General features: G+C 33.2%; 5 protein-coding genes and 2 pseudogenes across 17 annotated transcripts in view; all 7 read left to right on the plus strand.

The window, feature by feature from the left end:
* LOC107898512 (squalene monooxygenase SE2-like) overlaps window positions 1–3,535 on the plus strand; it is a 15,222-nt gene extending 11,687 nt beyond the window's left edge. For both annotated transcript variants that reach the window (XM_016823979.1, XM_041091010.1), the window contains 3 exons: window positions 2,488–2,766; window positions 2,855–3,133; window positions 3,255–3,535. In XM_016823979.1, the coding sequence (XP_016679468.1) occupies window positions 2,488–2,766; window positions 2,855–3,133; window positions 3,255–3,374 (678 nt within the window). In that variant the 3' untranslated portion in view covers window positions 3,375–3,535. The remainder of the gene's footprint in view (window positions 1–2,487; window positions 2,767–2,854; window positions 3,134–3,254) is intronic.
* A 3,233-nt stretch (window positions 3,536–6,768) lies between these two features.
* LOC107898511 (squalene monooxygenase SE1-like) lies at window positions 6,769–10,472 on the plus strand (annotated as a pseudogene).
* Window positions 10,473–18,931: 8,459 nt separating this feature from the next.
* LOC107898510 (squalene monooxygenase SE2) lies at window positions 18,932–23,720 on the plus strand. The gene is made up of 8 exons (XM_016823977.2): window positions 18,932–19,377; window positions 20,692–20,803; window positions 20,907–21,081; window positions 21,753–21,921; window positions 22,246–22,464; window positions 22,551–22,829; window positions 22,916–23,194; window positions 23,305–23,720. Exons 2-8 carry the CDS (start codon window positions 20,743–20,745, stop codon window positions 23,431–23,433), a joined length of 1,311 nt encoding a protein of 436 aa, XP_016679466.2. The 5' UTR covers window positions 18,932–19,377; window positions 20,692–20,742; the 3' UTR covers window positions 23,434–23,720.
* A 5,717-nt stretch (window positions 23,721–29,437) lies between these two features.
* Window positions 29,438–34,491, plus strand: LOC107898508 (squalene monooxygenase SE1-like; annotated as a pseudogene).
* Window positions 34,492–36,312: 1,821 nt separating this feature from the next.
* LOC107898506 (squalene monooxygenase SE2) lies at window positions 36,313–40,881 on the plus strand. Its single transcript, XM_016823971.2, has 8 exons — window positions 36,313–36,761; window positions 37,901–38,012; window positions 38,092–38,266; window positions 38,892–39,060; window positions 39,539–39,757; window positions 39,840–40,118; window positions 40,208–40,486; window positions 40,593–40,881. Exons 1-8 carry the CDS (start codon window positions 36,513–36,515, stop codon window positions 40,704–40,706), a joined length of 1,596 nt encoding a protein of 531 aa, XP_016679460.2. The 5' UTR covers window positions 36,313–36,512; the 3' UTR covers window positions 40,707–40,881.
* A 4,322-nt stretch (window positions 40,882–45,203) lies between these two features.
* LOC107898507 (squalene monooxygenase SE2) lies at window positions 45,204–59,937 on the plus strand. Of its 11 annotated transcripts, none has more exons than XM_041091011.1 (13): window positions 45,286–45,624; window positions 47,022–47,132; window positions 47,225–47,399; window positions 47,977–48,202; window positions 48,685–48,903; window positions 55,521–55,891; window positions 56,934–57,045; window positions 57,138–57,312; window positions 57,946–58,114; window positions 58,602–58,820; window positions 58,907–59,185; window positions 59,275–59,553; window positions 59,666–59,937. In XM_041091011.1, the coding sequence occupies exons 6-13, from the start codon at window positions 55,649–55,651 to the stop codon at window positions 59,777–59,779; spliced, it is 1,590 nt and encodes a 529-aa protein (XP_040946945.1). In that variant the 5' UTR covers window positions 45,286–45,624; window positions 47,022–47,132; window positions 47,225–47,399; window positions 47,977–48,202; window positions 48,685–48,903; window positions 55,521–55,648; the 3' UTR covers window positions 59,780–59,937. The 11 variants fall into 11 exon arrangements, with proteins under 11 accessions (XP_016679462.2, XP_040946950.1, XP_040946945.1 ...); XM_041091012.1 differs by having other exon boundaries at window positions 48,020–48,202; XM_041091013.1 differs by having other exon boundaries at window positions 45,330–45,624; window positions 47,261–47,399.
* A 9,175-nt stretch (window positions 59,938–69,112) lies between these two features.
* The window catches only part of LOC107898509 (squalene monooxygenase SE1), a 5,555-nt gene continuing 4,647 nt past the window's right edge, over window positions 69,113–70,020 (plus strand). For both annotated transcript variants that reach the window (XM_016823975.2, XM_016823976.2), the window contains exon 1: window positions 69,113–69,294. In XM_016823975.2, coding sequence (XP_016679464.1) covers window positions 69,172–69,294 — 123 coding nt within the window. In that variant the 5' untranslated portion in view covers window positions 69,113–69,171. The remainder of the gene's footprint in view (window positions 69,295–70,020) is intronic.

Raw genomic sequence — 70,020 nt, forward strand, 5'->3', positions numbered from 1 at the left:
CAGAAACGCAGCAAACAGTAACAAAACAACAATAGGACTTTGTATAATCGACTATAAAGAGCCATTCATTTTCAATGTAAAGGGGGGGGGGGTTCGGAGCCCTTTTGAAAAGAAAAAAACAAAGAGATAAAAAAGGTGACCCTTTTGGTGTCCAAATCTCTTCTCTTTTTATTTTTATTGTTTATTTTTTATCTTCTACACTAAATAACAAACGAAAAACCAAAAGAACCTTACCTGCGCCGCACCGGAGGGGAGAAGACGAGCGGTTTCCCCTCGATCTTCGGGTCTCCGGCTCCTTTTTCGGGGATTTGGCCCTAGATCCGTACCCTAGGGACGCTAGGCTTCAAAAAGGGACCGAAAAGGTCCGATTTTGGACCTCCGGCCGCCACACGCGGTGGCTCTACGGCGGAGACTCGCCGGAAGCCTTGGCCGAGCCATCTCCGGAATCGGAGCCTGAGAAAAATGAAAAAGAGAGAGTTTTCTCTCTGTTTTTTCAACAAAATGATGAAGCAGTTTTATTTTTAGCCTTTTTTTTATATTTATATTAAACACAAAACGGCGCCGTTTTAGCAAAGGGGGATCCGCGCGTCGACCCGACCCGACCCGAAGGATCCGCGTGTTTTAGTTTTTTGGGCAATTTATGCGCGCAGTCCCTCTGATTCGCGGCGTGTTTCAATTTGGTCTTATTTTGTTGTTTTATTTTATTTTGATTTAGCCCTAACATTTTACTTTTGTTTTATTTTAGTCCATTGAGGTGCTGCGTTTTGGGATTTTGGGTTTATTTTCTGTTTCGGTCCTTCCTTTTTTTACGCGCATCGCAATTGGATCCCTTTCGTTTTCCTTTATTTCGAATTGGCCCTATATGTTTTATTTCATTTCGATTTAAGGCCCTTTTTTAGCATATTTTATTATTTAGTCAATTTTTGTTAACTTTATTATTATTATTATTATTATTATTATTATTATCATCTTTACTATTATTAGTATTGGTATTATTGTTGTTACTTTTATATCTCTATTCATATATACTTATGTATTTTTAAATATATATATGTCTTATTATTATCATATAAGTGCTTGTATATATACATGTACATATTTTACATATAATTTGTTTAATATATATACGTATACTCATATTTCTTTTTTATATATATCTATATACATATACATATTTTTATTTTTATAAGTATATATATTTATATGTATGTATTTATATGTTTTTGTATATCTTAATTTGCATAGACATATACATACATATTTTCAATATATTTTAAACATATATATATATAAATTAACGTATTTATTTGTATACGTAGGTATATTTTCATTATTTTTAAACTTTAATTTGTACATACATATTTTCATGCGCCTACTTTATATATGCATTTCATTATTTTCATATTCCATAATTTTATACACCTATATATATGTGTACATATTTTTATCTATATGCATATTTTTTTTATATTTTAAAGTATACTTTACATATATATTGTAATTTATGAATACACACATATTTTATTTTTTTGTTTATACATATAAATATATATATCCCTTTAAATTTTAATTGTATTCACTATTTATTTATTTCATTTTCATTATTATTTTGAACGAATGTTTAATTTATTTGTTTATATATTGTTATTTTATATGATTGTAGGTTTGACTTTTATTTATTTTATATTGTTGCTATCGCTCGTATCATTTTTACACTTTTGTATTCATTATGATTTTGTCATGTATAACAATGTAATTTGCTTTCACATTTTTACTACGACTTCATGTTTTTATTTCACTCGATAATAAAATTTGTTTAAAAAACGATATTTTGTGTTTAGATTCGAGAGGATCGTACCCTAACTTACTGGGTTTCGATTTCCACAATAAATCTAAATACACTAATCTTTTCAAACTCAAATTTTGAAACGATCTCGGGAATTAAGAAAAGATCGTGTCCTAACTTACTGGGCATGATCCCTTTCCTAAACCCGAGATAATAAAATATCTTTTAAATAAGTAAAATTCTGGCATTCATTCACGTATTGGGAATTTGAGACATTGCATTCTAACTTACTGGATATGATTCTCTTTCTCGAATAATGTGAAATATGCCCATTTTCCTAAAAATTTTCAACGTTTTAATACAAGGATCGTATTTTTTAAATTCTTCTAAGTTTTCAATTTTCGACATTAAGACATTAAGTAATCAACTAAGGTACCAATTTTGGGCGTATCGAGGGTGCTAATCCTTCCTCGTGCGTAACCGACTCCCGAACCCGTTTTCTGAATTTCGCGGACCAAACTTGTTGTTTTAATAAAATCGAACCGTTTATTAAAAACAACCGCTTTTCGAGGTGATCCAATCACACCTTATAAAAAAGATTGGTGGCGACTCCTGTTTCATTTTCTTCAAAACCCAAGTCGACCCCGTTTTTATCCAAAAAAAATGGTGTCAACACTAACAATCTGATTCATACATTTTAGGTATTTCCTGAAACATACGATTCCTTTATATCTGCAATAGAGAAAAAAGACAACATTAAAATAATGCTGAACAGAATCATGGCTGATGCTCCACACCGAACTCCCGGTGCCCTTCTCATCGGAGATTCATTAAATATGCGACACGCCATAACCGGTGGGGGAATGACTGTTGCACTATCTGATGTTGTTTTACTAAGGGATCTTCTAAGACCTTTGCATGATCTATCCGATGCATCCGTTGTTTGCAAATATCTCCAATCTTTTTATACTCTTAGGAAGGTATTACAATTTCATGTTTTATATACATTTTGAAAAGTGAATGACAAATGAAGAAAATGATATTATTTTACACTTTAATTACATGCAGCCAATGTCATCTACAATAAATATACTAGCCAGTGTCCTACATAAGGTTTTCAGTTCCTCTTCTGATCCTACAATTGAAGATATACAACATGCATGCATTGGATATCTGAGACTTGGAGGTGTATTTTCAAGTGGACTATCAGCTATGATCTCTGGTTTATGCCCTCGTCCATTAAGCTTAGCATTTCATTTATTCGCCTTGGCAATATATGGTTTTGGACGATTGTTACTTCCGTTTCCTTCTCCCAAACGCTTATGGAATGGGGCTAAACTCTTTTGGGTGAGTATCTCTACTAAACATTTCTTATATAACACGAATACAGGCTCAGTATAAATTTATAATAATATATATGGTATATGAATAATTATGATGTGTTTTCTTTTTCTTTGTTGTTTTTCAGGTTTCATCAAATATCATTTTCCCCATTCTACACTCTGAAGGAGTTAGACAAATGTTTTTCCCTCTAACTGTACCTGCATATTATAGAACTCCACCTAGAAATAAGGACTTAAAAGTCTAAAAAGAAAGTTTATGTATTATTAGCAAAAAAAATTCGTGAACAATTTTATTTCAATGTTCAAATCTGTGTTATTTTAAGGTATTGTGTTTAAAATGTTAAATAAGCGAGTTAGTATTTTTAAGTAGATTTGGTGAGGGGCAAAGCCAAAACAATTTTTTAGGGGCCGAATGAAATTTTAATTTTTTATAGTATATATGTTTATAATTTTAAAGGATTAAATCGAATTTTTATAATTTTAGGGGGTTAAAGTGTAATTTTACTTTTACTAATTTTAAATTTAAAAAAAATTTGAAAGGCCTAAATAGCAATTATCTATTTTAGGGGGGCCAGGGCCCATGCAAGCCCCGCTAGGTTCGCCTTTGGTTTTGGTAATCTTTGTATCACGTTTAAAATATTAAATAAATGAGTTGTATTTTTTTTAACAATCTTATTTTAGGTTATGATTATATCTGCTTTTTTTTTTACACAATATCTAAAACTACCAATAGCCTCTCTCCAACTCATAAATAGGAGAATAATGCGTTTCAGCGCACTTGAACTCACTTCCTCTAATATTGGTAACAATATCAATGTTAATCGAGCTAAAACTTAATCGGTGTATTTTTATATATTTTGAATATGTGATAAATAAACTTAATATAAATTATTTAATATTATAACGTTGTTTCTAATAAGACAACATCGTCTATTTTTCTTTAAAAAATAATAATAACCATGCATGTTAAAAAATTCCAAATTTTAATATAAATTATTTTTTAAATAATAATTAATAGGGTTAATTTCACTAGAAATCCTCACATTATAGCTCAAATTTTAAATTAGTTCCTAAATTTCAAAACGTTCTAATTGAGTCTATAAAATATAAATATTATATTGATCAAGTTCTATTTGCATAATCAATAGTTTGAGCACTAAATTCTAGCTTGAATTTGGCATGGGTCATATGTTTGTTGTACCTATTGCATGTGCATCTTCTAACTATTATGATAAAAAGTTAAACAGTGTCATCAAAATTTAAGATGATTATATTTTTTTAATACATCAAATCCAAACTACTCATCCAATAAACGCATACATGCTAAAATTTTGATTAATGTATTTTAAATATGTACAAAGTCATATTAGAGGTAGCATTAAATACATAAGTTGATTATTATAGAGTGACGATAGGATGTAACTAATATTGATACTTATTTCAATATCTGCGAAAGTTACTTAAAGAGATTATGATCTCATCGATTTATTTGCACACCAATTAAACACCACTATCGAACCAAGTTCTATAAATAGAGAATCATTTAGCTTCCATTTCATGGCTAAGCAGTATATATAGTTGGAGTTGCAGGGGTTATAGCTCCTATTTTGGGGCTTGTTTTCTTGTACTACATTTCTGTAGTTAGATTTAGGGGACTCAACAAGATGAAAAGAGCAGCTTCAATGGTGTTTCCAAAGGGAAACAGTGTAAACAAAAATGGGAATAGTGAGGGTGTTGCACTACGGATATTATCATAGTCGGCGCTGGTGTTACCGGAGCTGCTCTTGCCTATAGTTTCATCATCTCAATTAAGTGATTTGGGTTTGGGTCATTTAACATCGAGGCTCTAATTTTTTGGGTTTTAATTTTGATATTTTGGGTTTGGTTGTTAATTTGAAGTTTAAGTTTTTGTCAGTTCTGAGTTCAATTCGGTTTAGATTGAACTGTTTTGGGTTATTTAATTTTTTTTACGATCAAATAAAATTAGATTAGATTTTGATTTGAATTTATCGAATTGAGCTTTCATATTTAAATCAAAATAAATAGTTTTTTTATTTTTTTATGTTACATAACTATTAATAAAGATTTTTTTTTATTTTAAAATATCACACCAATAAATTAAAAAAAAATGATATTCACAATTGAAACGAAAATGTTAAATTTAAAATATAGAGGAAACTAAATTTCTTATAAAAAAAATAGAGCATATTCTAACCACGTAACCTTCATCATTGACATACACTTGAGCCAAGCTAATTGTACTGGTTTGACATTCATTAATTGGTCGGTGAGCTTAAAGCTGAAAGTAATTATAGAAATAAAGAAAATATTTATGACGATGTTAGGAGTGAGGTGATCGATGGTGTTATAATTTATGACTATTGCAAGTAGGGGTAAATGAACAGAATGTTTGATGAATTGTTCGTGAATCGTTTATATAACATTCGTTTATTAAATTAAATAAACGAGTATGAACAAAAATTTTATATTCGTTTATTGACTCATTTATGGCTCGTTTATTTATTAATGATTTTTTCTTATAACAATTTCATTAGTATATATTAATAAAATTATCTTAAAACCCGTTTATGGTTTGTTTGTTTATTATTTATTAACATTGTTCGTGAACATGTTCAATTATATGTTCATGAACATCTTCGTTTAATGTTCGTGAACGAATTCGATTAATTTAAATTAACATGTCTATGAACATTAAACAAACGAAAATGAAAACACAAAATTTTAAATAAAATAACATGAACAAAAATTTAAAATTTTTAATTAACACAAACTGAACACCAACAAACTTAAAAATAAACAAACGAACATAAATAGAGGTTTGTTCGTTCAAGCTCGATTCATTTACAACCCTAATTGCAAGTATACTTTGGCAAATGATCTTTATACCAAATTGAAAATTTAAAAAAATTGTAATTAATTTGAAACATGTATAGATTTCTAGTGAGTTAATTTTTTTTTGTATTTTTTATGTTTATTTTACGATTTATATTTGGAGTTCATGACTGCCGCTCTCAATAAGGTTGACGTAAAAGTTGAAACAAGTGTTTCCCCTTAGGATGTAATATGCCTTACCATTGCACAAGGGTTAAAATATGCTATAGATCCTTGTACTCTCTTTACTTTTTCATATTTCAAATTTCAAGTCAAACTTTAACATTGTTATTTTTTGTTAAATTTGCTTGTGCAATATTTTGAGATTTAAGATAAAAAAAATTCACTATTAGTAAGTTAAAAAATGATATTATAATGAATCTGAATTTAACAAAATAGTTTTAAAAGTGCTAACAGTTGAACTCGGATTCTAAGTAAATCTGAAAGTAAAAAGGTTAATTTTTCAAAAATAAAAGTCAAATTTATAAATAATACAGGTAACGGATAAGAAGCCAAAAATAATATCGTCCTTCGTACTTCGTAGAAAACGTGAATCACAACTTCAATGGTTTTCATTAATAAATCGATATAATAAATATTATTATTGACAAGAGAGAAGTAGGAGACTCGACAGTGATTTAGTTGCAGCTTGCGGCAAAGGGATAAGCCATGTGTAATTCAATTTCAATGCCAATTAACTATACTGACATGACAGAGCTGCCATGAACGAATATAAATTACTACCATCTTTACGCTAAACTTCGACGAAGTAAAGACGTGAAGTACAAAATCAGTAGCTTCATTCCATACATTGTTCTTAAATCAATGGCTGAGCAGTATATAGTTGTGGTTGCTGGTGTTATAGCCTCTCTTTTGGGGTTTGTTTTCTTGTACTACAATTCTTTAGTGAGATTTTGGGGGCTGACCAAGCTGAAAAGAAGATCTGCTTTGGAGCTTCCAAAGGAAAACAGTGAGCCTGTTGGGACTACAGATATTATCATAGTCGGTGCTGGTGTTGCCGGTGCTGCTCTTGCCTATTCTCTTGGAAAGGTCCCAATATTTCTCCTTTGTCCTCGAGTTCCCATAAAGGTCCTTGAAAATTGGATTTAACTAAGATAACATAATAATTCTTCTCAACTTATATGTTACAGGACGGACGTCAAGTGTTAGTGATAGAAAGGATTTAAATGCCCCTAATAGAATTGCTGGTGAAAGTCTATTACCAGGAGGCTACCTCAAGTTAATTGAATTAGGCCTTCAGGGTAAACAAGAAAATTCATGGATTTAAATAGCGGGTGCAATCTGATTTTTACAATATTATTTCTTTTTATAATTTTTTTACTTTAAATATTAATATTATAGATTGTGTAGATGAGATTGATGCTCAACGAATTTTGGGTTATATTCTATACAAGGACGGAAAGAATATCCTTATATCTTTTCCTTTGGAAAAGTTTCAGCCTCATGTTGCAGGAAGAATCTTTCGTAATGGTCATTTCGTTCAAAAGTTGCGGAAAAAAGCTGCATCTCTTCACAAGTACTTTCTCTCCTTTCTCACAATCATTCTTCAATTTCAACATAAGATGTCATAACATTTATCTTAATATAATAAATGACTTGTAGCTATTTAGACTTGTAAATTGAGCAGTTGGAGTTACTTTTTGGTCAAATGAATTTAGATTAAATCAATTAAGATTTGATCAAATTTGAGTTCGAGTTTTATATTGTCAAATATTTTTGGTTTAGGCTGAAAATGACATGTCTATTTCTGTTCCTATGACTATGTTTCAACTTGTTGCAGCAACTGATCAGAAAGAGTACATTTGAGATTTTACCTTTCTTTACAAGCCCAAAATTCATGTTTTGTTGATATGATAATGTAGTGTAAATCTAGAACAAGGGATAGCAACATCTCTGCTTGAAGAAAATGGCATTGTCAAAGGAGTGGACTACAAAAATAAGAGTGATCAAATGCTTACAGCTTACGCTCCTCTCACCATTGTATGCAATGGTTGTTTCTCAAATTTGAGATGCTCTCTTTGTTATCCTAAGGTGAAAATTCTTGAAAATCTTGTTAAATTGGTCTAACAATGGTTTTCGTCTCTTTATTTTGTGATTTAATCATTTTACTTTAATTCGATATAATTTGATCCCTTTATTTTTATAATGTTACTAGAAAATTAAAATCGATAGTATCATTAGTTGCTTTTGTTAAAGTACTGACATGATTTTTTTTACTATTATTCAATCATATTGCCAGATGCACATGGAAATCTAGTAAATCAAATTTAGTTCATGATAAATTTTGATATCAGTTGAATACTAATTATTTCTTTTGTTAAAAAAAGTTTAGGTCATCACTTTAACGAATACAATTAATTAAAGGTGTTATCTATTTGGATCTACTAATATTAATATTATAAAAGGTGAATGTTCTCGGCAAGATCCTCTATTATAGGGACCTGATCAAATTAGTCCTTATACTATTAAATATATCAATTTGGTCTTTTTACTATTAAAAGGAATCAAATAAAACCAAATTTCAATAAAGTTAACATTTATTGATTCAAAAAAGTCACTTACTTTTAATATAGTTATACTTTGAAAGCTATTTTATGATCATGCAAAGGAAATCTTTTGTTTGGAGTTGAACTGTAAATGAAAAAAAAATTCATGTCATTTTTAAAACAGTAAATATGAACTTTGTTCCAATTTGATCTTATTTAATTCTTTTTAATAGTACATAGATTAAATTGAACCATTTAATAATAGGGTGACTAATTTGACCCAGTCCCTATAATTGAGGGGCTTCATAGGTACTTAACTTTGGCTGAGCAAAAAAAAAAAAAAGAAAGAGACCAAATTTTGTCAAATTAAAGCGAAGGGATTAAATTCCAAGTTTAGCATGGTAGAGAGTCTAAAACCATAATTAGACCTATATATATAAAGGTCTTGATTATTTCTGCAGGTCGATATCCCCTCTTATACTGTTGGTGTTATCTTGACCAACTGTAAACTTCCGAATGAAAATTATGGAGCTCTTATATTAGCAGATCCTTCACCTATCCTATTTTATCCCATCAGCAGCACTGAAATTCGTTGCTTGGTGAATTTTCCTAGTGAAATTGTACCTTCAGTTTCCAATGGTGAAATGGCTCATTTCTTGAAAACTTTGGTGGCTCCCAAGGTATACTTGGATCATTCTTTCATTAATCATTAGGGGAATTTGGCTGAATTTATGGAGAAACTATATGACTTATAATACATTTCAGGTTCTTCCTGAATTGTACAATTCCTTTATATTTGCAATAGAGAAGAAGGACAACATAAGAACAATGCCGAACAAAATCATGGCTGCTGCTCCACACCCTACTCCTGGCGCTATTTTGATAGGTGATGCATTCAATATGCGACATGGCATAACTGGAGGACGAATGACTGTTGCTCTATCTGATGTTGTTATACTTAGGGATCTTCTAAGACCCTTGCATGATCTATCTGATGCATCTGCCATTTGCAAATATCTCGAATCCTTTTATACTCTGAGGAAGTTATTGTAGTTTCATGTTTTATATGCATTTTGAAAGTGACTGGCAATGATGAAAACGGTATAATTTTGCCCTTTAACTACATGCAGCCAATGTCATCTACAATAAATATACTGGCTAATGTCCTACAGAAGGTATTCAGTGCCTCGTCCAATCCTGCAATGGAGAATCTGCAGCAGACCTTTCTCGAGTATTTGAGACTTGGAGGGGTCTTTTCATATGGAATATCAGCAATGTTCTCTGGTTTATGCCCTCGTCCATTAAGCTTAGCATTTCATTTCTTTTCCATTGCATTATATGGCGTTGGCCGATTGTTACTTCCATTTCCTTCTCCCAAACGCTTGTGGGATGGGGCTAAATTGCTTTGGGTCAGTATCTTTACCAAACATTTGTATAATAACATGATATAAATGTATAAGATCTTAAATATGGTTATGATATAGAATCATATTAATAAAAATATTTTCTTGTTTTTCAGGTGGCATCAAGTATTCTTCTCCCCTACATATACTCCGAAGGAATCAGACAAATGTTCTTCCCTCTAACTGTGCCAGCATATTATAGAACTCCCCCTGAAAATAAGGACAAAAAAAACTTCATGCATTAATTAGCAGTATTTGTTGGAACAATTCTATGTTCATAACAAAATCTCATACATGTTACTTGCATTCTTAAGTAGGTCTTAAGACAATCGGACGCATGTGTAGGGACGCATCAAAGCTAAAATAAGAAAATAGGTGAGGTCAATCTCTAGACATGAAAGACCTTGTCCCAAGATATGCTAAAATCGAAACAAAATTCTCAAAAATGAAATGTGGCATGTCTCAAGACATAATGTGAAAACTTGAAATTTTGATTTGGATTCGAGTCTTAACTCTTAAATTAACCTCATATTTTGATAAATTATGATATGAAATAAATGAATTGAATTGATTATTATACATTGACTGATGTGTTCAAAATGTAAGTTAGACTGAGTTGTTTCGGTAACGTAATGTTACATCATATAGAGGTGTTCAAATTTTTTTTAAACCGAATTAACTGATCAAACCAATCTAATTTGGTTAATCAATTGATTAACTGATCTAATTGATCAATTAATAATTTTTTGAAAGTTTATTTATTAATTAATTCGATTCAGAATCATGTAATTAATCAAATTAACTGAAATAAATAATATATATTAGCAGCCCACCCAAGCCACAGCCACTACCTAGCACAGGCCACACTAACCCAACCTAAATAAACATTTAAAATTCAATCCAATCCAATCCAAATAATTAATTTAATTATAAAATTAATTTATATTAAATAAATATTTTAATAAAAAATTGGAATTCCTGAAAAACTAAAAATAACTCAGTAACTCACCTATTTCGATATTTTTAATCTCCCAAAATTCCTAATCGCAAATACCTTCCATTTGCTAAAGAAGAGGTTCGTGTTTTTTTAAAGACATTTACTATCTATTTACTAAAGATGTCTATCTTTGATAAACCATCACCAGAGATCATGGCCACCCTTAAAATTGATGTGAAAGGAGTTACCTTCTCACATTTAGGGAAAATTCTCCCATGCTCTCCAAGCATGCACACATGTATGTTAGGCTACTCTTGTTTACTGTCTTCCAAACTAGAGATAATTTGGAGAGCATCTCCCTCAACAATAATAGAATGATATCCCAACACGTGCTTATTCACTCACCCACCATTCCTCCCTTTTCTTCTATAAATCATGTTCTTCTTGATTATTCGTTCCACGCATTGTTATTAAATCAATGGCTGAGCAGTACATAGTTGGAGTTGGAGCTGTTATAGCTCCTCTTTTGGGGTTCCTTTTCTTGTACTGCAATTCCCTTATAAGATTTAGGGGACTGAGGAAGCTAAAAAGGCAGCTTCAATGGAGTTTCCAAAGGGGAACAGTGTAAAAAAACTGGAAATAGTGAGGGTGTTGGCATTACGGATATTATCATAGTCGGCGCCGGTGTTGCCGGTGCTGCTCTTGCTTATTCCCTTGGAAAGCTCCCATTTTTTTCTCCTTGTTCTTTATTTTGTTCGACCATGGTTTTAATCATCTTATATTCCTCTTCCAGCATATAACAATTACTAGTTTCTTTTGGGTAAAAATACCATGGTCACCTCTTTCTAGGAGTAAAATTGCATATAAATTAGTCTCTTTATATTAGATCAAGCAGCAAATTGATTATTTCTATTCAAAATTTAATCTATTTTTACAGTTAAAATTGGTGTGGCTGACAGAATAACAAAATAGTTACACATAGCGTGTTATACCTTACGCTAACATATAGGGACCAATTTTTAACAGTAGGAATTGATAAATTTTTTAACAGAGGACCAATTTGCTCTTTGATCTATTGTATAGGGACTAATTTATTCATTTTTTAGTAGAGGAGACAAATGCAATCCGACTCTTAGTATAAGGCCCTCCATGATGCTTTTATCAATTTTTTTTGAGAAACAATTACTAATTAAGTTCGCATTTTATTATTATTATTATTTATAGACATTTTATTATTATTGGTTGAAGTATTATACGGCAAGATAATATTTCGATAAATTAATTTAATTTCACGTGAATCTGTGTTTATTTTTTTATAATAAATTCAAATTTTAGTTTGATGGCAAAATGAAATATTCAATATTTTCTTAAACTGGACTGGTTCTGATTGAGAATTGATTAGGGTATTGATCCAAAAGAAATAAAAAATTACTAGACTCATGAATCAGTATAATCTAATTAAATCGGTGATTGAATTTGTTGATCTGAATTTTATAATTTTATAATTTTTATTTTCTAAAATTTTTAATAATCTATTTAACTTAAATAAGATAAGCAAATGGATCGAATATAGATGAGGGGGTGCTTTTATATGGGTGACCTGGGCAGAAGCGCCCATCCAAATTCTGCACGAACTTAGAATCGAGTAGACAAAGTTGAGTCCGTGACACATTACGAGCTTAAGTATATTCTTCGACATAAATTTTTTTAGCTAACTGGATAGTAAAAGCAGCAGTAAGTACTCCTAAAAAGATTTTTTTGTCTTCGATGAATCATCACCAAATACCATGATCACCGATATGAAAAATTCTCTCATGTGCTCAAAACTTACACTCTATCTGTGCGAATTGCAGAACTCCCCACATTTAGTGATTATCTTTTTAGGGCCTTGTCCCTCTTTAGTCCCACAAAATAAATAATTTAATTTGTCTTTTTCCTTTTTTGGTTTCTTTTTGCAATAATAATGCATCCTTCTTCTTTTTTCCATAACGTGTGGTGGAGGTACTTCAGTCATCAATCATATTTTTGCTGGAGAAATGTCTTCTTCATTTCATTAATCATTTAGAGCATAAGCAATTACAACTTCATGAAAAAAAATGGGTATTCTTCCATCCACTTTGTTGCGGAAGCGACGATAATATTAATAACAATATTATCAGAAATATTTAGATAATTATTATGCCAACAATTATACTAAGAAAATTCTCTAATTAAATTGGAGGGGTCACAAATGGTCCCACTTAAAACCCAACAACTAGACAGAACTCACTTAGTTATTTATAACAATAATAACTAAATAAATATAACCAACATAAAGCTATTAAATATAAGCAAACAAATAAGAAATAAAACACCAGAATTTAACGAGGTTCGGCCAATTTAGCTTACGTCCTCGGACACTACCAAATTAATATTTCCGCTAGAAATATTACAAAAGAGAAGATCAACACCAAGTTACAATTAGCTACTTGGATTTTCAAAATGAGATTTTGGGATGATGAAACCTAAGGGGGAGGGGTTCTATATATAACAAACCAAACCCCCTCCCTTTCTATCTTTTCCTAATGTGGGATATTGCCAATATTCAACAAATCTCCACCTTGGCGATATTCCACATCTTCGAACATCTTCTCATAACACAAACTTCAATAGTGTCTTCAAATTTGCGCCAACAACGCCATATCAAATGTGTCGGACATTGATCAAGTCTAAACAATGTTCAAACTTGGCCCTTGTAACCACCTTAGTCAGCATATCTGCAGGATTCTCCGTAGTGTGAATCTTTTGGAGAAGTATCTCCTCTTCTTCGAGAATTTCCCGCACAAAGTGATAGCGAACGTCTATGTGCTTCGTTCGTGCATGAAAGACTTGATTCTTTGCTAAATGAATAGCACTCTGACTGTCAGAATATACCTTAAGTTGTTTCTGACCAACTTCCAAGTCTTTAAGCAATCCGTGAAGCCAAATTGCTTACTTCACAGCCTCTGTAATTGCCATATACTCTGCCTCTGTTGTAGACAAAGCCACCGTGGACTGTAAGGTAGATTTCCAACTAACTGACGCTTTTGCTAAAGTAAACAAATAGCCAGTTGTAGACCGTCGATTATCCAAATCACCTGCATGATTAGAATCACAATATCCAACTATGCATTGACCAAGTGATTCATCCCGCTCGAATGCCAATCCGACATCTATGGTATTTTGGAGATACCGCAGAATCCATTTCACAGCTTGCCAATGACCCCTGCCCGGATCATGCATGTACCTGCTAACAACACTAACAGCCTGTGAAATATCTGGTCTTGTACATACCATTGCATACATCAAGCTTCCAACTGCATTTGCATATGGGACTTTTGCCATGTACTCTCGTTCTTCCTTAGTCGTTGGAGATAACTGGTTACTCAGTTTAAAATGAGGAGCAAGTGGGGTACTTACAGGTTTTGTACCTTCAGACATACCGAAACGTTGTAGTACCTTCTCCAAATATTGTTCTTGTGACAGCCAAAGTTTGCCCCTCTTTCTATCCCGAGTTATTTCCATGCCGAGAATCTTCTTGGCTTCCCCTAAATCCTTTATCTCAAACTCTTTACTCAACTGAGCCTTCAGTCTATCAATCTCCATTTGGCTCTTTGCTGCAATCAGCATATCATCAACATACAAGAGTAAGTAGATGTAGGAACTATCTTGAAGCTTGCGCAAATACACACAATTATCGTATTTGCTTCTTTTGTACTTCTGGTCCTTCATGAACCTGTCAAATCGTTTGCACCATTGTCTCGGAGATTGTTTCAATCCGTACAACGATTTGCTAAGTTTACAAACCCAATTTTCTTTACTAGCAACCCTGTATCCATCTAGTTGAGTCATATAGATTTCCTCCTTCAAATCACCGTGTAGAAACGCGGTCTTCACATCAAGTTGAGCTAGCTCCAAATTCAACTGCGCTACCAAGGCCAACAAAATTCTAATGGAGGAATGTTTAACAACTGGAGAAAATACCTCATTATAGTCAATTCCCTCCTTCTAAGCGTAGCCTTTAGCCACCAACCTTGCCTTGTAACGAACATCTTCTTTGTCAGGAAATCCTTCTTTCTTTGCAAATACCCATTTGCAACCAATCGTCTTCTTCCCTTTTGGTAGTTGTGCCAGCTTCCACGTCTTGTTTTTCTCTAGAGATTGCATTTCCTCTTCCATTGCACCTAACCATCTATTATTCTCTAAACTTTGAATGGCTTCGGTGTAAGTGGATGGAATATTATCAACAACTTGAAGTGCATAAGCTACCATGTCAGTGAAACGAGCAGGTTTCTGAATTTCTCGTCTCTGCCTTCTGACTGCAATTGGCTCTGATTGTTGTTGAGGTTCTTGGGTAGAAACCTCTTCCTCATCTGACTCTGCATCTGCCAATGCAGAATCACTAGTGGTACCTTCTGCTGGAATTACCACACTCTGCTCAAACTCCACCTGCTGCGGAGTACACTGCACCTGCTGCGAAGTACTACTCACTCCTTCTGGATTTACCTTATTCAACATGGCAGATTCATCAAAGGTAACATCCCTACTGATTATCTTCTTCTTTGCCTCTAGACACCACAAACGATATCCCTTAACACCAGCATTGAAGCCCATGAATAGAGCCTTCTTTGCTCTTGGATCTAACTTTGATTCTTTCACATGATAATATGCAATAGAACCAAAAATACGCAAGGTGTCATATCAGTAGCAGGTTTTCCATACCATTCCTCCAAAGGAGTCTTGCCATTTATAGCAGATGATGGCAAATGATTGATGAGATGTTGAGCGTACGTCACAGCCTCAGCCCAAAACTTTCTATCTAATCCAGCATTAGATAACATACATCGAACTTTCTCCATAAGCTTTCGATTCATACGCTCTGCCACCCCATTCTGTTGCGGTGTTCCACCTACGGTGAAGTGCCTTACTATGCCACAATCTTGGCATATCTTCAGGAATGGATCGCTTTTATATTCTCCACCGTTGTCTGATCGGAGATCCTTAATCTTCCTTTTTGTCTGATTTTCAACTTTAGTTTTCCACTTAAGGAAAACTTCAAGCACCTCATCTTTGTTCTTCATAGGAAACACCCAAACTCTTCTGGAAAAATCATCAATAAAGGTGACAAAATAACGTCTTCCTCCAAGTGATGGAGTCTTGGACGGTCCCCATACATCAGAATGCACATAATCTATAATACATTTGGTATTGTGAATCCCAGTGCCAAATTTCACCCTTCGTTGTTTTCCCAGAACACAATGCTCGCAAAATTCAAGTTTGCAAGTCTTTGTACCTTTCAATAATCCTTGCTTGGCTAGAGTTTGCAAGGATTTTTCACCAGCATGGCCCAAATGCATATGCCACAGCTGTGTTGCCTCAGCGTCCTTCTTGGTACTCGAAATTGCTGCTGCTGTTGTCCCGACCACTGTACTACCTTGGTAGTAATACAGATTGTTCTTTCTTATGCCTTTCAACATCGCCAATGCTCCTGAAGTTGCTTTAAGAACTCCATCTCGTATTATCACAACTAGGCCTTTAGATTCTAAAGACCCCAAAGAGATGAGATTCTTCTTCAACTTTGGGACATATCGTACATCCCGTAAAATTCTAGTAGATCCATCATGATTCCTCAGTTTAATTGAATCTATCCCGACTGTTTTACATGTGTTATCATTACCCATGTAAACAACCCCTCTATCTACTTTTTGAAATTCAAAGAACCATTCCCAAATGGGACACATATGATAGGAACAACCAGAATCCATGATCCACTCATCTGCATGTGGTGTTGAAGATGACATCCTAAGAGAAAAGTCTGACTCTGCTTCACTATTGCATTCTGCAACATTTGCATCTTGCGGAGTCTTCCCTTTTTTATTCAATTTTGGACAATCTTTCTTCCAATGTCCTTTTTCTTTGCAAAAGGAACATTCATCTTTGGCAACAGCTCGACCTTTGGACTTTCTTCTCTTCCCCTTAGACTGACTTTGCTAACGACCTCTTGTTACCAATGCTTCCACTGCTGCTTCACCTGAACCTTTCAACTTATCCTTTCGGCGTAGTTCATAGCTATACAATGCAGCAGTTACTTCATTGAAAGTTAGTTCCGACTTTCCATGAAGTAGAGTAGTTTCAAGGTACTCAAACTCCTTAGGAAGCGATCCCAACAACATTAACGCCAAGTCTTCGTCTTCAAAAGTCACATCCAAATTCAACAAATCAGCCACCAGTTGATTAAAATTGGTAATGTGCTCGTTCATCGTGGTACCAGGAACATAACTGAAACGAAACAGTCTTTTCTTCATATGCAACTTATTTTGACTGTTCTTCTTCAGGAATTTCTCCTCCAATGCTTTCCACAATTTACTTGCAGAAGTCTCTTTACTGAATGTATACTTCTGCTCTCTGGAAAGACATGATCGAATTGTACCACATGCCAATCGGTTGATGGTCTTCCATTCTTTATCATCAACCCCTTCTAGTTTTTCTTCTTCAATGGCAATATCTAGACCTTGTTGAAAGAGGCCATCTAGAAGCTCACTTTGCCACATGCCGAAATAACCTGTTCCATCAAAAATTTCCACTGCAAATCTCGTATTTGCAGTTCCAACCCTCGACAAAATGTACGAGGTGGAAGTTGTTGATGTGGATGATTTTTTCTTCTGTCATTTTTGCCATAGCTTCTATTTAATAGCCACCAAATGCGGAATACCCACAAGCTTTAGGAAATGTTTCTGATGTGTAAGATCAGACTAAGCTGCAAACACAGAGCATACTACAAAACCTTGGCTCAGATATCAATTGTTGCGGAAGCGACGATAATATTAATAACAATATTATCAGAAATATTTAGATAATTATTATGCCAACAATTATACTAAGAAAATTCCTAGTTAAATTGGAGGGGTCACGAATGGTCCCACTTAAAACCCAACAACTAGACAGAACTCACTTAGTTATTTATAGCAATAATAACTAAATAAATATAACCAACATAAAGCTATTAAATATAAGCAAACAAATAAGAAATAAAACACCAGAATTTAACGAGGTTCGGCCAATTTAGCTTACGTCCTCGGACACTACCAAATTAATATTTCCGCTAGAAATATTACAAAAGAGAATATCAACACCAAGTTACAATTAGCTACTTGGATTTTCAAAATGAGATTTTGGGATGATGAAACCTAAGGGGGAGGGGTTCTATATATAACAAACCAAACCCCCTCCCTTTCTATCTTTTCCTAATGTGGGATATTGCCAATATTCAACACACTTAACATCATCACTGTATTGCAAAAATTCCTTAGCTTTCATACTTGCCAATGCTTCTGTATTTTTCCGAAATTAAATTGTAATGCACCAAAAGAAATCATCTATCCCTACTTTTAGTTAAATTTAAATGAAATACGAAAGGACACAAGAAGTAATTGCCTACATAAATATATTACTTTTGTAGAGGTTATATTTATGATCTATATAGTATAATGTTGGGGTAAACTCGAGTTAAGCAACGAATAAGAATAAATAGAGAAAAATCGGATACAAATATTTACTTGAAAAAACTCATTTTAAGAGGATAAAAAATCACGGGTAAAAAAAACTTCACTAGAATGGCAAATAATTGAAGAGGAGTACAAGATAGAGAAACAAAAAACAAACCCAAACTCAAAAATACAAAGTTCTTCCAAAATTTCCAAAAAAACTCTCTCTTAATTATGTTGTTGAATTGATCTCTCTAGTGTTGCTAAAAGCCCTATTTATAGGCTGAAATCTATGTGAAAATATGACTAAAACGTCTTTAGAATAATTAGAGTTAGACTAGAAAAAGATAACAGAGTTTAATTAGGAGATAAAATTCGGTTTAGTAGAGAACATGTCGTGACATGGCGTACATTGCCTTGTCGAGACATCATTTTTCGCATCGTCAAGACATTGTCTCTTTCTAGTCCCAACGTCAACCTTATTTCATCTAAAATGCGAGTCACGCTCTACATATAATAATACTAATATCATATTTAAGAGTTTATGAGGTATAGATGAGAGGGCCCAAATGAGATTTGCAAATCACAATAATTTAAAATGTTTGATATTGAAACATATTGTAAACATAATTAAATACTATACACATATTGAAATATCTTATTTGTCAATTGTGGTGATTATTATATGCCATTGCACGCTTTTCTTCTGTAAATGATGTTCTTCTTGATTATTCGTTCCATACATTGTTCTTAAATCAATGGCTGAGCAGTACATGGTTGGACTACTTGGAGGTGTTATAGCCTCTCTTTTGGGGTTTGTTTTCTTGTACTGCAATTTCCTAATCAGATTTAGGGGACTGAGGAAGCTAAACAGAGCAGCTTCGATGGAGTTTCCAAAGAAAAACAGTGTAAACAAAACTGGAAAGAGTGAGGGTGTTGGCACTACGGATATTATCATAGTCGGCGCCGGTGTTGCCGGTGCTGCTCTTGCCTATTCTCTTGGAAAGGTCTCATAATTTATCCTTTTTTCTTTATTTTGTTCTACCATTGCTTAATCATCTTATTTTCCTCTTCTAGCATATAACAATTACTAATTTTTTTAGTAAAAGTATTATAGAGGTTCCTAGTAAAGTTTTTGTATTAAGAGTTACATTGCATTTTGTCCCTTTTACCTAAAAAATAGCCAAATAAGTTCTTGTAGGTTAGATTAAATAACAAACTAGTATTTTCTGTTAAAAATTTCATCCAATTCTACTATTAAAAATTGGCGTGGTTGATGGTATAACCAGACAATTACACACAGTGTATCATGTGTACCTCATGCAAACGTATAGGAACCAATTTTAAATAGTAGAAATGGATAGAATTTTTAACAAAGAACTAGATTGCTCTTTAATCTAACGGGACTAATTTATTATTTTTTTTAAATTGAGAGACAAAATACAATCCGATTCTTAGTACAAAAACCTCCATGATACTCTTACCAATTTTTTTGAAAGGAACAATTACTAATTAAGTTCGCATTTTATTATTATTGGTTGAAGTGTTATATGGGAAGATAATATTTCGATAACTTAATTTAAGTTCACGTGGATCTGTGTTGATTTTTTATAATAAATTCAAATTTTAATTTGATGGTAAAATGAAATAATCAATGTTGTTTGAAATTGGATCGGTTCAAATCAGGAATTGATTTAAAGTATTTGTTTTAATAATTTATTTGATTTAAATAAGATGAACGGATCGAACTGAAAATCAATGATTTAATTAGTTCAACTACCGATCCTATTTAAAAATAATAACTAAAAATATATATTTGACTTTTTTTCTAATTGATAACGGTGTAATATCAAGTAGTAGTTAAAAAATATAAAATCTATTTTGACAGTCCAATTTGATTTTATTTAATATAAATGCATGTAATTTAAAATATAAAATTGTAAAATGTAATTTAAGCGCATTTGGATATTTGATAATATTTACTTGTAGAAAATTTTTTTGAAAGGTTTATTATTACAAATAGAGTAAAATGTAAAAGTATAATATATGCTAGCTCAAGTAATTATAGTGTAGAATTAAACTTGTAAATAGACAAAAAGAAAACAATTAGAAAGAATCTAAATAAAAAACATACATGGTATACACACATGATAGAATTAGAGATTCACATTTCGCAATTGCGCATGATAGAACTCAAACTCGGGTGCTTAAGAACCCATAGTCTTTGCATTAAGCAACAATGCCAAGATCACAATGGCATTCAAATTTGGATTTCACTGTGATACCATATGTAACAATTCTTAACAACTTACATTTTATAGGATGGACATCGAGTGTGAGTGATAGAAAGGGACTTAAATGCGCCTAATAGAATGGCCGGTGAAAGTCTAACACCAGGGGGCTACTTAAAGTTAATTGAATTACGCCTTGAGGGTAAACAAGAAAAATCATGGATTTAAATAGTAGATGTAATATAATATTATAACGTTATTTCTTTATATAATTATTTATTTTACTTTGAGTGTTGGTTCTATAGATTGTGTAGATGAGATAGATGCGCAACGGCTTTTAGGTTATACTCTATACAAGGATGGAAATGAGGCTCGCGTATCTTTTCCTTTGGAAAAGTTTCAGTCTCATGTTGCAGGAAGAATATTTCATAATGGTCGTTTCATTCAAAGGTTGAGGAAAAAAGTTGCATCTCTTCACAAGTACTTTCTCTCCCTCCTCTCAATCATTCTTCAATATCAAAATAAGATTCCATAACATTTTATCTTAAAAGGATTAAGTGATTTGTAGTTTGTTTTAACACATTGCTTCTGTTTAGACCTGTCAATTGAGCTACTCAAATCGATTTTGGGTCAAGTCAATCTAGATCGAGTCATTCTAGTTCTATAATTTTTTTTGTGTAAATTCGGTTTTAGTGAGCTTAGATTCAAGTCATTTCAGGTTTGGGTTAAATTTTGGTTTGGACCGTTACAGGTTTGGATTCGAGTCCTTTTGGGTTTAGGTCAATAGGGCTTGAAGCTCGAGTTTTTAAAGTCAACTCATGATAGGTTCATGTCATTTTAAGTTATAGTCACCTCGATTTTTTATATTTTCAAGTTACTTATTTGGATCATTTCGGGTTTGAGTGGTCAATTTATGTTAGGGTAAAACGAGGTTCGGTTTAGAGGGATTCATGTTGTTGACCATTTATAGTCAAATCAAGCCAAGTTTAGGTTTGAATTGATCAAGTTATATTTTAGGCTTAAGTTAACACTGACAAGTTCACTTCTACTTGTATTAACTTGTTACAACAATTTATTAGAAAGAGTACATTTGAAATTATACTTTTTCTTTACAAGATCCAATTTGATGCTTTGATGTTATGATAATGTAGCGTAAGTTTAGAACAAGGGACAGTAACATCTTTGATTGAAGAAAATGGTATTGTCAAAGGAGTGCACTACAAAAATGGGAATGGTAAACTATTGACAACTTACGCTCCTCTCACCATTGTATGTGATGGTTGTTTCTCAAATTTGAGACGCTCTCTTTGCTATTCTAAGGTGAAAATACTTGGAAATTCTTGTTAAATTTGTTCAATTATGGTTTTTGTCTCTCTATTATGCTAAAATTTTATATTTATCATTCTACTTTATTTTGATTTAATTTAAATCTATTTATTTTTATAATTTTATTGTATGTCCAAATTGATAATATTATTAGTTGCATTTTATTACAAATGATACCTACTAATAACATTGAGAGATCATTTTTTTGTCCAAATTAAAGCAAAAAGATTAAATTCTAATTTTAGGATAATAGAGGGACTAATCCTAAATTCTATGCTTTGAGAAAATAAATTAAGGTCTATAGTTTTTTTTCTGCAGGTTGATATACCCTCTTATTTTCTTGGTCTTACACTGACAAACTGTAACCTTCCAAAAGAAAATTTTGGAGCTATTATATTAGCACACCCTTCACCAATCGTATTTTATCAAATTAGCAGCACTGAAATTCGTTGCATGGTGAATGTTCCTAGTGAAAAGGTACCTTCAGTTTCCAATGGTGAAATGGCATGTTACTTGAAAACTCAGGTGGCTCCCAAGGTATATTTAGATCTTTCTTTTATTCATTCATTAGGGGAATTTGGCTTAATTTATGGACGAACTGTATTGCTTATAATACATTTCAGGTTCTTCCTGAATTGTACGATTCCTTTATATCTGCAATACAGAAGAAGGGTAACATGAGAATAGCGCCGAATAAAATCATGGCTGCTGCTCCACACCTGACTCCTGGTGCGCTTTTGATTGGAGATGCACTCAACATGCGGCACGCTATAACCGGAGGGGGAATGACTGTTGCTCTGTCTGATGTCGTAATACTTAGGGATCTTCTAAGACCCTTGCATGATCTATCCGATGCATCCACCATTTCTAAATATCTCGAATCTTTTTATACCCTGAGGAAGGTATTGTAGTTTCATGTTTTATATGCATTTTGAAAGTGAATGGCAATGATGAAAACGGTATAATTTTGCCCTTTAACTACATGCAGCCAATGTCATCGACAATAAATATATTGGCTAATGTCCTACAGAAGGTATTCAGTGCCTCGTCCAATCCTGCAATGGAGAATCTGCAGCACACCTTTTTGGGGTATTTGAGACTTGGAGGGATGTTTTCATATGGAGCATCCGCTATGCTCTGTGGTTTATGCCCTTCTCCATTAAGCTTAGCATTTCATTTCTTTTCCATTGCAATAAATGGCGTTGGCCGATTGTTACTTCCATTTCCTTCTCCCAGGCGTTTGTGGGATGGGGCTAAATTCCTTTGGGTCAGTATCTTTACCAAACATTTATATAATAACATGATATAAATATATAAGATCTTAAATATGATTATGATATAGAATCATATTAATAAAAATATTTTCATGTTTTTCAGGTGGCATCAAGTATTCTTCTCCCCTACATATACTCTGAAGGAACCAGACAAATGTTCTTCCCTCTAACTGTGCCAGCATATTATAGAACTCCCCCTGAAAATAAGGACAAAAAAAACTTCATGCATTAATTAGCAGCATTTGTTGGAACAATTCTATGTTCATAACAAAATCTCATACATCTGTTACTTGCATTTTTAAGTAGGTCTTAAGACAATGGGACGCATGTCTAGAGACAATGACGCATCAAAGCTAAAATAAGAAAATAGGTAAGGTAAATCTCGAGACATTAATTATTAATTGTTGTATATTAATTTAGATGTTTATGGTTAGCATATAAGGTAAAGTGTTAGCATTTTTTATATTGAATTGAATGTATGTGAAATTGTGATTTATGTGATAATTGAGTATTGGATAATTATGGCATTAGAAAAGTGAACTGAAACCCTATTAACTGTATCGGACTGAGTTGGATATAGATGGCATGCCATATGATTAGAAGAGTTCAGGGATACTTCGACTTCGAGTCGAAGAGACATTGGGTGTCAAATTATTACTTCGGATAAATTCGATGAGATATTGGGTACCAAATTACTTCTGCATGGTCGATGAGACACTGGGTGTCAACTTATTGCTTCGAATTATCCGATGAGGCACTGGGTGCCAAACTGGTGTGTTTTGGTTGGATTTGTATATCCGTCCGTGTAACACCCCTTACCCGTGTTCCTTGCCGAAACAGAGTATAAGGTATTACTAGAACTCAAAACACTTATAATTTTTTTTATAAAAATTTCGGCAATATTTCGGCTTGTTTTTACGTAAAACCCCCTGCAACTTTCCAAAAACAATTTCAAACAACTTCAATATTTCCAACCAATTGCAGATATATGTTCAGACATAATTTTTACATTAATAATCACCAACATATTAAACCGAACAACACTATATATATATTTATACCACATCACATAAAGTCATCTATACATGGCATATTTCAAAATATTAATTACAAAATACCCAAAAATTTGATGATAGTGTGGATGATTTCCTGACTTCGTCCAAATTCCGATCTGGCTGATGTCACTATAATCAAGGGAAAATAAAAACGAGTAAGCATATAGCTTAGTAAGTAAACATATGACAAATAAATAAATTTCCCACATGATTTCATAGCAACATAATTTTAGTCACACATAAATTTCAAGGTTCGTTTAATTTCCAGCAAACTGTCTTTCTGCGTCACAGACGCTAATTTATTTTTATCTGGAGTTACAGGACTCCAAATTAAGTTCCGTAAATTTTATCCGAAACTAGACTCATATACCTTTCCACCATAAAATTTTCAGAATTTTTTATTTAGCCAATTATTACAGTTTATTCTTTAAAGATTCCTCTGTTTCATTGTCCTACGGTTCTGATCTCCCTTTACTAAAATTTACTTAACTCTCTGTAAAAAATTAAAAAAATGACCTCGTTTGTTTCTATTAAAAATAGACTCAATAAGGAATCCAGGCATATAAATTTCAGGTCATAATTATTTTTGTACAAATTTTGGTGATTTTCCAAAGTTGGAACAGGGGATTTCGAAATCAATCCAGCCCTGTCTCAAATAAATTCAAATATCCCCAAATATACAACTCTTTTGCTTGCTCTGTTTCTTTCATATGAAAATAGACTCACTCATATTTAATTTCATATATTATTCAACCTCCAATTCATTTTCCATCATTTATGGTGATTTTTCAAAGTTGCCCAACTGCCGTTGTTCAAAACAGTTTTATATTTAATTTGCTCTTTTGTAGTTTTTGATACTTCCTCTTACCTTATACATGGGTTGACTATGTATCAAACCCAATATTCCTCCCATAAATTTGTCCACCATACATAAATATTCACCTTCCCAGTTTCCTCGTTGAACACTCGGAATGTTAACCGTTATCGGTGGATTCAGCACTTAGCAACCACCAGTGATTCGGGGAATCAGCACTTAGCAACCCCTTTCACATTCAAAGATATGGTGGAATCAGCACTTAGCAACCACCAATCATTCGGGGAATCATCACTTAGCAACCCCTTGGGGGAATCAGCACTTAGCAACCCCCTTCACATTTAAAGATACGGTGGAATCAGCACTTAGCAACCCCTTGGGGGAATCAGCACTTAGCAACCCCCTTTATATTTAAAGATACGGTGGAATCAGCACTTAGCAACCACCAATGAGTCGGGGAATCAGCACTTAGCAACCCCTTCATATTCAATGTACTCCGGCTTATTCCGAGTGTTCAACCGAAACCCATATTTTCAACACTTTACCACCTTTCCCAACTTAACCACATTTTTAGGATCTTGCCAAATATTTATTCTATGTTCTATTAAATACTAACATATATTGAATAATATCAAAATAATGCATTAAATCACATGTTTACTTACCTCGGTGCAAAATATCGAAATTTTGCAATTTACTCCACTACCTTCTCTTTTCCCCGTTTGAGGTAGTCTTCTCGTCTTTCTTGATCTATAATGGAAAATTTAACTCATTTAATGTCCACATTTATTAAAATAATCCAGCACCCAACTTTTTGAAAAATTACAATATTGCCCCCAAACTTTTGCATAATTACACTTTTGTCCCCAAGCTCGGAAATTAAACTTCATCACTTATTCTTATGTTTTATGACATGCTGAACATTTTTCCCTTCTATGGCAACATCAAATTCTCACTCTAACACATACTTTTGAACATTAACTATTTTTACCGATTATGTCAATTTACCTGTTTTCGTTTAAAATCGCTTAGCAAAAGTTGTTTAACATAATTTCTAGCTTCATATTCCACTATAAAACAGCAAAATAAACACTTTTCACCTATGGGTATTTTTCCAAATATAAACCCTAACACGAATTAATAGTAAAATAAGCTAAACCGAGCTACGAGGATTTCAAAAATGCAAAGAATATTAAAAACGGGGCTAGGATGCACTTACTATGAGCTTGAGAAAGCAAAGAAACCCTAGCTATGGTGTCTTCCAAATTTTGGCAGCAACTTAATGAAGATGGACACCATTTTTCCATCTTTTTCCCATTTTAATTCTATTTATTTACTAATGACTAAAATGCCCCCCATTTAAAAAAAATCTATTTCACCCATTTCTTATGTCTATTTTTGTCCATCAATTAAATAATGGTCTAATTACCACATAAGGACTCCCAATTTAGAATTTCATAACAATTTGACACTTCTAACATGTAGAACTCAACTTTTGCACTTTTTACAATTTAGTCCTTTTGACTAAATTGAGTGCCCAAACGTCGAAATTTTTGAACGAAATTTTTACAAAATTTTTCTGTAAAATTGTAGACTATAAAAATATAATAATAGTCATATTTTCCCTTGTCGGATTTGTGGTCCTGAAACCACTGTTCTGACTAGGCCTAGAATCGGGCTGTTACAGTCTGAGTCCGTGTCATGTTAATAGGGTTATTGAATAAAATAGTGTTATGATTGATGTTGAGTGGTGATTTGAAATATGGTTAGAGATACATGATTTGTGTATTTATGAATTGAATATGAATGAACAATATTGTTGTTCAAATGATTTGTGTTCATATTGTGAAAAGCTATCTGGGATAGCAAATGATAAAATTTGAATGTGTTATAAATATCTTATTTATGAATTGAATAATTGTATGACTATAGTTATTGTATGTTATATTATTTTACTTTTAAGCATTTGGATTATAGAAATATCATTGAGTTTATACTCAGCATACGGTTTATTTTTCGTGCGCAGGTTAGGTTAAAGTCAGATTGTCGATTTAGCATCCATCAATGATTCCGAATTTAAAACGTGGTGATGTATATTTCTTTTTGTGTCGGCATGTACCTAGGATGTCTTATGCTTGTCATTTTGGGAAGTGAATGTAAATGATGTTATAAGATGATATTGGTTACTTATATGCATAATTATAGGTGTTAAGTTGAGGTTTAATGTGGAATGTTTAAGTTGATGCATAAGTGAGAGTGATATAGGCAAATTTGGGTTGAAATTGGTATGATTTTAGAATTGGCTTAAATGGCGTTTTATTTGATTGTTTTGATAATATATGTGAAGTACCTATGATGGTACATTGGTTAGGAAACTATGATGATTGTTTTGACATGTTTTAAAGGTATTAAATTGTGTTTTAAAGTGATTGAACCATTGGTTTTTTACTTGCTTGGTGTTCAAGGTTGCAGGGAAGGGTAAACTTGATGTTTAATGTTCATTTTGAGTCCACACAGCTAACACATAGGCATGTGTCCCCTGTTTCTTTGAAATTTTTTTATGTTTTCGAAAAAAATTTCCTGGAGTATCAGATTTAGTCCCGATTTGTTTTTAACACATATTTTGAGCCTCGAGGGCTCATAAAAGGGATAATATGATTAAATTATGATGTGTATGCTAGATGATTATATAATTTTCATATTTGATCTAAAAAGTTCGGTATGCTCCGTAACCCTGTTCCAGCAACAGATAAGAGTTAGTGGGTGTTACACCCTCTTTCCATTCTTCCACTTTTCCACTCAACTAAGCACACCTATGGGTGAGAGATTTGTAGGAGGGTTTCATTTAAATTAAGGTTTCAAAAGTCTAAAAATGAATTTACCTTTTTTTCGATAAATATATTGAAGAATTTAAAATTTTGTGAGTAATTTCAAGAATGAATTTTAATAGCTCAAATTCCTTTTTTAAATTCCGCTTAAATAAGTGGTTTTTCGAAATCTCTAACAATTTTAACTGACTTAATACACATGGTTCGACTATAAAATAAAAACTTAAACCTCAAAAATTATTTTATTTAATTATAATATATTTTTTAAAATTTTATTGTATTAAAGTTATTTATAAATTTTTACAAATATAATGATTTTCATATTGAATATTGTTTATATTATTTATATTTAATATAGTTATTCTTTTTATAATTATTTTCTAATTTGTAAAATTCCATTAAACTAAATTTTTTTGTAAACCAATTATTTACCCCAACAAAATAACCACAAATACTAGCATTTTAAATAATCTAAAAAAATTCTAATTATAGGTCTCAATCATATATGCTCTTTTTGACACAATGCCTAGAACTACCCATAGTCCCTCCCCAACTCATAGATAAAAGGATAATACGTTTCAGCAGACTCGAAATCACGTCTTTCTCCTCATGCCAATTGAATTAAGGTTCAATCGACAATTCGATACAAATTTAAATATATATATATTTTTTATTTATGTCATATGTTTGCTATTTTTATTGTGAAATTATTTTAATTCTGGTTAAAATTATTTCGCTTTAAGATAATTTATATGTTGTAATTATATTTAATAAATATTATTTATAAATTACAAGAAATAAAAATATATTATTAAATGCAAGTAGTTTGAATTGCGCGGAGTGCGGCTACTTATATTCAACCATCTATCACATCTGTTTGAAATAAAAGAAAATAAAATTGTTTTTTTTTGAAAAATTAAATTGAGTTGTCCTTTTCTCTTTGATTTTCTCTTTGTCTTTTAGCAATAATAGCTTTTCAAGGCTTAATTTAATAAGACGTACCCGGGTTGGTTTAGTTTTTTAAATTACCTTTTCATCGGTTTGAATATTTAATAGGCTTAATTTAGTTGGCAAGTTCTTAAGCTTGAATGGAGCACTCCAGAAAGAATTCTAGTTGTCAATCTTTGCTTTCACTTTCTCCTAAATCATCTACTTGCTAGATGGTTTTGGTGCAGAACAAATGAAATTCATATTCGTTTATGTGAATAAAATAATCGTTTATTTTTTCAAAATGCGTAAATATTTTGATTTTCATAAAATATAACTTTATGAAAAAAAAAAACTCAACTATTACATGTGAAATTTAAATTAAATTAGGAAGGACCAACAATTGATTGCTCATATAAATATCTTATTTTTTCAGATTTTTTTTTTCGATTCGGATTCATCTCTCGTGATAAAAGTTGAAGTAAAATTATTAGTTATTAAGGTGGAGGCTCGTTCTCACCTGTGCAAAGGGATAAGCCACTGACATGACAGCATCCACAACAGATGACAAATTAAAAATTTAAAGGCGTGAAGTACAAAAACAGGCGCTGCTTCTTCACTCACCATTCATTGGACCCCTTTCTTAAATAAATGCTGTTCTGCTTGATTATCCTTTCCATACATTGTTCTTAAATCAATGGCTGAGCAGTATATAGTTGGAGTTGCAGGTGTTATAGCCTTTCTTTTGGGGTTTGTTTTCTTAGTGAGATCTTGGGGGCTGAGCAAGCTGAAAAGAGCAGCTTCAATGGAATTCCCAAAGGAAAACTGTGTAAACAAAAATGGAAATGGTGAGGGTGAGGGTGAGGCAGTTGGCACTACGGAAATTATCATAGTCGGTGCTGGTGTTGCCGGTGCTGCTCTTGCCTATTCTCTTGGAAAGGTCCCAATTTTTACGCTCCTTTATTTTAACTTTATAGTATTAAGTTCGGAGTTGGGATAATAATAGTAACCAACTTTAAAGGTAGGTTTGGATGAGCGATTGAGTGCAGTGCGGTGTGTTTAGTTTATTTTTTGTCTCACGCTACAGTGTCTAATATTACCACCACCGCTGTTTTTACACTAACCGCAGGTAAACGCACCGCCCATCCAAACTCATCCTAAAAAGATAATTTTCAGTGGCCAAGCCACTAAGAGATTCGGGGAGTCAAGGCCAAAGGTCTAAAATTTTTCAATTTCTTTTTTATATACATGTAATGTAATCACCCTCCCAAATATAAAAATAGATTTTTCTAATATTTTTATAGTATTATAAATAATATTAAAATATTTTTTATTATGAAAATTGTTAAAATAAGATTTCGCAACAAAATAGAGGATAAGTTTCTTATAAATAATCTTGTTCTTTATTTTAAGAGATGTTGCCGAAACTTTTAATCTAAACTCTATATTTAATGATTTTATTTTTTTGAAAGAACATCGTGCACTAATCATATGCTATTTCTTCTTGATTGTTCTTTTTAAATATGTATTTATATAATCTTTTTTAATTTATATATATTTAGAAATATAATATGGAACAAAAATTTTATATAATTCTTTGTAGTGTAATTAACATAAATAATATTTGTTATAATATTTTTTTCGTAGCACGTCTAATTTTAGCTTGGCTCTTTCAAGATTAATATCCTGATTCTGTCACTGTTCATTATTTTAAAATAAATATAAAAGATACTTTAATATATGTCAAACAATAAAATAAAGAATTGAAATTCCATCTTAGGGTCTGTTTGATTGACGTAATTGATTTTTCGGAAAATCATTTCTAACTTTTCCAGCGTTTGATTGGCGAAAAACATTTTCCATTTGGAAAATGAACTCCAAAACAAGGGAAAATGGGTTACATTTTAGGGAAAATGTCTTACCCTTTCAATTTCCGTAAGACATTTTCCGTGCTCTCCTCTCTATCGCCTCCTTCATTCCTTCCTTCATTTCCGGTAGAAAATTGCTTCTGTTTATCGATTTTTCAGTAACTTCTTTTTTTTAATTATTCAATACTTGTTTTTTTAACACAATTACAAATAATTTATTTGATATTAGTTTTTTTCAATTTATAACGATTAATATTGTAGCTTAATAATTGAGTATTATTATAAATAAATCATTGCAATATATGTAAAAACAATTTAAAATATAAAATTTATTAATACATATTAATATATGCAAAAACAACTTTTCCGGAAAATATTTTCAGAAAATCTGCCAAATAGCAAAAAATATTTTACACAGATTCAATCAAACACCAGAAAATATTTTCCAGTAAATCATTTTACAGAAAAGTAAAACATTTTCCAGAAATCATTTTACGGAAAATATTTTACTGGCAATCAAACAGACCTTAATTATATTTAATGTAGAAATACATATAAATATTTACTAAATAGAGATTTTTAAAAATATTGTAGAGGTGGAGAATGCTCCATTTAGCGTCAATTAACATCAGTTTCTGTCTTCAAGTTTTCATAAGATCCTTGAAAAATGGATTTAACTATGATGTTATACCTAATAATTTTTTTATAATTATATATTGCAGGATGGATGTCAAGTGCAAGTGATAGAAAGAGACTTAAATGCACTTAATAGATTTGCTGGCGAATTATTAATGCCAGGAGGCTACCTCAAGTTAATTGAATTAGGCCTCGTAGGTAAATAAGAAAATTAATGGAATATAATGTTACAATGATATTTCTTTGTATATTTTTATTTATTTATTTTACATTAAATGTTGGCAATACAGATTGTGTAGATGAGATTGATGCTCAACAAATTTTAGGTTATACTCTAAACAAGGATGGAAAGGAGGCTCTCATATCTTTTTCATTGGAAAAGTTTCAGTCTCATGTTGTAGGAAGAACCTTCCATAATGGTCGTTTCGTTCAAAGACTACGAAAGAAAGCCGCATCTCTTCACAAGTACTTTCTCTCCTTCCTCCCAATCATTCTTTAATTTCAATATAATATTTTAGAACATTTATCTTAATGGATTAAATGACTTGTAGTTGTTTTGATCCATTACTTCTATTTAGACCTATCAATTGAGCTCATTCAGTTGATTTTGGTTTGATCAATCTAGATAAATCACTCAAGTTTTTAAACTAACACATCATTTTGGTTTTTATCACTTTAGGCTAAGGATTATTTTGGGTTCAGATCATTTCATGTGTAGATTTGAGTCATTTTGGGTTCAAACATTAGAGCTCCAGGTTATAATTTTTTGAGTCTGGTCATTACAATTTAATATCGTTTTGGTTCTAGTCACTTCGAGTTTGGGTCCTTTCAAGTTAATTTTTGAATCATTTTGGGTTTGAGTTGTTTTAAGTTCAAGCTAGTTTGGGTTAGGGTAAATTTTTGTTAAAGTTGGAGGGACTCAAATTGTGGACCCTTTATAGTCAAATCAAATTGGATCAAATTTAAGTTCCAATTGGTCGAGTCAAATTTTTAAATTCAAGTCAAAATTGACATGTTTGGTTCTTTTACTATACTTTGTTTCAACTTGTTTTAATCAGAAATTATGCCTCTCTTTACAAGCTCCAAATTCATGTTTTGATGATATGATAACGCAGTGTAAGTTTAAAACAAGGGACAGTAACATCTCTACTTGAAGAAAATGGTATTGTCAAAGGAGTGCACTATAAAGATAAGAGTGGTCAATTGCTAACAGCTTATGCTCCTCTCACCATCGTCTGTGATGGTTGTTTCTCGAATTTGAGACGCTCTCTCTGCCATTCTAAGGTGAAAAAATGCTTACATATATACTCTTGTTAAATTGGTTTAATTCTTATTTTAGTCACTCTATAACGTTAAAAATTTGAGATTTAGTCCTATTTTATTGTGCCATAATTTGATTCCATTATTTTTGTGATGATATTAGTATGTCAAAATAGATCAGTTGCTTTTATTAAAGAATTGACTCATTTTTTGGTCATATAGTCCAGGTCACATTGAAATCAAGTCAATTAGGTTGAACCAATAATGAAATTACATGTTACTCGAATGTTAGTTAGTTTTAATAGAAATCTATGTCATTATTTCAATGTAACAATTAACGATGTCATCAATTTGGGCCTACAATAAAAGTAGAGAGACTAAATTTGCCAAATTGAAATAGAGGAATAAAATTCCAATTTCAGCTTGGTAGAGGGATTAAAACCATAATTAGACTTAAATTATATGCTTTGAGAAAATATACATATAAAGGTCTCGATTGTTTGTGCAGGTGGATATCCCCTCTTATTTTGTTGGTTTTATCTTGACGAACTGTAAACTTCCAAAAGAAAAATATGGAGCTCTTATATTAGCAGATCCTTCACCTATCCTATTTTATCCCATTAGTAGCACTGAAATTCGTTGCTTGGTGGATGTTCCTAGTCAAAATCTACCCTCTGTTTCCAATGGTGAAATGGCTCATTACTTGAAAACTTTGGTGGCTCCCAAGGTATATTTTTATCTTTCTTTAATCGACTCATTAATGGAATTTGGTTGAACTTATGGACTAACTATATGATCTATGATACATTTCAGGTTCTTCCTGAATTATAGAATTCCTTTATATCTGCAATAGAGAAGAAGGGCAACATAAGAATAATGCCGAACAAAATCATGGCTGGTGCTCCACACCTCACTCCTGGTGCTTTTTTGATTGGCGATGCATTCAATATGCGGCATGCTATAACTGCAGGGGGAATGACTGTTGCTTTATCTGATGTTGTGATACTTAGGGATCTTCTAAGACCCTTGCATGATCTAACTGATGCATCCGCCATTTGCAAATATCTTGAATCCTTTTATACTCTGAGGAAGGTATTGTAATTCATGTCCTATATGAATTTTTTAAAGTGAATAAAAAGGAACAAAAAATGGCATAAATTTTCACTTTTAACTGCATGCAGCCAATGTCATCTACGATAAATACACTAGCCAATGTTTTACATAAGGTATTTAGTGCCCCGTCCGATCCTGCAATGGAGAATCTGCAACAAACATTGTTGGGGTATTTGAAACTTGGAGGGGTTTTTTCATCTGGAGTATCAGCTCTGCTCTCTGGTTTATGCCCTCGTCCATTAAGCTTAGTATTTCATTTCATTGTCATGGCAATGTATGGTGTTGGCCAGTTGTTACTTCCATTTCCTTCTCCCAAACGCTTGTTGGATGGGGCTAAACTCCTTTGGGTCAGTATCTCTAGCAATGATCATTTCTCATATATCATGATCACTAACACGATAAAAATATATAATAATTTTAAAATGACGTTATTTTTTTTTGTTTTTTCAGGTTGCATCAAGTGTTTTTCTCCCCATTATACACTCTGAAGGAGTCAGACAAATGTTTTTCCCTCTAACTGTGCCAGCATATTATAGAACTCCCCCTAAGGGAAAAAAAATCTGAGAGGAAACTCCATGCATCTGTAGTGAACAATTCTATATATATTCGCAATAGATTTTCATATTTGTTTCTAGTTAGCATTCTCAAGTAGGCTTAATGGTCGTTTGTACTCATATTATTTTTATGTGTCTTGTTTAAAATTCTAAATAAAGGTTTTGTAATTCTTGTGTTGGTGTTATTTTTATGTATCTTGTTTGAAATATTGAACTAACGCGTTAGTATTTTTAAGTAGGTTCAATAAGCATCCTATTCGTATTGTTTTTGTTAATATAACTTATTCATGAGTTCATTAATATTAATAAGTGTATAGCGATCTCATGAGTTTGGAAAGCTCTTTGGGAGAGATTTTGCACAACTTGAGTGTATATCCTAAAGCATTTGTTGCGATGGACAGGATATTTCTAGATAGAGCTTTGATATAGGTGACTTGAGTGGAAATATCTATCCAAATTTTGCACAAATTTACAACCAAGTGAATAAAGTTGAGTTTATGATGCATTTTCGATAAAATATCTTTTTAGCTAACTGGCGGCAAAAGTGACATTAAATATTCCAGAAAAGATCTTTGATGCACTCCCCAAGCGTATAGCAGAACTTCCCCCGGCAATACCAAAAAATAAGTTAATTTGTCTTTTCCCTTGGTTTTTTCTCCAATAATAATTTATCCTTTTTGTTTCTGCATTACGTGTGGTGGAGGTACATCTATCATATTTTTGTCAACTTTTTTGTTTTTCCATTACGTGAGGTGGACAGCGGCCAAACTATGGGACTCCCTCACTTAAAATAGAAAATTTTTTATTTAAATTTTTAAAATTTTTAAAATTTTAAATTAAAAAAATAAAATTGTACTTTGATGTTTTTTAAAGTTGATAAAAATTTAATTTAATTTTTTAAAAAATTATAAAGATATAGGCTATTAAAATAGTAAAATTATATTTTTATTGTCATAAAAATTACAATTTAATTTCGACCTTCTAAATTTTTTTTGTGACATTCGGGACTAAACTGAATAAATTAAAAGTTGTTAAGAAATTATGCCATAGACTAAAAATACAAGGTCTCTAACATGAAAGTATATGAAATCAGATTTTGATTCAATACTAAAGATTGAAAAGTATGAGCATTTCTAATATAGGGAAAAATGAAGAAAATACAAAATATATTTGATTATATGTTTATCATGTGGTTGAGTGAAAACTAAAGCTATTTTATAATTGAATTATCGAACGTAGCTAAAAACAATGCCAGGCCGTCCTAAGATAAAGGAAATGCGAGAATCGAAGAAAGTAATTAATACGAACTAATACGATTTGTACATTCATGATTCAAATTCAATATTTGCAAACTAAATTGTCTCATGGTTTGGTTTGTATTTCAATACTATTGAACATATGTTTGATCTTTAGATTTGTAATTTGTAAATGTTTAATTTAAATATGATATAAAAGTATGAAAAGTAAAAAAAAACGTGATGATAATAATATTAATTATAATTTAAAAGAAGAGATATTTTATTATTTTTATTTCACTTTAAAATAGATCTGATTTTACGAAAATTTGAAACAATAGAGAACTAACCTAGTAAAAAGTATACTTTATACTTTATAATTAATATTGTTTGATAGAAAGCTGTTGTAAAAGTATCACAAAAATTATCGAATTATTTATTTTATATAAAGAAAAACTTATGACCACTAAATACATATTAATAAAGACCTAATATTTAATCAATATGATAAAAATATCGAATCAATTTAAAATTGTACATGCATAAGAACCACATTATTTATATCGATATATTCATTTTATAATTATATAAAAGTTTGAGTAAAACTATTAGCTTTACAGGTGGATCTCAGAGGCGAAGTAAGAAAATTTTTAAGTGAAATTAAATTATATATTTTTAAGATAATAAAAATATAATTTTACTATTTTTAATAGTTCATACTTTTATAAATTTTAAAAAGTTAAATTAAAATTTTATCCTTTATCAAATATTATTAATTTAAAATTTTATAAAATATCTGGCGGAGTACTGTGATTTTAGTTGCCACTTGTGCAAAGGGATAAGCCACTGACATGACTGCATCTGCATCCATGAAAGAAGCCAAATTGAATTGTAACTTACTGCTCCTTTACGCTAAGAATTTTTTCAGAGACGTGGAAGTACAAAAACAGGCGGTGCTTCTTCATTCTTATATAAATGCTGTTCTTCTTGATTATTCTTTCCATACATTGTTCTTAAAACAATGGCTGGGCAGTTTATAGTTGGAGTTGCAAATGTTATAGCCTTGCTTTTGGGGTTTGTTTTCTTAGTGAGATTTTGGGGGCTGAGCAAGCTGAAAAGAGCAGCTTCAATGGGGTTCCCAAAGGAAAACTGTGTAAACAAAAATGGAAATGGTGAGGGTGAGAGTGAGAGTGAGGGTGTTGGGACTGCAGAAATTATCATAGTCGGCGCTGGTGTTGCCGGTGCTGCTCTTGCCTATTCTCTTGGAAAGGTCCCAATTTTTTATCACCTTTATTTTAATTTTATAGAATTAAGTTTCGACTTGGGATAATAATAGTATTGAACTCTAAAAGGATCTTGGAGCCACATACAGACTCTCCCAACTTTTCCAATATTTTTGTAGTGAAAGAGATTGTTTTAATTTTTTATTTAAATTTTATATTTAGTGATTTTATTTCCTTAAAGGAACATCGTGCACAGTTTAAGTAGGTCTGCTCATGACCTGGTCCAGTTCAAAAGTCCGCTCGAAAAATAGAAGATTTAGCTAAAAATATAGGCTCAAAAAATGAGCTTGGGAGAAAAATGCCCGTTTAGAAAACGGGCTAAGCCTCAAGTAAGGTTTTTCAGCCCGGCCCAAATATGTAGTTTTTTTTTTTGCAATTTTTTTCTATTTTCTTGTTGTTGTTTTTCACTATTTTGCTACTATTTCACTATTATGTCGTTATTATTTTGTTGTTATTGTATAACTATTGTTTTATTGTTAATTTTGTTATTATTTTAGAGGTATTTGCTTGTTAAGTTGCACTTATCTTAGTGTTATTTAAGTATACATTTTTTTAAAAATTTATTTTCAATTTGTTGGAAAACAATTATTTTAATATTTTTAATATTTTTTTAAAAAAAATTAATACAAGCGGAGCCCGGGTTTTAACATTTTATTCGGGCTAGGCTTGAGCAAAATTTAAGGACCATATTTTGGGCCCGGGCCAAGCAAACGAGTCTAAAATTTTGGTTTTGCCCGGCCAAACCCATAAACACCTCTAGTTTTAAGTAATCATATGTTATTTCTTCTTAATTGTTCTTTTTAAATATGTATTTATGCCATCTTTTTTTAACTTACATATATGTCTTTTTTGTAGTATAACTAACATACATAATATACGTTACAAGAAATAAATATAAAAGATACTTTAATTATGACAAATAAAAAAATTGAAATTCCTTCTTAATTATATTTAATGTAGAAATACATATAAATATCTAAGATTTTTAAAAATATTGTAGAGGTGGGGAATGTCGCATTTAGCTTCAATTAACATCAGTTTCTCTTCAAGTTACCATAAGATCCTTGAAAAATGGAGTTAACTATGATGTTATACCTAATAATACTTCTATAATTATATATTGTAGGATGGACGTCGAGTGCGAGTGATAGAAAGGGACTTAAATGCACCTAATAGAATTGCTGGTGAAGCTCTAATGCCTGGAGGCTACCTCAAGTTAATTGAATTAGGCCTTGAAGGTAAATAAGAATACTGGATGCAATATAATATTTCAATGTCATTTCTTTAAATATATTACTTTGAATGTTGGCACTACAGATTGCTTAGATGAGATTGATGCTCAACGATTTTTGGGTTATACTCTAAACAAGGATGGAAAGGAGGCTCTCATATCTTTTCCATTGGAAAAGATTCATTCTCATGTTGTAGGAAGAACTTTCCAAAACGGTCGTTTCGTTCAAACATTACGAAAGAAAGTAGCATCTCTTCACAAGTACTTTCTCTCCTTCCTCCCAATCATTCTTTAATTTCAATTTAATATATTAGAACATTTATCTTAATGGATTAAATGACTTGTAGTTGTTTTGATCCATTACTTTTGTTTATGAGCTCGTCCAGTTGATTTTGGTTTGATCAATTTAGATAAAATCACTCAAGTTTTAAAACTAACACATCATTTTGGTTTTTATCATTTTAGGCTAAGGATTATTTTGGGTTCAGATCATTTCCAGTTTATATTTGAGTCATTTTGCTCCGGGTTTCAAATTTTTGAGTGTGGTCATTACAATTTCATATCGTTTTGGTTCTAGTCACTTCGAGTTTGGATCCTTCCAAGTTAATTTTTGAATCATTTTGGGTCTGAGTTGTTTTAAGTTCAAGTTAGTTTGGGTTAGAGTAAAATTTTGTTCAAGTTGGAGGGACTCAAATTGTGGACCCTTTATAGTCAAATCAAATTGGATCAAATTTAAGTTCCAATTGGTCGAGTCAAATTTTCAAATTCAAGTCAAAATTGACATGTCTGGTTCTGTTACTATTACTTTGTTTCAACTTGTTTTAATCAGAAATTATGCCTCTCTTTACAAGGTCCAAATTCATGTTTTTATGATATGATAACGCAGTGTAAGTTTAGAACAAGGGACAGTAATATCTCTACTTGAAGAAAATGGTATTGTCAAAGGAGTGCACTATAAAGATAAGAGTGGTCAATTGCTAACAGCTTACGCTCCTCTCACCATTGTCTGTGATGGTTGTTTCTCGAATTTGAGACACTCTCTCTGCCATTCTAAGGTGAAAAAAATGTTTACGTATTCTTGTTAAATTAGTTTAATTCTTATTTTAGTCACTCTATAACGTTAAAAATTTGAGATTTACTCCTATTTTATTGTGACATAATTTGATTCCATTGTATTTGTGATGATATTAGTATGTCAAAATAGATCAGTTGTTTTTATTAAAGAATTGACTTACTTTTTGGCTATATAGTCAAGGTTACGTTGAAATCAAGTTAATTAAGTTCAACTAATAATGAAATTACATGTTACTCAAATGTTAGTTTTAATGGAGATGTATGTCATTATTTCAATGGTAACAATTAAGGATGTCATCAATTTGGACCCACAATAAAAGTAGAGAGACTAAATTTTGCCAAATTGAAATAGAGGAATAAAATTCCAATTCCAGCTTGGTAGAGGGACTAAAACATAATTAGACATAAATTATATGCTTGGAGAAAATATACTTACAAAGGTCTTGATTTTTTGTGCAGGTGGATATCCCCTCTTATTTTGTTGGTTTTATCTTAACGAACTGTAAACTTCCAAAAGAAAATTTTGGAGCTTTTATATTAGCAGATCCTTCACCTATCCTATTTTATCCCATTAGTAGCACAGAAATTCGTTGCTTGGTGGATGTTCCTAGTCAAAATCTGCCCTCTGTTTCCAATGGTGAAATGGCTCATTACTTGAAAACTTTGGTGGCTCCCAAGGTATATTTATTTCTTTAATCGACTCATTAATGGAATTTGGTTGAACTTATGGGCTAACTATATGATCTATGATACATTTCAGGTTCTTCCTGAATTTTACAATTCCTTTATATCTGCAATAGAGAAGAAGGACAACATAAGAATAATGCCGAACAAAATCATGGCTGGTGCTCCACACCTCACTCCTGGTGCTTTTTTGATCGGCGATGCATTCAATATGCGGCATGCTATAACTGGAGGGGGAATGACTGTTGCTTTATCTGATGTTGTGATACTTAGGAATCTTCTAAGACCCTTGCATGATCTATCTGATGCATCCGCCATTTGCAAATATCTCGAATCCTTTTATACTCTGAGGAAGGTATTGTAGTTCATGTCCTATATGAATTTTTTAAAGTGAATAAAAAGGAACAAAAAATGGCATAAATTTTCACTTTTAACTGCATGCAGCCAATGTCATCTACGATAAATACACTAGCCAATGTCTTACATATGGTATTTAGTGCCCCGTCCGATCCTGCAATGGAGAATCTGCAACAAACATTGTTGGGGTATTTGAAACTTGGAGGGGTTTTTTCATCTGGAGTATCAGCTCTGCTCTCTGGTTTATGCCCTCGTCCATTAAGCTTAGCATTTCATTTCATTGTCATGGCAATATATGGTGTTGGCCAGTTGTTACTTCCATTTCCTTCTCCCAAACGCTTGTTGGATGGAGCTAAACTCCTTTGGGTCAGTATCTCTACCAATCATTTCTCATATATCATGATCACTAACACGTTAAAAATATATAATAATTTTAAAATGACGTTCTTTTTTTTTTCTTTTGTTTTTTCAGGTTGCATCAAGTGTTTTTCTCCCCATTATACACTCTGAAGGAGTCAGACAAATGTTTTTCCCTCTAACCGTGCCAGCATATTATAGAACTCCCCCTAAGGGAAAAAAAATCTAAGAGGAAACTCCATGCATCTGTAGTGAACAATTCTATATATATTCGCAATAGATTTTCATATTTGTTTCTAGTTAGCATTCTCACGTAGGCTTAATGGTCGTTTGTACTCATATTATTTTTATGTGTCTTGTTTAAAATTCTAAATAAAGGTTTAGTAATTCTTGTGTTGGTGTTATTTTTATGTATCTTGTTTGAAATATTAAACTAACGAGTTAGCATTTTTAAGTAGGTTCAATAAGCATCCTATTCGTATTATTTTTGTTAATATAAATTATTCATGAGTTTATTAATATTAATAAGTGTATAGAGATCTCATGAATTTGGAAGACTCTTTGCGAGAGATTTGGCACAACTTGAGTGTATATCCTAAAGCATTTCTTGGGATGGATAGGATTTTTCTAGATAGAGCTTTGTTATAGGTGACTTGAGTGGAAACATCTATCCAAATTTTGCAGAAATGGACGGCAAAAGTGACATTAAATATTCCAGAAAAGATCTTTGATGCACTCCCCAAGCGTATAGCAGAACTCCCCCGGCAATACCAAAAAATAAGTTAATTTGTCTTTTCGCTTGGTTTTTTGTTTTTGCTTTACGTGTGGTGGAGGTACATCTATCATATTTTTGTCAACTTTTTGTTTTTCCATTACGTGAGGTGGACAGCGGCCAAACTATGGGACTCCCTCACTTAAATAGAAAATTTTTTATTTAAAATTTTAAAATTTTTAAAATTTTATGTGGAAACCATTTTTTTATATTTGAAAAATGGGAATTCATTTTGAAAATGGAGTCGCCACCAATCTTTTATTGAGGTGTGATCGGGTCACCTTAAAAATGATTTTAGGTCTACGAATTTTGAGAAAATAAGTTTGGGAGTAGGTTACGCACGAGGAAGGGTTAACACCCTCGTAACGCCAAAATTGGTACCGAATTAATTATTTAATGTCTTAGTGTCGAAACTTGAAAAGATTTTTAAAAACGATCCCATGAAATGAAAGCTTAAATAATTGAACTGGCTAAATAGAAGGACCTATTTCAAAGAGATAAATCGCTACACTCAATAAGTTAGAGTGCAACAATTCAATCTTTGAAGTTAGATTCGTCTTTCTTTTTTTTAATATTTTTAAAAAAATCATATGTTTTAAGAAGGATATTTGATTATTTAAGTCAATCGAGAAATCAGAATCCAGTAAGTGAGGGTTCAATTTCTCGAAATTCTTAAACATCAAATATTACCTTTATTTTAAAATCGAGATAACAAAATGTCATATCCAGTAAGTTAGGATCCAACATTTTGAAATCTTAAGAACTTTATTTTAACAATTGTATGGTTTTAATAAAATGAACACATGTACACTAAAAATAATTCCATATAAATTATATATACGTATATATAAAAGAACCATGTAATATTATTGTGAAAATAAAATTTGAGTTATATTATGAAATACATTATTTAAAAATAATAAGTAATATATCAAATTTTTATAAAAATATATCAAGATTGATGGAAACAAATAATAATATATCAAGTTGGAAAATAAAAGTGTACAATAGATATTTTGAAATAATGTTTAATAAATTTAACATATATTTGATAATAATAATTTGAAATAATTGTGTATTATATCTTAAAATTATATTAATAATAAGTTTAAAAAATATTAAGCCAATATTAAAATAATAGTAAAAATAACGGATTAATATAAGAATTGATTTATTTTTAAAAAATACTTTTGAAGGCAAAATTAAATATGAAAAAACATTTTTAAAATTAACAACAATAATTATAATAATATCAACAAATTTTAAAATCGAAGCTTACATAAAATTAGAATAAAAAAGGAAAACAAAATTAAATAAATATACAATAGAGTCAAAAATATTGGTGTATAATGAATTTAAAAATATAAAATACGAGCTAAAATAATAATTTATTACATTTTAAACTATAATAATAATAAATTTAAACACTATCAAAATTAAATATTATAAATAATATTAAATTTTATAATATATGAAAGTAGGATTAATTACATTTAAAAATATTATTGAATTAAAAAAGAAAACTAAATTTGCATTAAATTGAAACCTATTTCAACGTTGAAGGACTAAATCAACAATTAAATGCAAAACCTGAATAATCAAAATCAATCGCAGAAAACGGTGCCGTTTAGGCTTGGATCCAAATGAAAACAGAATTAAATATGCGGTACAAATTAAAAAAATTGAAGAAAATTAGATTGAAACTACATAAAACATAGAGGGACTCATTTTGCAAATAGACCAACGAACGAAAACGCGCGGATCCTGCCCCGGGTCGGGTCACTGCGCGGATACTAGCGTTATACGACGCCGTTTTGAGACCACCAAGCCCGGCCTCAAACGACGCCGTTTCTAGTTAGACATAAAAACTAAAATAACCCTAATTTAAACAGACTTTTCTTCCTAAAAAAAGAAAAGCAGGGACTTAAGATGAACAGATCCTCGGCGCCGCATTTTGGAACCTACTGCTCATGGGACCTTCAACCCTCGCCCGGCTCCAATTGTGACGAAGCGAACGACGGTCAGGTAAGTTCCTCGCTCTTTTTTTCTTTTCTACTTCAATATTAATCAATGAACAAAGGAGCGGAAAAACAAAGAAAAGATTAACAATCACCTTTCGAATCTTTTCTTTTCTCTGAAAATGAGTTTTTTTTTTGTATTCAATTTCTCTGAATGTGTCTGTGTGTGTAACTCCTTACAAAGGTTTCGCCTTTTGTTTTATAGGCCGAAAATAAAAAAAATGAAATATAAAAATACAATTTTCTGTTTTCTGCTAGTTGTTTGCTCTATTTGCAGGTACGACGTACGGAGGGGGGACATGGCGTGTACAGAGTGGCACGTGGCGGTGGCGTACGTGCGAGGGAAGGCCCTGGTGGCTGCAGCGCGTACGAAGGCAGAGTCTGGGTCTTGGTTGCTGCGGCGCTGGGATCTCCTAGGGTTTCTGTATGTTGCTTGGTGTTGGGCCGTCGGGCTAGGGTTGGCTAATGGGCATTAGGCTTAGTGGGTTTGATTTTTGGGCTGGTAATTTGGGGCTGGAGGGTTAGGTATTGGGTTAACAGTTTAGGCTTGGGAATTTGGATTTTGTAATCGGGTTTGGGCTTAATGTATTTTGGTTTGTAATCTGGACTGATGTTATTGGACTTTTATTATATATATTTTTTGTATTTGGGTTTTAATATTCGTATCCGGCCGGGCAAATTAATAAAAATAAAATTGTACTTTCAGCTTTCTTAAAGTTGATAAAAATTTAATTTAATTCTTTAAAAATTATAAAGATATAGGCTATTAAAATAGTAAAATTGTATTTTTATTGTCATAAAAATTACAATTTAATTTCGACCTTCTAATTTTTTTTGTGACATTAGGGACTAAATTGAATAAATTAAAAGTTGTTAAGAAATTATGCCATAGACTAAAAATACAAGGTCTCTAACATGAAAGTATATGAAATCAGATTTTGATTTAATACTAAAGACTGAAAAGTATGAGTATTTCGAATATAGGGAAAAATGAAGAAAATACAAAATATATTTGATTATATATATGTTTATCATGTGGTTGAGTGAAAACTAAAGCTATTTTATAATTGAATTATCGAACGTAGCTAAAAATAATGTCAGGTCGTCCTGAGATAAAGGAAATGCGAGAATCGTAGAAAGTAATTAATGCAAACTAATACAATTTGTACATTCATGATTCAAATTCAATATTTACAAACTAACTTGTCTCATGGTTTGGTTTGTATTTCAGTACTATTGAACATATGTTTGATCTTTAGATTTGTAATTTGTAAATGTTTAATTTAAATATGATATAAAAGTATGAAAAGTAAAAAAAAATTGTAATCATAATAATATTAATTATAATTTAAAAGAAGAGATATTTTATTATTTTTATTTCACTTAAAAATAAAACTGATTTTACGAAAATTTGAAACAATAGGTTATTACAGAGAACTAACCTAGTAAAAAGTGTACTTTATACTTTATAATTAATATTGTTCGATAGAAAGTTGTTCTAAAAGTATCACAAAAATTATTGAATTATCTATTTTATATAAAGAAAAACTTATAACCACTAAATACATATTAATAAAGATCCAATATTTAATCAATATGATAAAAATATCGAATCAATTTAAAATTGTACATGCATAAGAACCAAATTTATATCGATATATTCATTTTATAATTATATAAAAGTTTGAGTAAACTATTAGCTTTACCTGGTGAAATAAATTTTTTTTAAGTGAAATTAAATTATATATTTTTACGATAGTAAAAATATAATTTTACTATTTTTAATATTCTATACTTTTATAAATTTTAAAAGATTAAATTAAAATTTTACCCTTTATGAAAGATTATTAATTTAAAATTTTAAAAAATATGTGGCGGATCCTTTGATATTTTTATTGATACAAAAAAGTAGAGGCTCGAGTAGAGTACTGTGATTTTAGTTGCCACTTGTGCAAAGGGATAAGCTACTGACATGACTGCATCCATGAAAGAAGACAAATTGAATTGTAACTTACTGCTCCTTTACGTTAAGATTAAAAAACAGGCGCTATGCTTCTTCACTCACCATTCATTGGTCCTGTTCTTCTTGATTATTCTTTCCATACATTGTTCTTAAATCAATGGCTGGGCAGTTTATAGTTGGAGTTGCAGATGTTATAGCCTTTCTTTTGGGGTTTGTTTTCTTAGTGAGATTTTGGGGGCTGAGCAAGCTGAAAAGAGCAGCTTCAATGGGGTTCCCAGAGGAAAACTGTGTAAACAAAAATGGAAATGGTGAGGGTGAGGGTGTTGGGACTACAGAAATTATCATAGTCGGTGCTGGTGTTGCCGGTGCTGCTCTTGCCTATTCTCTTGGAAAGGTCCCAATTTTTTATCACCTTTATTTTAATTTTATGGAATATAAGTTCCGACTTGGGATAATAATAGTAATGAACACTAAAAAGATCTTGGAGCCATAAACATGACTCTCCCAACTTCTCCAATATTTTTATAGTACTAAAAATAATATAAAACAAATTTATTCAACTCTAAAAAAATAAGGGTTCTTCAAAACAAAATAGAGGATGAGTTTTTTTATAGATAATCTTATTGTTTATATTGGGAGAGATTGTTAAAATTTTTTATTTAGATTTTATATTTAGTGATTTTATTTCTTTGAAGAACAACGTGCGCAGTTTTAAGTAGGCTTGCTCATGAACCGGCCCAGCCCAAAGGCCCGCTCGAAAAATGAGAGGGTTTTGATAAAAATATAGGCTCGAAAAATAGGTTTGATCGAAAAAGGCCCGTTTAGAAAATGGGCTAAGCCTCAAGTAAGGTTTTTCGGCCCGACGCAAATATGTAGTTTTTTTTTTTGCTTTTTTTTTCCTATTTTCTTGTTTTTTTTCTCACTATTTTGCTACTATTTCACTATTATGTTGCTACTATTTTTTTGTTATTGTATAACTTTTGTTTTATTGTTAATTTTGTTACTATTTTAGAGGTATTTGCTTGTTAAGTTGCACTTATTCTAGTGTTATTTAAGTATACATTTTTTAAAAATTTATTTTCAATTTGTTGGGAAACATTTATTTTAATGTTTTTAGTATTTTTGATGTATTATATCTTTAAAGAAAATTATATAAAAAAGTGATATAAAAAATTAATACAGGCCGAGCCCGGATTTTAACATTTTATCTGGGCTAGGCTTGGGCAAAATTTTAGGCACATTTTTTGGGCTCGGGCCAAGCAAATAAGTCTAAAATTTTGGTTGGGCTTTGCCCGACCCATAAACACCTCTAGTTTTAAGTAATCATATGTTATTTCTTCTTAATTGTTCTTTTTAAATATGTATTTATGCTATCTTTTTTTAACTTATATATATTTAGAAATATAATATGGAACAAAAACTTTATATAATTTTTTGTAGTATAACTAACATACATAATATACGTTACAGGATTTTGTTTTATGTAGAACGTCTAATTTTAGTTTAGCTTCCTAAAGTTAACATCCTCACTCCGTCACTGTTAAATATTGTAAAATAAATATAAAAGATACTTTAATAATGTCAAATAAAAAATTGAAATTCCATCTTAATTATATTTAATGTAGAAATACATATAAATATCTAAGATTTTTAAAAATATTGTAGATGTGGGGAATGCTGCATTTAGCTTCAATTAACATCAGTTTCTCTTCAAGTTACCATAAGATCCTTGAAAAATGGATTTAATTATGATGTTATACCTAATAATTCTTCTGTAATTATATATAGCAGGATGGACGTCGAGTGCGAGTGATAGAAAGGGACTTAAATGCACCTAATAGAATTGCTGGTGAAGGTCTGATGCCTGGAGGATACCTAAGTTAATTGAATTAGGCCTCGGAGGTAAATAAGAAAAATAATGGAATATAATGTTACAATGACATTTCTTTGTATATTTTTATTTATTTATTTTACATTGAATGCTGGCACTACAGATTGTGTAGATGAGATTGATGCTCAACCAATTTTAGGTTATACTCTAAACAAGGATGGAAAGGAGGCTCTCGTATCTTTCCCATTGGAAAAGTTTCAGTCTCATGTTGTAGGAAGAACCTTCCATAATGGTCGTTTCGTTCAAAGATTGCGAAAGAAAGCCGCATCTCTTCACAAGTACTTTCTCTCCTTCCTCCAAATATAATATTTTAGAACATTTATCTTAATGGATTAAATGGCTTCTAGTTGTTTTGATCCATTACTTCTGTTTAGACTTATCAATTGAGCTCATTCAGTTGATTTTGGTTTGATCAATCTAGATAAAATCACTCAAGTTTTAAAATTAACACATCATTTTGGTTTTTATCATTGTAGGCTAAGGATTATTTTGAGTTCATATCATTTCAAGTTTAGATTTGAGTCATTTTGGGTTCAAACATTAGAGCTTTGGGTTTCAAATTTTTGAGTCTGGTCATTACAATTTCATATCATTTTGGTTCTAGTCACTTCGAGTTTGGGTCCTTTCAAGTTAATTTTTGAATCATTTTGGGTTTGAGTTATTTAAGTTCAAGTTAGTTTGGGTTAGAGTAAAATTTTGTTCAAGTTGGAGGGACTCAAATTGTGGACCCTTTATAGTCAAATCAAATTGGATCAAATTTAAGTTTCAATTGGTCGAGTCAAATTTTCAAATTCAAGTCAAAATTGACATGTCTGGTTCTGTTACTATTACTTTGTTTCAACTTGTTTTACTCAGAAATTATGCCTCTCTTTACAAGCTCCAAATTCATGTTTTGAAGATATGATAACGCAGTGTAAGTTTAGAATAAGGGATAGTAACATCTCTACTTGAAGAAAATGGTATTGTCAAAGGAGTGCACTATAAAGATAAGAGTGGTCAATTGCTAACAGCTTACGCTCCTTTCACCATCGTCTGTGATGGTTGTTTCTCTAATTTGAGACGCTCTCTCTGCCATTCTAAGGTGAAAGAAATGCTTACGTATTCTTGTTAAATTAGCTTAATTCTTATTTTAGTCACTCTATAACGTTAAAAATTTGAGATTTAGTCCTATTTTATTGTGCCATAATTTGATTCCATTATTTTTGTGATGATATTAGTATGTCAAAATAGATCAGTTGCTTTTATTAAAGAATTGACTCATTTTTTGGTCATATAGTCCAGGTCACATTGAAATCAAGTCAATTAGGTTGAACCAATAATGAAATTACATGTTACTCGAATGTTAGTTAGTTTTAATAGAAATCTATGTCATTATTTCAATGTAACAATTAACGATGTCATCAATTTGGGCCTACAATAAAAGTAGAGAGACTAAATTTTGCCAAATTGAAATAGAGGAATAAAATTCCAATTTCAGCTTGGTAGAGGGATTAAAACCATAATTAGACTTAAATTATATGCTTTGAGAAAATATACATATAAAGGTCTCGATTGTTTGTGCAGGTGGATATCCCCTCTTATTTTGTTGGTTTTATCTTGACGAACTGTAAACTTCCAAAAGAAAAATATGGAGCTCTTATATTAGCAGATCCTTCACCTATCCTATTTTATCCCATTAGTAGCACTGAAATTCGTTGCTTGGTGGATGTTCCTAGTCAAAATCTACCCTCTGTTTCCAATGGTGAAATGGCTCATTACTTGAAAACTTTGGTGGCTCCCAAGGTATATTTATATCTTTCTTTAATCGACTCATTAATGGAATTTGGTTGAACTTATGGACTAACTATATTGAAGAATTTAAAATTTTGTGAGTAATTTCAAGAATGAATTTTAATAGCTCAAATTCCTTTTTTAAGTTCCGCTTAAATAGGTGGTTTTTCGAAATCTCTAACAATTTTAAATGACTTAATACACATGGTTCGACTATAAAATAAAAACTTAAACCTCAAAATTTATTTTATTTAATTATAATATATTTTTTAAAATTTTATTGTATTAAAGTTATTTATAAATTTTTACAAATATAATGATTTTCATATTGAATATTGTTTATATTATTTGTATTTAATATAATTATTCTTTTTATAATATATTCTAATTTGTAAAATTCCATTAACCTAAATTTTTTTGCAAACCAATTATTTAGCCCAACAAAATAACTACAAATACTAGCATTTTAAATAATCTAAAAAAATTCTAATTATAGGTCTCGATCATATATAATCTTTTTGATACAATACCTAGAAATACCCATAGTCCCTCCTCAGCTCATAGATAAAAAGATAATACGTTTCAGCATACTCAAAATCACGTCTTTCTCCTCATGCCAATTGAATTAAGGTTCAATCGACAATTCGATACAAATTTAAGCATATATTTTTTTTATATTTATGTCATATGTTTGCTCTTTTTATTGTGAAATTATTTTAATTCTGGTTAAAATTATTTCACTTTAAGATAATTTATGTGTTGTAATTATATTTAATAATTATTATTTATAAATTACAATATATTATTAAATGCAAGTAGTTTGATTTTTTTTTTTATCTTTTTCAATTGCGCGGAGTGGGGCTACTTCTATTCAACCATCTATCACATCAGTTTTAAGTAAAATTAAATTAAATTAAATTGTTTTTTTCGAAAAATTAAATTGAATTGTCTTTTTCTCTTTGATTTTCTCTTTGTCTTTTAGCAATAATAGCTTTTCAAGGCTTAATTTAATAAGACGTACCCGGGTTGGTTTAGTTTTTTAAATTATCTTTTCATTGGTTTGAATATTTAATAGGCTTAATTTAGTTGGCAAGTTCTTAAGCTTGGTGGTAATGGGTTTGAATGGAGCACTCCAGAAGGAATTCTAGTTGTCAATCTTTGCTTTCACTTTCTCCTTGTTGCGGAAAGGATCGATTCGAGAACTCCGATATGACTACAAGTAAATTGACCGGAACGAAAAATAAAGTGAACACAAGGATTTACGTGGTTCGGCTTTAATGCCTACGTCCACGGGCAGAGGCGAAAAGAAATTTCACTATAACAAGATGAAGATTACAAGTGTTTTACACTCAAGACACAACCCGAGAACCTCACAACTCTCAACCCCTATAGAAAACCCGAAAGCTAAAATCCTAGCTTTCAAAGAACAAGCTTTGCTCTCTCTTGGTTTGGGATGATGAATATGGCTAATGAACCTCTCTATTTATAAGAGAGTTCAAGGACATAATTGTCCAAAACTTTGGCAAAGATTTGTGGTTGAAAATGGACACCAACAACCATCCACTAATCCACTACCACCAACAACCCACTACCAACAACAACAATCCACTACCAATTTTAAGCCATTTCTTAACAAATCTCCACCTTGGCTTGAAATTTACCAAGCTGAACATCATAGTGAATTCCTCGAACTGGATCACCTCTTCCAAACGCCTCTCTGGCGCTAATCAATCCCGAATACCTATCAAGTCCAAGCAATGCTTGAACTTATATGCAGGGATCACCTTAGTTAACATATCTGCAGGATTCTTCTCGGTAGCAACCTTGCTGATAACAATGTCACCTTGCGTAACATGTTCCCGAACAAAATGATATCTGACATCAATGTGTTTGGTCCGTTCATGAAACATCTGATTTTTAGTCAGATGTATGGCACTCTGGCTATCGCAAAATACAACAGTGAAATCCTGTTGTAAACCCAAACTGCTTACTAGACCTTTCATCCACAATGCTTCTTTCACTGCTTCTGCTAACGCCATATATTCCGCCTCAGTCGTAGATAAGGCTACGGTAGACTGTAACACAGCTTTCCAACTAATGGCTCCTCCAGAATAAGTGAAAACATAACCCGTCAGAGATCTTCTTTTGTCCAGATCTCCAGCATAATCAGAGTCCACATAGCCCGTGACACTGCTAGTGCAGTCACTCTGATCATATACCAAGCATAAATCTGCAGAACCTCTCAAGTACCTGAGAATCCATTTCACGGCCTGCCAGTGTTCCTTGCCAGGACAACTCATGTATCTGCTGACCACACTAACTGCATGTGAAATGTCTGGACGAGTGCAAACCATTGCATACATCACGCTTCCAACTGCACTCGAGTATGGAATGTGAGACATTTGCTGCTTTTCTTCATCAGATTGTGGTGACAACTCTGCAGAGAGTTTGAAATGTGGTGCCAACGGAGTACTCACAGTTTTCGCTTTATCCATGCCGAAGCGTTGAAGAACCTTTTCAATGTAGTTCTTCTGCGACACACGAAGCTTGCCCGCCTTGCGATCTCTGTGAATATCCATGCCCAAAATTTTCTTGGCAGCACCCAGATCCTTCATCTCGAACTCACCACTCAACTGCGACTTTAACTTGTTGATTTCCGACATGTTTTTGGAAGCAATTAACATGTCATCAACATACAGCAACAAATAAATGTGCGAACCATCTGAGAGCTTCCGATGATAGACACAAGCATCATAGTCACATCTTGTGTAACCATGCTGAATCATGAAGCTATCAAACCGCTTGTACCACTGCCTTGGGGATTGTTTCAATCCATATAAAGACTTCTTTAATAGACAGACATGGTCTTCTTTACCAGGAACTGTAAAACCCTCTGGTTGACGCATGTAGATTGTTTCCTCGAGCTCACCATGCAAGAACGCCGTTTTTACGTCAAGCTGCTCAAGTTCTAGATCAGACTTGGCCACCATGGCAAGTAATACACGAATGGAAGAATGCTTTACGACTGGGGAGAAAACTTCATTGTAGTCAATCCCCTCTTTCTGAGTGAAGCCTTTAGCAACCAATCGTGCCTTGAATCTAGTTGCTTCAACCCCTAGGATGCCTTCCTTTTTCTTGAAGACCCATTTGCAACCAACTATCTTCTGGTTACTTGGCGGCTTAACCAACTCCCAAGTATGGTTCTTGTGAAGAGATTCTATCTCCTCACTCATAGCAATTGCCCACTGTGCCGACTCATCACACGTGACAGCCTCATTATAACTGGAAGGTTCTATACCAATGGACTCCGCCACACTGAGCGCGAAAGACACCAGATTAGCGTAACGCGGATTTGGTTTGATTTGTCTCTTCGTTCTTCCAGTGGCAATGCTATATGGTTTTTCTTGAGGTGACTCATCTTCATCGGAATCTTGCACCTCAACTTGATCATCCTGGACTGAAGTACCTTCCGTAGGAATTGGAGCGTCCACCTGACACTCCACCTGCTTCTCAACACCGTGATCTCCCATTCTATCTGACTCCTCCTTTTCCCGGGAATTTGTGGTGGATCGAAGCATGGATGACTCATCAAAAGTCACATCTCTGCTGATGATGAACTTGGACGAAACCGGATCAGGACACCACAACCTGTATCCTTTCACCCCTTGGCCGTATCCAAGAAATATGCATTTCTTCGCCCTCGGTTTGAGTTTTCCCTCATTTACATGAGCATACGCAGGGCAGCCAAACACTCTTAAACCAGAGTAATCAGCAGGAGAACCAGACCATACTTCCTCAGGAGTCTTCAGCTCAATAGCTGTTGACGGAGATCTGTTAACCAAATAACAAGCAGTATTAACAGCTTCAGCCCAAAATTCTTCACCGAGCCCAGCATTTGATCGCATGCAACGAGCTCGCTCCAAGAGAGTTCTATTCATGCGTTCTGCAACTCCATTTTGTTGTGGTGTTCGACGAACAGTGCGGTGTCTCACTATTCCTTCATTTTTGCAGAACTCATTGAATTCACCTGAGCAAAACTCCAAGCCATTATCCGTCCGGAATCGCTTGATCTTCTTTCCTGTTTGATTTTCGATCAAAGCTTTAAATTGCTTGAAGTTGATGAGAACCTCATACTTGCTCTTCAGAAAATACACCCAAACCTTTCTCGAGTAATCATCGATAAAGGTAAGCAGATATCTGTAACCACCTTTAGAAATTGTCGGAGAAGGCCCCCAAAGGTCAGAATGGAAGTAATCCACTGTGCCTTTTGTCTTGTGAATCCCAGTGCTGAACTTTACCCGAGTCTGCTTACCGAAGACGCAGTGCTCACAGAAATTCAACTTTCCTGTACACTGCCCAGACAATAATCCTCGTTTGCTTAGCACCGATAAGCCTCTCTCGCTCATATGCCCGAGCCGCATATGCCATAACTTCGTGGTGTCAGAATCTAGATCATCTGATGATGACACTCCCGCAACACCTGTAACCGAGGAACCATCGAGGAAGTAAAGGCCCCGCTCCAAATTACCACGTATCACAGTCAAAGCACCCGAGAATACCTTGAGAACTCCACCTTCAGCAGAGTACCGAAAGCCTTTCTTGTCCAACGTACTCAAAGAGATCAAATTTTTCTTCATTTCTGGAATGTGCCGAACATCAGTTAGAGTTCTAACAATACCGTCAAACATCTTTATACGAACTGTGCCAATCCCCATGACTTGACATGCGTGGTCATTTCCCATTAGTACTGAACCAGAATGCTTCTCGTATGTTGAGAATGCATCTTTCGAAGTACTTATATGAAATGTAGCTCCCGTATCAAGAATCCATCTCCCACCAGCGTAAGAGTCGGATACTGCAAGAACGATCTCGGCATCACTTGAAGAATCTGCATCAGCTACATTCGCACGATCATTTTGTTGCTCCTGTGATTCTGATTTCTCCTTCCTTTTCGGACAATCTACCTTCATGTGCCCGTACTTCTTACAGTAGTAGCACTGTATTCTCTTCTTGGACTGCGATCTAGGATGGCTTTTACTTGAACTTCCACCCTTTGCCTTGGATCTTCCTCGAGCAACCAAGCCTTCGCCTTCATTGTTTTCGACCACCTTACCAGTGATTTTCTTCCTCAACTCACTGGAACTTAAGGCATTTTTCACCTCCTCTAGAGTCAGGTCATCACGACCGTACATCATTGTATCAACAAAATTCTCATACGAGGGAGGCAAAGAACACAAAACAATTATTGCTTGGTCCTCATCATCGATTTTGTTATCGATATTATTCAAATCCATGATAATGGAATTGAATTTATCCAGGTGCTGGGAAACAGGTGTACCTTCCTCCATCTTCAGGGCATAGAGTCTTTGCTTGAGGTAGAGCCGGTTCGTCAATGACTTCGTCATGTACTTGCTCTCTAACCGGAGCCACAAACCGGACGCGGTTTTCTCATCCGCTACTTCTCGTAGCACTTCATCTCCTAGACATAGCAGAATAGCACTATGTGCTCTTTCTAGCATGTCATCCTTTTGCTCTTCCGAAAGCGTGCTTGGTAATTTATCTTTACCAGACAATGCTTTTAGCAATCCTTGTTGAACCAGCACTGCCCGCATCTTGATGCGCCATAAACTGAAACTATTTTTCCCGGTAAATTTCTCGACATCATACTTAGTCGATGAAACACTTGTAGCCATAATTTGGAACCTTTGAATGAATGATAATATTTTCTTCCTGATGTGAAAGATCAGACAAAGCTGCAGTCACAGGGCAATTCAGAAAATATTATCACTCCTTCAACTACGCTCTGATACCAATTTGTTGCGGAAAGGATCGATTCGAGAACTCCGATATGACTACAAGTAAATTGACCGGAACGAAAAATAAAGTGAACACAAGGATTTACGTGGTTCGGCTTTAATGCCTACGTCCACGGGCAGAGGCGAAAAGAAATTTCACTATAACAAGATGAAGATTACAAGTGTTTTACACTCAAGACACAACCCGAGAACCTCACAACTCTCAACCCCTATAGAAAACCCGAAAGCTAAAATCCTAGCTTTCAAAGAACAAGCTTTGCTCTCTCTTGGTTTGGGATGATGAATATGGCTAATGAACCTCTCTATTTATAAGAGAGTTCAAGGACATAATTGTCCAAAACTTTGGCAAAGATTTGTGGTTGAAAATGGACACCAACAACCATCCACTAATCCACTACCACCAACAACCCACTACCAACAACAACAATCCACTACCAATTTTAAGCCATTTCTTAACACTCCTAAATCATCTACTTGCTAGATGGTTTTGGTGCAGAACAAATGAAATTCATATTCGTTTATGTGAATAAAATAATCTTTTATTTTTTAAAAATGCTTTTATAACGAGAGAATTAATCACCACAGTAAATATTTTAATTTTCACAAAATATAACTTTATGAAAAAAAAACTCAACTATTACATGTGAAATTTAAATTAAATTAGGAAGGACCAACAATTGATTGCTCAAATAAATATCTTATTTTTTAAGAGGAAACTTCTTACTATGATCTTTTCAGATTTTTTTTTAAGTTGAAGTAAAATTATTAGTTATTAACGTGGATCCCTTTTTATATTTTTATTGATACAAAAAGGTGGAGGCTCGTTGTCACCTGTGCAATGGGATAAGCCACTGACATGACAGCATCCATGACAGAAGACAAATTAAAAATTTCGAGGCGTGAAGTACAAAAACAGCTTTCCATACATTGTTCTTAAATCAATGGCTGAGCAGTATATAGTTGGAGTTGCAGGTGTTATAGCCTTTCTTTTGGGGTTTGTTTTCTTAGTGAGATCTTGGGGGCTGAGCAAGGTGAAAAGAGCAGCTTCAATGGAATTCCCAAAGGAAAACTGTGTAAACAAAAATGGAAATGGTGAGGGTGAGGGTGAGGCTGTTGGCACTACGGAAATTATCATAGTCGGTGCTGGTGTTGCCGGTGCTGCTCTTGCCTATTCTCTTGGAAAGGTCCCAATTTTTACGCTCCTTTATTTTAATTTTATAGTATTAAGTTCGGACTTGGGATAATAACATTAACCAACTTTAAAGGTCGGTTTGGATGACGATTGATTGCGGTGCGGTGCGGTGCGTTTAGTTTAATTTTTGTCTCACGCTACAGTATCGTTACAGTGTCTAATCTTACCGCCACCGCTATTTTTACACTAACCGCAGGTAAATACACCGCCCATCCAAACTCACCCTAAAAAGATAATTTTCAGTGGCCGAGCCACTGAGAGATTCGGGGAGTCAGGGTCAAAGGTCTAAAATTTTTCAATTTCTTTTTTCTATACATGTAATGTAATCACCCTCCCAAATATAAAAATAGATTTTTCTAATATTTTTATAGTATTATAAATAATATTAAAATATTTTCGATTATGAAAATTGTTAAAATAAGATTTCGCAACAAAATGGAGGATAAGTTTCTTATAAATAATCTTGTTGTTTATTTTAAGAGATGTTGCCGAAACTTTTAATCTAAACTCAATATTTAATGATTTTATTTTTTTGAAAGAACATCGTGCATTAATCATATACTATTTCTTCTTGATTGTTCTTTTTAAATATGTATTTATATAACCTTTTTTAATTTATATATATTTAGAAATATAATATGGAACAAAAATTTTATATAATTCTTTGTAGTGTAATTAACATAAATAATAATTGTTATAATTTTTTTTCGTAGCACGTCTAATTTTAGTTTAGCTCTTTCAAAATTAATATCTGATTCCGTCGCTGTTCATTATTTTAAAATAAATATAAAAGATACTTTAATTATGTCAAACAATAAAATAAAGAATTGAAATTCCATCTTAATTATATTTAATGTAGAAATACTATAAATATTTACTAAATAGAGATTTTTAAAAATATTGTAAAGGTGGAGAATGCTCCATTTAGCGTCAATTAACATCAGTTTTTGTCTTCAAGTTTTCATAAGATCCTTGAAAAATGGATTTAACTATGTTGTTATACCTAATAATTTTTTTATAATTATATATTGCAGGATGAATGTCGAGTGCAACTGATAGAAAGAGACTTAAATGCACTTAATAGAATTGCTGGCGAATTTTTAATGCCAGGAGGCTACCTCAAGTTAATTGAATTAGGCCTCGGAGGTAAATAAGAAAATTAATGGAATATAATGTTACAATGATATTTCTTTGTATATTTTTATTTATTTATTTTACATTAAATACTGGCATTACAGATTGTGTAGATGAGATTGATGCTCAACCAATTTTAGGTTATACTCTAAACAAGGATGGAAAGGAGGCTCTCGTATCCTTTCCATTGGAAAAGTTTCAGTCTCATGTTGTAGGAAAAACCTTCCATAATGGTCGTTTCGTTCAAAGACTACGAAAGAAAGCCGCATCTCTTCACAAGTACTTTCTCTCCTTCCTCCCAATCATTCTTTAATTTCAATATAATATTTTAGAACATTTATCTTAATGGATTAAATGACTTGTAGTTGTTTTGATCCATTACTTCTGTTTAGACCTATCAATTGAGCTCGTTCACTTGATTTTGGTTTGATCAATCTAGATAAATCACTCAAGTTTTTAAACTTAACACATCATTTTGGTTTTTATCACTTTAGGCTAAGGATTATTTTGGGTTTAGATCATTTCATGTGTAGATTTCAGTCATTTTGGGTTCAAACATTAGAGCTCCAGGTTCTAAATTTTTGAGTCTAGTCATTACAATTTAATATCGTTTTGGTTCTAGTCACTTTGAGTTTGGGTCCTTTCAAGTTAATTTTTGAATCATTTTGAGTTTGAGTTGTTTTAAGTTCAAGCTAGTTTGGGTTAGGGTAAAATTTTGTTCAAGTTGGAGGGACTCAAATTGTGGACCCTTTATAGTCAAATCAAATTGGATCAAATTTAAGTTCCAATTGGTCGAGTCAAAATTGACATGTTTGGTTCTTTTACTATTACTTTGTTTCAACTTGTTTTAATCAGAAATTATGCCTCTCTTTACAAGCTCCAAATTCATGTTTTGATGATATGATAACGCAGTGTAAGTTTAGAACAAGGGACAGTAACATCTCTACTTGAAGAAAATGGTATTGTCAAAGGAGTGCACTATAAAGATAAGAGTGGTCAATTGCTAACAGCTTATGCTCCTCTCACCATCGTCTGTGATGGTTGTTTCTCGAATTTGAGACGCTCTCTCTGCCATTCTAAGGTGAAAAAAATGCTTACATATATACTCTTGTTAAATTGGTTTAATTCTTATTTTAGTCACTCTATAACGTTAAAAATTTGAGATTTAGTCCTATTTTATTGTGCCATAATTTGATTCCATTATTTTTGTGAAGATATTAGTATGTCAAAATAGATCAGTTGCTTTTATTAAAGAATTGACTTATTTTTTGGTCATATAGTCAAGGTCACATTGAAATCAAGTCAATTAGGTTGAACCAATAATGAAATTTCATGTTACTCGAATGTTAGTTAGTTTTAACAAAAATCTATGTCATTATTTCAATGGTAACAATTAACGGTGTCATCAATTTGGATCTACAATAAAGATAGAGAGACTAAATTTTGCCAAATTGAAATAGAGGAATAAAATTCCAATTTCAGCTTGGTAGAAGGACTAAAACCATAATTAGACTTAAATTATATGCTTTGAGAAAATATGCATATAAAGGTCTCGATTATTTGTGCAGGTGGATATCCCTTCTTATTTTGTTGGTTTTATCTTGACGAACTGTAAACTTCCAAAAGAAAAATATGGAGTTTTTATATTAGCAGATCCTTCACCTATCCTATTTTATCCCATTAGTAGCACAGAAATTCGTTGCTTGGTGGATGTTCCTAGTCAAAATCTACCCTCTGTTTCCAATGGTGAAATGGCTCATTACTTGAAAACTTTGGTGGCTCCCAAGGTATATTTATATCTTTCTTTAATTGACTCATTAATGGAATTTGGTTGAACTTATGGACTAACTGTATGATCTATGATACATTTCAGGTTCTTCCTGAATTATACAATTCCTTTATATCTGCAATAGAGAAGAAGGACAACATAAGAATAATGCCGAACAAAATCATGGCTGGTGCTCCACACCTCACTCCTGGTGCTTTTTTGATCGGCGATGCATTCAATATGCGGCATGCTATAACTGGAGGGGGAATGACTGTTGCTTTATCTGATGTTGTGATACTTAGGGATCTTCTAAGACCCTTGCATGATCTATCTGATGCATCCGCCATTTGCAAATATCTCGAATCCTTTTATACTCTGAGGAAGGTATTGTAGTTCATGTCCTATATGAATTTTTTAAAGTGAAAAAAAAGGAACAAAAAATGGCATAAATTTTCACTTTTAACTGCATGCAGCCAATGTCATCTACGATAAATACACTAGCCAATGTTTTACATAAGGTATTTAGTGCCCCGTCCGATCCTGCAATGGAGAATCTGCAACAAACATTGTTGGGGTATTTGAAACTTGGAGGGGTTTTTTCATCTGGAGTATCAGCTCTGCTCTCTGGTTTATGCCCTCGTCCATTAAGCTTAGCATTTCATTTCATTGTCATGGCAATATATGGTGTTGGCCAGTTGTTACTTCCATTTCCTTCTCCCAAACGCTTGTTGGATGGAGCTAAACTCCTTTGGGTCAGTATCTCTACCAATCATTTCTCATATATCATGATCACTAACACGATAAAAATATATAATAATTTAAAAATGACGTTCTTTTTTTTTGTTGTTGTTGTTGTTTTTTCAGGTTGCATCAAGTGTTCTTCTCCCCATTATACACTCTGAAGGAGTCAGACAAATGTTTTTCCCTCTAACTGTGCCAGCATATTATAGAACTCCCCCTAAGGGAAAAAAAATCTAAGAGGAAACTCCATGCATCTGTAGTGAACAATTCTATATATATTCGCAATAGATTTTCATATTTGTTTCTAGTTAGCATTCTCAGGTAGGCTTGATGGTGGTTTGTACTCATATTGTTTTTACGTGTCTTGTTTAAAATTCTAAATAAAGGTTTAGTAATTCTTGTGTTGGTGTTGTTTTTATGTAGCTTGTTTGAAATATTGAACTAACGAGTTAGCATTTTTAAGTAGGTTCAATAAGCATCCTATTCGTATTGTTTTTGTTAATATAAATTATCCATGAGTTCATTAATATTATTAAGTGTATAGAGATCTCATGAGTTTGGAAAGCTCTTTGAGAGAGATTTGGCACAACTTAAGCGTATATCCTAAAGCATTTCTTGCGATGGAGAGGATATTTCTAGATAGAGCTTTGATATAGGTGACTTGAGTGGAAACATCTATCCAAATTTTGCACAAATTTACAACCAAGTGAATAAAATTGAGTTTATGATACATTTTCGATTAAATATCTTTTTAGCTAACTGGACAGCAAAAGTGACATTAAGGGTGAGTTTGGATGGGCGGTGCGTTTACCTGCGGTTAGTGTAAAAATAGCGATAGCGGTGAGATTAGATACTGTAGTGATACTGTAGCGTAAGACAAAAAATAAGTTAAACACACCGCACCACACCCAATCGCCCATCCAAACCCACCCTAAATATTCCGGAAAAGATCTTTGATGCACTCCCCAAGCGTATAGCAGAACTCCCCCGGCACTTTTTATCATACCAAAAGTTAAATTAATTTGTCTTTTCCCTCTCTTTTTTTTCCAATAATAATTTATCCTTTTTGTTTTTGCATTACGTGTGGTGGAGGTACATCTATCATATTTTTGTCAAGTTTTTATTTTCTTCCCTTTCGATTCGCTATTTCTCTGCTAACCTCTCTTCAATTTCCCTCTTTCTCAATTTGGTAAAGGACGACACGGATGAATTAAGTTAAATGTCCTCTTAAGAAACGGCGCCGTTAAAGGTAATTTTAATTCAGAGTTGCGGCGTTTTGCGAAAAAACGCTGCTATTGCATCCACATTTGCGGTGTTTTAATAATAAAGAACGGCACTAAAATTTTTAGTACAGAAAGAAACGGTGCCGTTTTATTAAAATATAATGCATGTTCTGGTGTTTTTCCAAAAAATGCCACTAAAAGATTCCATCCTTCCATTGAAACGGTGTCGTTTTGCCAACTTTTAAATATCATTTACGGCATTTTTCGGAAAAACACCATAACTCAAATTTAATCCCTAAACTGAAACGACGCCGTATCGAAAAATGCAATAAATGTTTGTGGCATTTTTTTACCAAAACGCCGATAATGTCTACCTTTTGCGGTGTTTTTGATATAAACGCCACTAATAAATTTAAATTCTCCTATCGAAACGGTGCCGTTTTGCGAAATTTGACTATATAGTAACGACATTTTTTGTTAAAAACACCGCTAAATCTCAAATATTTTATTTATTTATTTATTTATTTATTGTATCTTTCATTTAAATTTTACGTAAATAATTATTAAAATTTTAAGTAATATTTTAAAAGTATTTGATACATGTATAAATTTTAGTTTTTTATTTCATTTTTATTTTTTTTTTATTTTTTCTTATATTTTGGTCCTATACAAATTAAATAATTAATTACCTATATATATATATCCATATCAAAAATATCAATGGTTAGGGTTAAATGTTTTTAAATATACAAGTATTAATTAATTGTATCATTTAACAAGTCTCAAATAAACCTTAAACCCTAAATTAACCAATCAATCTACATGCATAAAGTGATCGTCTATCTATTATATATCTCTTAAATAATATAAATTATACTCATAATTTCAATATATTAAATTTATTATTATCTATTTTACAAATATATAAGAACATATTTAATATATAAATTAATAAAACTAATTAATCTAAACTTAAACCCTAACTTGACCCTTGAAACCCTAAACCCCAAATCCCTAACCCCTAACCCCTAAATCCCCCTAACACCTAAAGCATAACCCCTAACACTTGAACCTTAAATCCCAAACCCTAAATCCATACCCCCTACTCCTTAAAATACCATCCAAAAAAATCCTTAAATCTTTAACAATCATAAAATATAGTTAAAATCGATTAAACAATAATTAATAGTTAAAAATTTTGTATAAATTGGTGTTTTATATTACTTTCTTTGATTTATTTAGTCGAACTATCAAAATTTATTATTCTTATAAAAGTTTATTCTATTTTTTATTCTTTACAACACAACAATTTAAGTTTTATGATATTTTATTTTACTTATAGTTTAATATATTTTTTCTAGTAAAGTAGTTTAAATAAACTGTGATTAAAAATAACAATAAATAGTTAGGAGTTAGGACTTCTCTTTAATTATAAAAATATTTTGTATTAAACAATATTATTTGTTATCATTTAAATGTAAATTTGTCCACTATATAACATGGTCTTTAGCGGCGTTTTTTTCTAAGCGCCGCTAAAGAACATGGTCTTTAGCGGCGTTTTTGTTTGTAAATGCTGCAAACGTTTGCGACGTTTTCGTTAGCGGCCTTTTTTGCGGCGCTTGTGGAAGCGCCGCAAATACCTTTAGTGGCGTTATAAAGCGCCGCTAAAGGCCTAAAAAAACGCCGCTAAAGACCCGTTTTGGTGTAGTGTTATAATAAAAAAAATATAATTCAAACATTACTTGAGAATATATCAAAGAATGAGATAATTGAAATGGGTATTAGATTTTATTATTATTAGCGGTGCTATTTCAAAAACGCCGCTAAAGGCCCGAGCATTAGTGGCGCTATTTCAAAAAAGCCGCTAAAGGCCCGAGCATTAGCGGCGCTATCTCAAAAACGCTGCTAAAGGACCGAGCATTAGTGGCACTACTCCAAAAACACCGCTAAAGGCCCCAAAAACTCAGAAAACGGCATCGTTGGTCTTAGGTTTTTTGCGGCGCTTTTCGGAAAACGCGCTAATTCTTATTTTTAGCGGCGTTTTTCGAAAAGCGCCGCTAATGCTCGATCTTTAGCTGTGTTTTTATAAAAGCGCCGCTAATGCTTGATTTTTAGTAGCGTTTTTTATCCAAACGCCACTAAAAATGCCACTAAAAGCCTATTTTGGTGAAGTGGTAGTATTGGTTCACATCGTAGGGCGTACCAAGAGCACTAAAAATGATAATGCATAGGGTCTCATGAGCTTGGAGAGTTGTTTGGGAGAGATTTAGAACAACTTTAGCATGTATCCTAAAGCATTTCTTGTGGTGGAGAGGGCCTTTCTAGATGACGAGGAACTTTGGTATGGGAGACTTGAGTGGAAACAGTCATCCAAGTTTTGCACAGGCTTACAGCCGAGTGAATAAAGTTGAGTCCGTAACACATTACGAGCTTAATATATTCCTCGATAAAAAGTCTTTTTAGTTAACTGGATGGAAAAAGTAGCATTAAATATTCTTAAAATGATCTTTACTTTTGATGAACCACCCCCAGAGATCATGGTCACCCTTAAAACTGATGTGAAAGAATTTGCCTTCCCAGATTTAGGGAAAATTCTCCCATGCGCTCCAAGCATGCACACATATATGTAATTTTTACCGACTTTTCTAATGCTATTTTTGTTAGAAATATTAGTATTGGTATAAGTTAGAAATGTCGGTAAAAACTAAAAAAATTTGATAGACTCCCCAAGCGTATAGCAGGATTCCCCACGTTTAATTGTTGCTTATTAAGCTCTAGGGCCCTCTATCATACCAAAAATTAAATTATTTTGTTTTTCCTTTTTGTTTCTTTTAATGCCTTCTTCTTTTGTTTTGTTTTTTCCTTTTTGTTTCTTTTACTGCCTTATTACAACTTCATGAATAAAACGTGGGTATTTTTCCACCCAAATAACATCACTACAAATACACCTGCATGTCTAGTCATTTTTGTGAGCAGCGTTGCTTTGCGGACTTAGTGATCGCAGGACCCATGTTTTGGCTACTCTTGTTTACTGTCTTCCAAATTAGAGATGATTTGGAGAGCATCTCCCTCAACAATAATATCCCAGCACGTGCTTATTCACTCCCCCACCATTCCTCCCTTCTCTTCTATAAATCATGTTCTTCTTGATTATTCGTTCCACGCATTGTTATTAAATCAATGGCTGAGCAGTACATAGTTGGAGTTGGAGCTGTTATAGCCTCTCTTTTGGGGTTCCTTTTTGTTGCGGAAAGGATCGATTCGGGAACTCCGATATGACTACAAGTAAATTGACCGGAACGAAAAATAAAGTGAACACAAGGATTTATGTGGTTCGGCTTTAATGCCTACGTCCACGGGCAGAGGCGAAAAGAAATTTCACTATAACAAGATGAAGATTACAAGTGTTTTACACTCAAGACACAACCCGAGAACCTCACAACTCTCAACCCCTATAGAAAACCCGAAAGCTAAAATCCTAGCTTTCAAAGAACAAGCTTTGCTCTCTCTTGGTTTGGGATGATGAATATGGCTAATGAACCTCTCTATTTATAAGAGAGTTCAAGGACATAATTGTCCAAAACTTTGGCAAAGATTTGTGGTTGAAAATGGACACCAACAACCATCCACTAATCCACTACCACCAACAACCCACTACCAACAACAACAATCCACTACCAATTTTAAGCCATTTCTTAACAAATCTCCACCTTGGCTTGAAATTTACCAAGCTGAACATCATAGTGAATTCCTCGAACTGGATCACCTCTTCCAAACGCCTCTCTGGCGCTAATCAATCCCGAATACCTATCAAGTCCAAGCAATGCTTGAACTTATATGCAGGGATCACCTTAGTTAACATATCTGCAGGATTCTTCTCGGTAGCAACCTTGCTGATAACAATGTCACCTTGCGTAACATGTTCCCGAACAAAATGATATCTGACATCAATGTGTTTGGTCCGTTCATGAAACATCTGATTTTTAGTCAGATGTATGGCACTCTGGCTATCGCAAAATACAACAGTGAAATCCTGTTGTAAACCCAAACTGCTTACTAGACCTTTCATCCACAATGCTTCTTTCACTGCTTCTGCTAACGCCATATATTCCGCCTCAGTCGTAGATAAGGCTACGGTAGACTGTAACACAGCTTTCCAACTAATGGCTCCTCCAGAATAAGTGAAAACATAACCCGTCAGAGATCTTCTTTTGTCCAGATCTCCAGCATAATCAGAGTCCACATAGCCCGTGACACTGCTAGTGCAGTCACTCTGATCATATACCAAGCATAAATCTGCAGAACCTCTCAAGTACCTGAGAATCCATTTCACGGCCTGCCAGTGTTCCTTGCCAGGACAACTCATGTATCTGCTGACCACACTAACTGCATGTGAAATGTCTGGACGAGTGCAAACCATTGCATACATCACGCTTCCAACTGCACTCGAGTATGGAATGTGAGACATTTGCTGCTTTTCTTCATCAGATTGTGGTGACAACTCTGCAGAGAGTTTGAAATGTGGTGCCAACGGAGTACTCACAGTTTTCGCTTTATCCATGCCGAAGCGTTGAAGAACCTTTTCAATGTAGTTCTTCTGCGACACACGAAGCTTGCCCGCCTTGCGATCTCTGTGAATATCCATGCCCAAAATTTTCTTGGCAGCACCCAGATCCTTCATCTCGAACTCACCACTCAACTGCGACTTTAACTTGTTGATTTCCGACATGTTTTTGGAAGCAATTAACATGTCATCAACATACAGCAACAAATAAATGTTCGAACCATCTGAGAGCTTCCGATGATAGACACAAGCATCATAGTCACATCTTGTGTAACCATGCTGAATCATGAAGCTATCAAACCGCTTGTACCACTGCCTTGGGGATTGTTTCAATCCATATAAAGACTTCTTTAATAGACAGACATGGTCTTCTTTACCAGGAACTGTAAAACCCTCTGGTTGACGCATGTAGATTGTTTCCTCGAGCTCACCATGCAAGAACGCCGTTTTTACGTCAAGCTGCTCAAGTTCTAGATCAGACTTGGCCACCATGGCAAGTAATACACGAATGGAAGAATGCTTTACGACTGGGGAGAAAACTTCATTGTAGTCAATCCCCTCTTTCTGAGTGAAGCCTTTAGCAACCAATCGTGCCTTGAATCTAGTTGCTTCAACCCCTAGGATGCCTTCCTTTTTCTTGAAGACCCATTTGCAACCAACTATCTTCTGGTTACTTGGCGGCTTAACCAACTCCCAAGTATGGTTCTTGTGAAGAGATTCTATCTCCTCACTCATAGCAATTGCCCACTGTGCCGACTCATCACACGTGACAGCCTCATTATAACTGGAAGGTTCTATACCAATGGACTCCGCCACACTGAGCGCGAAAGACACCAGATTAGCGTAACGCGGATTTGGTTTGATTTGTCTCTTCGTTCTTCCAGTGGCAATGCTATATGGTTTTTCTTGAGGTGACTCATCTTCATCGGAATCTTGCACCTCAACTTGATCATCCTGGACTGAAGTACCTTCCGTAGGAATTGGAGCGTCCACCTGACACTCCACCTGCTTCTCAACACCGTGATCTCCCATTCTATCTGACTCCTCCTTTTCCCGGGAATTTGTGGTGGATCGAAGCATGGATGACTCATCAAAAGTCACATCTCTGCTGATGATGAACTTGGACGAAACCGGATCAGGACACCACAACCTGTATCCTTTCACCCCTTGGCCGTATCCAAGAAATATGCATTTCTTCGCCCTCGGTTTGAGTTTTCCCTCATTTACATGAGCATACGCAGGGCAGCCAAACACTCTTAAACCAGAGTAATCAGCAGGAGAACCAGACCATACTTCCTCAGGAGTCTTCAGCTCAATAGCTGTTGACGGAGATCTGTTAACCAAATAACAAGCAGTATTAACAGCTTCAGCCCAAAATTCTTCACCGAGCCCAGCATTTGATCGCATGCAACGAGCTCGCTCCAAGAGAGTTCTATTCATGCGTTCTGCAACTCCATTTTGTTGTGGTGTTCGACGAACAGTGCGGTGTCTCACTATTCCTTCATTTTTGCAGAACTCATTGAATTCACCTGAGCAAAACTCCAAGCCATTATCCGTCCGGAATCGCTTGATCTTCTTTCCTGTTTGATTTTCGATCAAAGCTTTAAATTGCTTGAAGTTGATGAGAACCTCATACTTGCTCTTCAGAAAATACACCCAAACCTTTCTCGAGTAATCATCGATAAAGGTAAGCAGATATCTGTAACCACCTTTAGAAATTGTCGGAGAAGGCCCCCAAAGGTCAGAATGGAAGTAATCCACTGTGCCTTTTGTCTTGTGAATCCCAGTGCTGAACTTTACCCGAGTCTGCTTACCGAAGACGCAGTGCTCACAGAAATTCAACTTTCCTGTACACTGCCCAGACAATAATCCTCGTTTGCTTAGCACCGATAAGCCTCTCTCGCTCATATGCCCGAGCCGCATATGCCATAACTTCGTGGTGTCAGAATCTAGATCATCTGATGATGACACTCCCGCAACACCTGTAACCGAGGAACCATCGAGGAAGTAAAGGCCCCGCTCCAAATTACCACGTATCACAGTCAAAGCACCCGAGAATACCTTGAGAACTCCACCTTCAGCAGAGTACCGAAAGCCTTTCTTGTCCAACGTACTCAAAGAGATCAAATTTTTCTTCATTTCTGGAATGTGCCGAACATCAGTTAGAGTTCTAACAATACCGTCAAACATCTTTATACGAACTGTGCCAATCCCCATGACTTGACATGCGTGGTCATTTCCCATTAGTACTGAACCAGAATGCTTCTCGTATGTTGAGAATGCATCTTTCGAAGTACTTATATGAAATGTAGCTCCCGTATCAAGAATCCATCTCCCACCAGCGTAAGAGTCGGATACTGCAAGAACGATCTCGGCATCACTTGAAGAATCTGCATCAGCTACATTCGCACGATCATTTTGTTGCTCCTGTGATTCTGATTTCTCCTTCCTTTTCGGACAATCTACCTTCATGTGCCCGTACTTCTTACAGTAGTAGCACTGTATTCTCTTCTTGGACTGCGATCTAGGATGGCTTTTACTTGAACTTCCACCCTTTGCCTTGGATCTTCCTCGAGCAACCAAGCCTTCGCCTTCATTGTTTTCGACCACCTTACCAGTGATTTTCTTCCTCAACTCACTGGAACTTAAGGCATTTTTCACCTCCTCTAGAGTCAGGTCATCACGACCGTACATCATTGTATCAACAAAATTCTCATACGAGGGAGGCAAAGAACACAAAACAATTATTGCTTGGTCCTCATCATCGATTTTGTTATCGATATTATTCAAATCCATGATAATGGAATTGAATTTATCCAGGTGCTGGGAAACAGGTGTACCTTCCTCCATCTTCAGGGCATAGAGTCTTTGCTTGAGGTAGAGCCGGTTCGTCAATGACTTCGTCATGTACTTGCTCTCTAACCGGAGCCACAAACCGGACGCGGTTTTCTCATCCGCTACTTCTCGTAGCACTTCATCTCCTAGACATAGCAGAATAGCACTATGTGCTCTTTCTAGCATGTCATCCTTTTGCTCTTCCGAAAGCGTGCTTGGTAATTTATCTTTACCAGACAATGCTTTTAGCAATCCTTGTTGAACCAGCACTGCCCGCATCTTGATGCGCCATAAACTGAAACTATTTTTCCCGGTAAATTTCTCGACATCATACTTAGTCGATGAAACACTTGTAGCCATAATTTGGAACCTTTGAATGAATGATAATATTTTCTTCCTGATGTGAAAGATCAGACAAAGCTGCAGTCACAGGGCAATTCAGAAAATATTATCACTCCTTCAACTACGCTCTGATACCAATTTGTTGCGGAAAGGATCGATTCGGGAACTCCGATATGACTACAAGTAAATTGACCGGAACGAAAAATAAAGTGAACACAAGGATTTATGTGGTTCGGCTTTAATGCCTACGTCCACGGGCAGAGGCGAAAAGAAATTTCACTATAACAAGATGAAGATTACAAGTGTTTTACACTCAAGACACAACCCGAGAACCTCACAACTCTCAACCCCTATAGAAAACCCGAAAGCTAAAATCCTAGCTTTCAAAGAACAAGCTTTGCTCTCTCTTGGTTTGGGATGATGAATATGGCTAATGAACCTCTCTATTTATAAGAGAGTTCAAGGACATAATTGTCCAAAACTTTGGCAAAGATTTGTGGTTGAAAATGGACACCAACAACCATCCACTAATCCACTACCACCAACAACCCACTACCAACAACAACAATCCACTACCAATTTTAAGCCATTTCTTAACACTTTTCTTGTACTGCAATTCCCTCATAAGATTTAGGGGACTGAGTAAGCTAAAAAGAGCAGCTTCAATGGAGTTCCCAAAGGGGAACAGTGTAAACAAAACTGGAAATAGTGAGGGTGTTGGCACTACGGATATTATCATAGTCGGCGCCGGTGTTGCCGGTGCTGCTCTTGCCTATTCTCTTGGAAAGGTCCCATTTTTTCTCCTTGTTCTTTATTTTGTTCTACCATAGTTTTAATCATCTTATTTTCCTCTTCCAGCATATAACAATTACTATATTTTTTTTTTGTAAAAATACCATAGTGGCCTCTTATCAGGAGTCAAACTACATATATCTTCATTTACTCAAATATTTCATAAATTAGTCTATTTATATTAGATCAAGTAGCAAACGGGTCATTTCTATTAAAAATTTAATCCATTTTTACGGTTAAAATTAATGTGGCTGACAAAATAACCAAATAGTTATACATAACATGCCATATGTGCCTCACGCTAACATATAGGGACCAAACTTTAACAGTAGGAATTGATGGATTTTTTAATAGAGGACCAATTTGATCTTTGATCTATTGTCTAGAGACTAATTTGTTCATTTTTTAGTAAAGGAGACAAATGTAATCCGACTTTTAGTACAAGGCTTAATGATGCTTTTACTAATTTCTTTTAGGAACAATTACTAATTAAGTTTTCATTTTATTATTATTATTTATAGACATTTTATTATTATTGGTTGAAGTATTATATGAGAAGATAATAAGTTAATTTAATTTCACGTGGATCTGTGTTTATTTTTTATAATAAATTCAAATTTTAATTTGATGGTAAAATGAAATATTCAATACTTTCTTAAACTGGATCGGTTTTGATTGAGAATTGATTAGGGGATTGATCCAAAAGAAATAAAAAAATTACT

The sequence above is a fragment of the Gossypium hirsutum genome, chromosome D04 (assembly GCF_007990345.1).
Source record: "Gossypium hirsutum isolate 1008001.06 chromosome D04, Gossypium_hirsutum_v2.1, whole genome shotgun sequence".
Taxonomy (NCBI): Eukaryota; Viridiplantae; Streptophyta; class Magnoliopsida; order Malvales; family Malvaceae; genus Gossypium; species Gossypium hirsutum.

Excerpts from the sequence above, each read along its gene's own strand:
- LOC107898506 (XM_016823971.2), top strand. The coding sequence starts at position 36,513 with ATGGCTGGGCAGTTTATAGTTGGAGTTGCAAATGTTATAGCCTTGCTT. Across the intron at positions 38,013-38,091 it reads AATTGAATTAGGCCTTGAAG|ATTGCTTAGATGAGATTGAT; the intron begins GTAAATAAGAAT and ends TTGGCACTACAG. Across the intron at positions 39,758-39,839 it reads AAACTTTGGTGGCTCCCAAG|GTTCTTCCTGAATTTTACAA; the intron begins GTATATTTATTT and ends GATACATTTCAG.
- LOC107898510 (XM_016823977.2), top strand. The coding sequence starts at position 20,743 with ATGGCCGGTGAAAGTCTAACACCAGGGGGCTACTTAAAGTTAATTGAA. Across the intron at positions 20,804-20,906 it reads AATTGAATTACGCCTTGAGG|ATTGTGTAGATGAGATAGAT; the intron begins GTAAACAAGAAA and ends TTGGTTCTATAG. Across the intron at positions 22,830-22,915 it reads CTTTTTATACCCTGAGGAAG|CCAATGTCATCGACAATAAA; the intron begins GTATTGTAGTTT and ends AACTACATGCAG.
- LOC107898507 (XM_016823973.2), top strand. The coding sequence starts at position 55,649 with ATGGCTGAGCAGTATATAGTTGGAGTTGCAGGTGTTATAGCCTTTCTT. Across the intron at positions 58,115-58,601 it reads GCTCTCTCTGCCATTCTAAG|GTGGATATCCCTTCTTATTT; the intron begins GTGAAAAAAATG and ends TTATTTGTGCAG. Across the intron at positions 58,821-58,906 it reads AAACTTTGGTGGCTCCCAAG|GTTCTTCCTGAATTATACAA; the intron begins GTATATTTATAT and ends GATACATTTCAG.